The sequence below is a fragment of the Lolium perenne genome, chromosome 7, assembly GCF_019359855.2.
Source record: "Lolium perenne isolate Kyuss_39 chromosome 7, Kyuss_2.0, whole genome shotgun sequence".
Classification (NCBI taxonomy): domain Eukaryota; kingdom Viridiplantae; phylum Streptophyta; class Magnoliopsida; order Poales; family Poaceae; genus Lolium; species Lolium perenne.
This window is the reverse complement of record NC_067250.2, coordinates 171,288,932-171,359,320: the sequence shown is the minus strand read 5'-3', so window position 1 is coordinate 171,359,320 and position 70,389 is coordinate 171,288,932. Positions and strand designations below refer to the sequence as shown.

The following is a 70,389-nucleotide window of genomic DNA, read 5'->3' as shown; positions in this document are numbered from 1 at the left end:
GGCTCACAACTTCTCCACCGTGAACCAAGACTTGGCTCTTCTTCGTGAAGCTACGGACAACTTGAATGGCCAAATGGCGGCTAATGATGCAAACATGGAGCGGCGCATGGATAGCCTCGAGCGCGCCATCACCAACTTGGGTCGCCATCGCCGACACTGCTCTACTTCCTCTTCATCAAGCTCGCCACAAGATTACTACTCTCATGGTGGCCTTTCGTCCTCAAGCTCTTCCTCAAGGCATGAAGACCATCATCGACCTCATCGCCCACATGCTCGTCATGAAGACTCTCGCTCCAACTCTAGGCGTGGAGAAATACATCGCCATGCTCATCCACATGAGCGACCTCCACAAGACCAAGTCCTACAACAAGATCGTCACCAAGCGGATCGCCATGCCCACCATGGGCGTGACGACCAACCCCAAGACCAAGGTCTTCCAGATCAACCTCGACGAGATCTCCGCCGCCACCCTCGCCATGACCAACGTGGACGAGGAGAGCCACACCATGATCAAGAAGAGAGGGCCAACATTGAGCATCGTCAACAACCGCGACAAGATCTTCAACCACATCCTCACCGTGAACCAAGTGAAGCAAGTGTTCACCTTCAACGCCAACCCAATGCTATGGTTGGCCGTAGAAGACCTCCTATTCCTCCTCTAGCCGCAAGAGATGAAGGCGCCCCTCCTCGTAGAAGAAACTTGGAGGATGAAGAAAACATGTTTGGAAGGCTCAAGTTCACCATGCCGAAGTTCAAGGGTGAAGAAGATGCCGAGGCCTACCTCTCATGGGCACTCAAGGTTGACAAGATATTCCGCATCCACAACTACTCCGGTGCCAAGAAAGTGGCTATGGCATCGCTTGAGTTTGAGGATTACGCCAACACTTGGTGGGAGCAAGTCATCACTCTTAGGGAAGAAAAGGGTGAACCTCCAATTGACACTTGGGAAGAGATGAATAAAGAGATGCATGCTCGCTTTGTCCCAACGCACTACATGACCGACCTCTTCAACAAGCTCCAAAAGTTGAAGCAAGGCACCAAGACCGTTGAGGAGTTCTTCAAGGAGATGGAGCTCACTATGATGCGAGCCAACATCCAAGAGTCCGAGGACCAAACCATTGCTCGTTTCTTCAATGGCCTCAATTACCCCATCAGGAGGATCGTGGAGTTCCAACCATACTCCAACATGGTTGAGTTGGTCCACCAAACATCGAAGGCCGAGCGCCAAGTGATTGAGGACATCAAGTACTCCAAGGCCAAGACATACTTCTCCTCCAAGCTCGCTACATCAACTCCTCCTACTACAAGTGTCAAGGCCGACGTGTCCTCTACACCATCCAAGAAACCGACTATCCCAAGTCGCATGAAGCAAACGGTGTCTTCCACCGCCTCCTCTAAGGCATCTACGGGACCCTCTAATGTCACTTGTTTCAAGTGTGGCACCCAAGGCCACAAATCGTTTGAGTGCAAGAACACCAAGGTTATGATCACTATGGAGAATGGTGACATCGAGACGCTTGATGAGGATGAATATGAAGCCCTTATGCAAGCCACCGTTGCAAATGAAGAAGCTTATGAGGAAGATAGTGGAGAAGACCCTCACTTATGCGAGCATGACCCAAGTCCCTCACTTGTGGTCACAAGGGTGCTAACAACACAACCTCAAGCTATGGAAGACCAACAGTGCAACATCTTCCAAACCCGTGCTGGAATTGGTGGCAAGTCGATCAAGGTCATCATAGATGGTGGAAGTTGCCATAACCTTGCTAGCACCGAGTTGTGTGAGAAGCTCAACCTCACTCTCCGCAAGCATCCGCACCCTTACCATGTCCAATGGTTGAGTGACAAGGGCAACGTCAAGATACAACATACCGTCACCGTCAACTTCAAGATTGGACCTTATGAGGACATTATCGAGTGTGACGTGGTACCCATGACGGTGTGCCACATGTTGCTTGGCCGCCCTTGGCAATTTGACAAGAAGGCTATACATGATGGACTCTCCAACACATACACCTTCAAGGTCAACGACAAGAAGTTCGAGTTGCGCCCGATGACTCCTAGCCAAATCATCGCGGACAATGTGAAGGCTTTAGCGAGGGCACAACTCCGCACCCACCATAGTGAGAGGAGAGGAGAGGGAGTGACCCACCACAAAGATAGTGAGCGCCACAAGCCATATATGAGTGAGACCAAGAGTGTTCTCCTAGCCACCAAGAGTGAGTGGAGAGAGATCCAAGAAAACCCTTCCACCATATTGCACTACGTGCTCATTTGCAAGGGACCATCGTCGGCGACTAACGACTTATCCAACATTCCTTCGTCTTTGTTGTCTCTTTTGCAGGAGTTTCAAGACGTCTTCCCCGACGAGCTCCCTCATGGACTACCACCACTTCGAGGCATAGAACACCGAATCGACCTCATCCCCGGCGCTTCGCTTCCAAACCGTGCCACCTACCGCACCAACCCCGAAGACACAAAGGAGATACAACGCCAAATACAAGATCTCCTCGCCAAAGGGTATGTCCGCGAAAGCCTTAGCCCTTGTGCGGTTCCCGTGATTCTTGTGCCTAAACCGGATGAGACGCAACGGATGTGTATGGATTGTCGCCCCATCAATGCCATTACCGTCCGTTACCGCCATCCCATTCCGCGTTTAGATGACATGCTTGATGAGTTAAGTGGTGCCACGATTTTCTCTAAAGTCGATTTGCGTAGTGGCTACCACCAAATCCGCATGGCCATTGGTGATGAATGGAAAACGGCATTCAAGACCAAACTCAGTCTCTATGAATGGCTCGTTATGCCTTTCGGTCTTTCCAATGCACCATCTACTTTCATGCGCCTCATGAATCACATCTTGCGTCCTCTCATTGGCAAGAGTGTGGTTGTCTATTTCGATGATATTCTCATTTATAGCAAAAACCTCGAGGACCATGTGCAACATGTGAGAGAGGTCTTGTGCATCTTACGTCATGAAAAGCTTTATGCAAACCTCCCCAAGTGCACCTTTGCTCAAAACAAATTGGTTTTCCTTGGCTTTGTGGTTTCCGCTAATTGGATTGAAGTTGATTCTTCCAAGGTGGAGGCCATACACAATTGGCCTACTCCTACAAATGTTGGTCAAGTCCGAAGTTTCCATGGACTTGCCGGGTTTTACCGCCGCTTTGTGAAAGATTTTAGCACCATTGCTTGCCCTTTGAATGAGATTACCAAGAAGAATGTTCCGTTTGTTTGGGGCAAGGCCCAACAAAATGCTTTTGATGAGTTGAAGAAACGCCTTACCGAAGCTCCCCTTCTTGTGCTTCCAAATTTTGCAAAAACTTTTGAGATTGAGTGTGATGCAAGTGGACTCGGTATTGGTGGCGCTCTTATGCAAGAGGGCAAACCCGTGGCATACTATAGTGAGAAGTTGGATGGCGCAAGCCTCAACTATCCTATATATGACAAGGAGCTCTACGCTTTGGTTCGTGTTCTTGAAGTTTGGCAACACTATCTTTGGCCAAAAGAGTTTATCATTCATTCCGACCATGAGTCCTTGAAATATTTGAAAAGCCAACACAACTTGAACAAACGACATGCAAAATGGGTCGAGTTCATTGAGTCCTTCCCATATGTGATCAAATACAAGAAGGGCAAGGACAATGTTGTGGCGGATGCTCTTTCCCGCAAAAACACCCTTTTGCTTACTCATTTGGATTTTCATGTTTTGGGACTTGAAGAGATCAAAGAACTCTATCCTTCCGATTCTTTCTTTGCTCCAATTTTTGAGAAGTGTTCCGTTGAACGAGGAGTGGATGATTTCTATTTGCATGATGGCTACTTGTTCAAAGCTAACAAGATTTGCATTCCCGAGTCTTCGCTTCGAAAATTGCTTTTGCAAGAGTCACATGGAGGTGGTCTTATGGGTCACTTTGGCCGTGACAAGACACTTGCGATGCTATCCACTCATTACTATTGGCCAAAGATGAAGCGAGATGTGGAGCGCCTATGCAACCGTTGCACTACATGCCTTCAAGCTAAGTCCACTTCCAACCCTTATGGTCTTTACACCCCATTGCCTATTCCTTATGCACCATGGACCGATATTAGCATGGATTTTGTTCTAGGATTGCCTCGCACTAAGCATGGTCATGATTCCATATTTGTGGTAGTGGATAGATTCTCTAAGATGGCTCATTTCATACCTTGCCATAAGAGCGATGATGCTTCACACATTGCTTCATTGTTTTTCAGGGAAATTGTTCGCCTACACGGAATACCGGCAAGCATCGTGTCGGATCGAGATGTCAAGTTCATGAGCTATCTATGGAAGTCGCTCGTGGCTAAGTTTGGAGTGAAGCTCTTGTTCTCATCATCCTCGCACCCGCAAACGGACGGTCAAACGGAAGTGGTCAATCGAAGCCTCTCCACTCTCCTACGCATCCTCGTGAAGAAGAACTTGAAGTCATGGGAGGAGTGCCTTCCTCACGCGGAGTTCGCCTACAACCGCGCCAAGCACAAGACTACATCAAGGAGCCCCTTCATGGTCGTCTATGGCTTCGAACCTTACACGGCACTCGACATACTTCCGCTCCCCCTTCACGAGCGGACCAACATGGACTTCAACAAGCGCACTGCCGCCGTCAAGAAACTACATGAAGAAACAAGAGCGACCATACAAGAACATGTGCTTCGTCAAGCAAACCGCATCAACGCCAAGAAGAAGGAAAGAATATTCCAAGAAGGAGACCTCGTTTGGATCCACCTCCGGAAGGAAAGGTTCCCTCATGAGCGCAACTCCAAGCTCAAGCCAAGAGGAGATGGCCCCTTCAAGGTCCTCAAACGCATCAACAACAACGCTTACGTCATCGACATCCCGACATCCAAGTACTTGGTGAGCAACACGTTCAACGTCTCGGACTTGTCACCCTATCATGGAGATGAGGAGGTGCAAGAGTCGAGGTCGACTCTTTCCCAAGGGGGGGGGGAGATGATGTAGCCCCGCTCACCGACGTCGCTACACCAAGACCAACAAGTCCCCCAAGTGGACCGATGACACGAGCCCGAGTTAAAGCTCTACATGATGAGGTGAACTCGCTCCTCACCACCCTTTGTCGTGGTATCGTCACGACATATGCCATAGGGTGGCTAACGAAGGTGGTTCCTAAGAGATCTCACGGCGGTATCCGGATGCGGGTATGGGGACGAGCGACACGGCGACGTACCCAGGTTCGAGGCCCTCCGATGGAGGTAACACCTCTACTCCTGCTAGGGATGTATAAGATGATCACACAATACAAGGTTGCTCCTTGAGCTGTGTCCGGCTGCTCCTGGGAGGCTAAGGAAGACAAGAGTCTCTCTCACAGGGCAGCGCTACGGGTGGAAGTGAAGTGAGAATGATCGATCCCCTGCACGAGAGGGGGTAGTGCAGCTTATATAGGCACCGACACTTTACATATAAGACCCTATAGTCTACTGGTCGGCTTGGCCGGCTCCGGCTTCCGCTCCTTCCCGAGGTAATGACGTCAGGAGCCGTTGAGGCCTCATGGCCTGTCCCATCCGGCTGCCGAAGTCAGCGGTATGGAGAGGAAGCGTCCCTGTCGCCGTCAGCCACTGTAGCCAGTACGGGTGGACGTAAGCCATGATGGCCTGTCCGGCGCGTGGCACTATTGCTCCACAGTGTCCCGCGCTTTACGGAAGATGAAGTCGGCGTGGACTTTGGGAACCCGGATCACCAACCCGGTTCCTTCTAGTGCAAGACTTGCCAGCCTCGAGTCGGTCTGAGGTGCAAACCCCCAGTCAGATATGGCTTGTAGAAGCCGGCCCAGCTACAGCGCTGACAGCCGTAGCCAAGCCGACTAGGACCTAGAGCCAGCCGGCTTCCGGACCAGCCGGCCACGGCTCTAGCCGGCTGCTCCTCAGCCGGCCTTGGCCGCGAGCCGGCTAGTGGTCAGCCGGCTGCTCCGCGCCCATTGCCCTACCCGGGGTCTTCCCCCCGACATTAGCCCCCGAAGCTGGCAAGGTCCTGCGTTAAGAAGGACCTAGGCAGGTTTTCCTGGCTTCTGATCTCTTGAATATACTTGACGGCACTCGGAGGGGCCGACTGAGAACTTCCATTCAGCCGGCTGCACCCTCATCCGGCTCGTTTCGGTCGGCTGCTCTTAGCCGGCCGCTGTTTTCACTTCTGCAGCTCTTACTTTCTCACAAGTCTTGGCGATGTCTCCGCCTTGCTGGGAAAGTTTTGGGCCGAGTTGAACTTAATGTCCGGCTCCGGCTTGCGGCGCGCCGGAGTCTCCGCCGCCTCGGGTCCTGCACCCGACTTGACCGGTCTGACGTCAGGGCTCTGCCGCCGGTTCGTCTGGTCACATCACTATCTCCCCCGGATCCGGTGCGGTCGTGGGGGACGTGGTGCGGCAGTTTCTGGTAACCGCAGCGAACGTGGGAGGAGTTATGGCGCAAAAAATCCGGGCGTCGTGGCCACGTCTGCCACTTGGAGGCCAACCGTCCGCCGCGGGCGGCTATAAATGCCGCGCGGGGGAGGATCGAGGCGGCACTCTCCGCACTTCTCTTCTTTCTCGCGCTCTGCTTCGCTCGCTCTTCCTTGCGCTCTTGCTCCTCGCTGCTCCGGCGAACGATTTTCACTGGCGAACTCCGGCGAGCGCGCCTCCGCCGATCCGCCGCCGCTACTCCGACGAGCCGGCGCCACGGGGCCTCGTGTTTCAACAGTGCGCCCTCCGCCGCCGCCGTCGCCGCCGCCGTCGCGAGGTTCCTCTTCTCCATTCCGCCTCTCGTGGTCTTCTTCTTCCTCCTCTTCGTCAACGGCCTCCGCCAGTGGGTCTTGGAGGGGATCGTACATGAGGGACGACGACATCGAGCGTCTGGTGCGCCTCCGCCGGATCCCATCGACGGTGATCACAAGGGCGCCCGGCGCGGAGGTGGAGCCCAAGCCGGAGCCTGGCGAGCGCGTCGTCTTCGGCGTGCATCTCGACCGCGGGCTGGGCCTGCCAGCATCTAACTTCTTCCGCCACTTCCTCGAATATTTCGGCTTGCAGCCGCACCACCTGCCGGCCAACGCTTGCGTCCTCCTCAGCTGCTATGTGGCTTTCATGGAGGCGTATGCCGGCTTGTGGCCGGACATAGATTTCTGGAGCCGGCTATTCTTCATCAAGGCGCAGACCACCGACGGCCACCTGCGGACCTGCGGCGCCGCCTCGATCTACTCCCGGCCGGGTACGCCCTTCCCCAAGATTCCAACTGTTGACTCGGTGAAGAACTGGCAGATGTCGTTCTTCTACGTGCGCAACGAGAATCCGGGCTTCGACCGGATTAATTTGCCGGAGTTCAATCCGGCTCCTCCAGTCGGCCGGATCAACTGGGGCTACAACGCTCGCACGACGGACCCGGACGCGGAGGTGAGCCAGCTCTGGGACTTCCTGGGGGCCGCCGTCGGGAACGGGCTGACCGCCGAGGACCTCCTCTGCACCATCGCCGAGCGCCGGGTGCTGCCGCTTCAGATGCGCACTCACAAGATTGGGCACATGTCCGGCCGGTTCAATCCGACCCGGACGTCCAACGCGCCGCTCACCAAGGCCCAGGTGGCCCGCCGGGTGAATAACATCACCAAGGCGAACATGCCTGAGGACTGGAACTACGGGCTGGCGCCCCGCAACCGGGACTTGCCGCCTGATCTGGTAAGTTTATTGTTTGGGCCGACTTCCAGCTTGCGGCTGCGAGGCCGACTTCTCTCTTTGCCGACTTCCGGCTTGCTGCTTACTTATATCTTCTGTTTCTCTAGCTCTTCGACCGCCAAAACATCGAGGACGGCGACCTGGCGACAAGGAGGTGGACGCCGGATCACGCTGATCCGGCTGACCAAGCCGGCGACCAGGCCGGCGACGATGACCTGCTGCAGGCGCCTGACCTAGGCGGCCAGGGGGAGCACAATCCGCCTCCTTCTCCAGAGCAGTAGGAGGACGATGAGCCGGCGACGTCCGCCACGGGGCCAATCCCCGCAGTGCCCCTGCGCGCGAGGCCGCCTAGCACCACGGCGACTTCGGCGCCCAAGGGGAAGAAGCGGGTCGGCGACCCCCGCTCCACCGTCGCCCTGGAGGCGAAGGCGAAGAAGCTCCGCCGGCAGCAGCCGAAGAAGGTTCCGGAGCAGGCCGGGTGAGTTCTCTTTTTCTCTTGTTTGATTCCTTTTCTTTCCTTACTCTTTATACTTATCTTCTCCTTATTTGCTTGGCTAGGGCCCCCATCAAGTTTACTCAGGGCGGCGGCTCCCGGAAGGTTCCGCGTGTTGTGTCGCCGCCTCCGCGACAGAGGAGGGAGCCGACGCCACAGCCCTCGGCGCGCGCGCCTACGCCGCCGCCGCCTGCGGGTACTCCGCCTCCTGCAGGGGCGCCTTCCTTCGCTGTGCCTCTGGCCTCAGCACCTGGCCGCGGCGCACGTGGCGAGCCAACACGTCAGCCGATGCTGGACGACATGTTCCCGCGCCGCACTCGTCTTCTGGACCCAGCGGCTGGAGCCGGCAGGGGCATGCCGCCTTCGACCGGAGCCGGAACCAGCAGGGCTGCGCCGCCTGCGACCGGAGCCGGAGCCGGGCCAAGCGTGGTGGTGTTGGAGGAGAGCCCGGAAGGGGCACCTCAAGCGCTAGAGATGGCTGCCCCGACCGGGCCGACTGCTTCACCCAGAGCGCCTTCGCCTCCGGAGCTGACAAGGGAGGAGCCGGCCGGGAAGGAGCCAGCTCGCACGGAGGACACCGGCTCGCGCGCGCTGGTGAGGACGGAGGCCCCGTCGGCGCCGTTGGGGGGCCTGCATATTGCCAAGGGCGCTCGGCTTCTGCACGTGCCGTCCGCCTCCGACTCCAGCCTTGGCTCGGCTGGCACCATGGAGCAGGCGTGGCTCAGCGCGGACTCCTACGAGGTGACCAACCGGGAGGGGAACCCAGGCCAGGCGTCGGTGAAGATGTTCTTCTCCGGCTTCCAGGCCAACCTCAAGGCCAGGGCTGCTGAGACCGCGGCCAACCTCGCCAAGGTGGAGGAAGCGAGCAAGGTAAGCACTTCATCTGTTTTTTACTTTGGTTATTATCCTGGTAGCCCTCCGAGGCGTGGGCCGGCTGCTTGGAGCCGGTCCGGGTTTCGTCTAGTTGACTGATTTTCTTTCCCCTCAGGCGGTGACGGAGCGGCGCACCAACTTGTACAACCGCGCCGTGACCCACTATCACAAGGCCAAGCTTGACCGGGCCGACTTGGCTCGCGAGCTGGAGGCCGTCAAGGGTAAGATCTTTTTCCTTCCGACTTGATGTCTTCTTTCTTTAGTGTTAGTTGGCTGATGCTTCTTTCTGGCTGCCTTGCAGCTGAAGCCGCCAGGGTCCTGCAGCTGGAGGCGGACCTTCGGGTTGCTCGCGCTCAGTGCGCCGAGAGCGAGGAGGCGGGCCGGTCTGCTGCCGCCAAGCTCAAGGTGGCTGAGGGGGAGCTGGTGCGGCTGCGCCGGCTTGAGGAGAACCACCTCAAGGAGCTTGCCCTCCTCAGGACGGCCGAGAAGGAGAAGGTGGACGACCTGAGCAAGCGGCTGACTGAGGTTGAGAAGCAGCGGCTTGCGCTTCAAGAGGAGGTCACCACCAAGACCGCGGAGCTGTCGGCCACCGCCAAGCGCTGGGTGGAGGAGATTGGCACGCTCGACCGCGGCTTGTCGGGTGAGTGGTTTTTTCTTTCTTCCTTTCCCCTTTGTCGGCTTTCGACTGTCGGCTGCCGGCTTAGGTTGGCGGCCGGCGGCAGAAACTCTGATTTTTCGCTATCTCCACCTTCGGGCTGGGGGCAGTCGGTTTTTGCCGGCTGTCGCCAGGCCTACTTTAGGACTTCGAAAATTCGCATTTTTTAGCTTTTCGGCTTTGACAGATTTCTGACGTGTTTCTTCTTTGCAGCGGCCTTCCCGGAAGCGCAGGATGCGGCATTAGCAGCCGTTGGCGTTGCGCGCGAGGCTAGGAGGCGGGCGACTGGCGAGGGCAGCTCGGAATACTTCACCATGGAAGATTACATGGCATCCATGGCCGCCCGCGTCGCGCCCATCACCAAGCTCGGCTGGGAGCTCCGGAAGGCGGCTGAGGAGCTGGTCCAGATGTTGTGGCCTGCGGAGGCGGTGCCGCAAGATCTCTCCAACCTCATCTCCTGGCTGGAGCGGGCGTCGGATCGCTTCCTCGACTGGAAGGAGTCTGCCACGCGCGCTGGGGCCGACATGGTGTTGTCCTTCGTCCTCTCCTGGTACAACGAGGTGGACCTTGGGCAGCTCGAGTACCAGCGGGCCGGCGTGGAGGACAAGCTTCCGGCTGAATACAAGACTGCCCGGCTTGCCCGAGCCAGCGCCATTGCCGACTTCGTCGACAAGGGCCTCTTCATCGCGGACCCGAACCCGCCGTCTGACGACGAGGATGAGATGGAAGATGAGGGGGCGGAAGATGCGCCTGGGGACGACCCGACAGCCGGCTCCGCTGATGCTCCTCCGGCTGGTCCTCCTCCAGCCGGTGCTTAGTTTACCTGTCTTTTAGTTGTTGCTTTTGCCAAGATAATTCGTTAAATCCCCGGGATGCCGGGTGCATATGTATGGATATTATCGTCTTTTTATTATGTCACACTTTAATGTGTTTGTTAATCATTTGCGTGCCGACTTGCTTTCTTTCGACTTGTTCGCTTTTTCCCGTCCGCCCCACTCTTTGGCTTTGCTCTTGCCGATCGTACGTCCGACTTGCGATCCGTCGCCGGATCAAGAGCGGGCCGCTGGGTGAGGCCGACAGTATTTCAGTCGAACGAGCCGAGTTCGGCAATCCGGCACTTTTACAAAAAGTTGCAAGTCAATTCGCTTTCACTCTTTCCCTTAGTCGTCTTTCGCGTGCCGGCTCCCTAAACCTTACTCCCGCCAGCCGGACAGCCGGGTTGCGGTCTGTAGCTGGATCGGAAGCCGGCTGTCGGAAACCGGATCACGTTACTTAGCCGGCCACGTGAGAGGGTGTAAGCCAACTGGCAAAACATAGAGTACACGAAAAACTTGTCGGAAACGACGCTCTTGGCGCATGCTTTTTCATAGCTTACAAAAGGAATACAAGGGATACATACATTCCTGCTCTCAGGTGTAAAATGGGCGGAGCAAGTTGACATTCCAGGGACGTTTAGTCTCCTCGTCAGCCTTGTCCGGCTTGTTTTCTCTAGCCTCTTGGGCATCTATGAGATAGTAGGAATCATTGCCTACTGCCTTGCTCACGATGAAGGGACCCTCCCATGGGGATGACAGTTTGTGTTGTCCGGCTGTCCGATGGATCAGCCGGAGCACTAGGTCTCCTTCTCGGAATGCTAAGGGCTGGACCTTCCGGCTGTGATAGCGTCGGAGGCTTTGCTGGTAGATAGTAGATCTGGACGCAGCCAGCAGCCGGGCCTCTTCGACCAAGTCGACTCCGTCTTCGCGAGCTTCTTTGGCTTCGGCTTCTGTGTAGAGCTTGATCCTTGGCGCGTCGTGCTCGATATCAGTCGGTAGGACGGCTTCGGCCCCGTATACGAGGAAGAATGGTGTGAAGCCGACTGAGCGGTTTGTCATTGTGCGCAGGCTCCACAGCACATTGGGCAGTTCTTCAATCCAGCAGCCGGCTGCTCGCTCGAGCGGCTCCACCAGCCGGGGCCGGATGCCGGCTAGGACCAAGCCGTTAGCCTTCTCCACTTGTCCGTTAGACTCCGGGTGCGCCACAGAGGCTAGGGCCATCCGGATCCCCATTTCCCCGCAATAGCGAGAGAAGATGCCTTAGGAGAAGTTGCTGCCATTGTCGGTGATGATGCTGTGGGGGTAGCCGAACCTCACGATGATTTCCTTGAGGAATGTGACGGCTGTGGAGCCGTCCAGCTTCTTGATGGGCTTGGCCTCGATCCACTTAGTGAATTTGTCAATCATCACCAAGAGATGTGTCATGCCGCCTCGCGCCGTTCTGAACGGGCCCACCATGTCCAAGCCCCATACGGCAAACGGCCATGTGATGGGGATGGTTTTCAAGGCGGAAGCCGGCTGGTGCCTCTTCTTTGCAAAGCGCTGACAGCCGTTGCACTTCTTCACCAGCTCTTCTGCGTCTCTGAGCGCAGTCGGCCAGTAAAAACCGTGCCGAAAAGCTTTGGCCACTATGGCTCTGGATGAGGCGTGATGTCCGCACTCTCCTTGATGGATTTCCCGTAGGAGTTCAATCCCTTCAGCCGGCTCGACGCACCGCTGGAACACCCCACTTACGCTGCGTTTGTACAGCTGGTGGTTGATGATTGTATAGGCCTTGGCCCTTCTCTCAATCTGCCCGGCTCCGGACTCGTCATCAGCAAGACACCGTCGGTGAGGTAGGAGAGGAATTCTTGTGCCCATGAAGGTACGCATCTTATCTCGAATACGCTAACCAACAAGGCCTCCTGCGTGGGAGCTTCCGGATTCGACTGCATGGTCGCCGGGTTCGGCTTGCTAGCCGGCGGGTTCGGCTTGCTAGCCCCCGACTTGGGCGATGAAGCCCCCGGGTTGGACTGAGAAGTCCCCGGGTTCGGCATGGTAGCCGGCGGGTTTGGCTTGTTAGCCCCCGACTTGGGCGATGAAGCCCCCGGGTTCGGCTGAGCAGCCCCCGGGTCAGCCGGCACGAATATTGAATCCGAGTCCGGTGACGGTGTGATGGACGGCTTCTTGAGAACCGCCAAGGTGGCACCCGGCGGAATGGCTTGCCGGGTTGAGCCAATCTTGGACAAGGCGTCAGCCGCCTCGTTGTTTGCCCGTGGCACATGATGGAATTCGTAGCCGTCGAAGAAACCGGATAGCTGCTGGACGTGGAAGCGGTACGAGGCCATGTTGGCGTCCTTCGCGTCCCAGTCACCAGATGCTTGATGTATAACCAAGTCGGAGTCGCCGAAGCAGAGTATGCGACGCACGCCAATCTCCTTGGCCAGCTTCAGCCCATGAATGAGCGCTTCATACTCCGCCACATTGTTGGATGCGGCGAAGTGGATCTGCAGGACGTAGTCCAGCCGGTCTCCCTTGGGAGAGGTGATGACGATGCCGGCTCCCAAGCCGTTGCGCATCTTCGAGCCGTCAAAGTGCAGCTTCCAATGTGTGGAATCCGGCACAGGCGGCAAGTATTGCATCTCGGCCCAGTCGACGAAGAAGTCCGTGAGGATCTGCGACTTGATGGCTGTGCGTGGCTCGTAGAGGATGGTGTGGGCGGCTAGCTCCAGAGCCCACTTGGCGACCCAGCCGTTGGCGTCCTTGCTGCCAATGATTTCCGCCAAGGGTGCTGTGGCAACCACCTTGATGGGGTGCTCCTGGAAGTAATGCTTGAGCTTCTTGGCTGCCATGTACACGCCGTAGGTGACCTTCTGGTAGTGGGGATAGTTTTGCTTCGACTGGGAAAGCACTTCGCTGAGCTAGTAGACTGGGCGCTGAACCAGCTGCTCCCTGCCGGCTTCTTTGCGCTCCACCACCAGGACAACGCTAACCACTCGGTTGGTGGCTGCGATGTACAACAGCATCGGCTCCATTGAGGCCGGCGTTGCGAGGATTGGCGCGGTTGAGAGCACGCGCTTCAAGTCACGGAAGGCTTCATCCGCCTGCGGTGACCAGACGAACTTGTCCACCTTCTTCATCAATTGGTACAGGGGCAGTGCCTTCTCCCCCAGCCGGCTGACGAAGCGGCTCAAGGAGGCCAGGCAGCCAGCGAACTTCTGGACGTCCTTGAGGCACTGCGGCAGTTCCATCTTCTCCAGGGCACTGATCTTCTCCGGGTTGGCTTCGATCCCTCGCTGAGAGACGAGGTAGCCAAGGAGCTGGCCAGACGGCACGCGGAATGTGCACTTGGCCGGGTTGAGCTTCATCCGGAATCTTCGCAGATTGGTGAAGGTTTCTCTCAGATCATCAAGGAGGGTAGTCGTCTCCTTCGTCTTTACAACGACATCATCCACATATGCGTGAACGTTTCTGCCGATTTGATCCTGCAAGCATTTTTGCATGCACCTTTGGTAGGTGGCGCCTGCATTTTTCAAGCCGAACGGCATAGTCGTGTAGCAATAAGCCCCATACGGGGTAATGAACGAAGTCTTTATTTGATCATCCGGATTCAAAGGAATCTGGTGGTAGCCTGAATAGGCATCTAGAAAAGACAACAGTTCACAGCCGGCAGTCGAGTCTATGACTTGATCTATGCGCGGCAGGGGGAAGGGATCCTTCGGGCACGCCTTGTTCAGGCTGGTGTAGTCGATACACATGCGCCAGGAGCCGTTCTTCTTCAAAACCAGGACCGGGTTCGCCAACCAGTCCGGGTGCAGCACTTCCATGATGAAGCCGGCAGCCAGCAGCCGGGCGATTTCTTCACCGATGGCCTTCCTTCTTTCTTCGGCGAAGCGCCTGAGAGGGTGCTTCACCGGCTTGGCTTCAGGCCGGACGTGGAGGTGGTGCTCAGCCAACTCCCTCGGCACACCCGGCATGTCTCTTGGAGTCCATGCGAAGATGTCCCGAATCTCACGGAGGAAGCTGGTGAGCTCGCTTTCCTATTTCCTGCTCAAGCCGGCACCGATGGTGACGTACTTGTCCGGCTGCGCCGGGTCCAGCAGGATCTTCTTGGTGTTGTCGGCCGGCTGGAAGTGAGTCATCCCAGCCGGGTTGCCTGCAGCCGGCATGTCTGTCTGCGTGGCCTTGGTGAGGGCGACGGCGTCGTGGATGAGCTACTTCTCGGTGGCGATGACCAGCGTTTGGGCCATCTTGGAGCTCTGCGTGGCGCAGTCCATGGAGCGGCGATAGTCGCCGGCTATGGTGATGACCCCCTTGGGGCCAGGCAGCTTCATCTTCAGGTACCCATAGTGGGGCACCGCCATGAACTTGGTCAGGGCCGGCCTGCCCAAGAGCGCGTGGTAGGGACTCACGAGGTCCACCACCTCGAACTCGATCTTCTCGGTGCGGAAGTGATCCGGCTTCCCGAACATCACCTCCAGCGTGATCCGGCCAATCGGCTGGCAGCAGTGGCCCGACACGATGCCATGGAAGATGGTGGGGGTGGGACGCAGCTCGGCTTCCTGGATGCCTAGCTTGCGGGCGGTGTCGCGGTAGAGGATGTTGATGCTGCTGCCGCCGTCGATGAGGACGTGCGAAAAACGCACGCTGCGCCGGGTCGTGCCAATGGTGGGGTCGAGGACCATGGCGTAGCTGCCCGGCTTCGGCAGGACAGCCGGTGTGTCACGGCGATCAAAAGTGATGGCCTGCTCTGACCAGTTTAGGTACTGGGGGACCGGCGGTATGACCGCGTTGACCTCGAGGGAACGGCTCTGCTGGCTCGTCTTGTCCTCGGGCTCGGAGGTGAAGATGACATAGGTAGCATCTTCGGCCAGATACCGGCCATGGTGCACTTGGTTAGCCTCGTGGTGCTCGAGGTTGGCGTTCTCCGCGCCGGCTGTGCCACCCGGCCCGCCGGCTGGAGGGGGCGGGGGTGGAGGCGGGAGAGGTTCACCGCTTGTCAGCCGCTTCATGAAGTGGCAGTCGCGGGTGGTGTGGTTGGAGGGGTTCTTGCCGCTATGGTACTTGCACGGCGAGTCGAGCATCTGCTCGAAGGTGTACTTCGGCTTCCACTGCCGGTCTTGCTTCTGGCGGCGGCTGCCGCCTGCCGTGTTGTCTGCCACGGCGGCCACATGGGCGGAGCCATACCGGCGGTCCGGCTGGTCGCTGTGACGCTTGCCGCGGTAGTTGTCCCGCCGGCTGCCATGAGAGGCGCCGTCTGCCGGCTTGTGCTTAGCCGACTTGTGGTGGTCCCGCCTGGAGGGAGCCGGCGCTGGCTCAGCCGTCGCCTTGCCGGCTTCTTCAGCCAGCGCGTACTTGTCGGCGATGGCCATGAGGGCGGCTATGGACTTGGGCTCGCTGCGGCGCAGCTTGTGCCACAGCATGGTGTTGGGCCGGCAGCCGCCCATGAAGAAGCTGATGGCCTGGATCTCGTGCACGCCCTCGCAGGAGTTGTGCATCTCGCACCAGCGCGTCAGGTGCGTGCGATCCGTCTTGTCCGGGCCCTGCTTGCACATCTCGAGCTGCTGGGGGCGACCCGGCCGTCGATAGGTGCCGGTGAAGTTGCTGATGAAGGCCTCCTCGAAGTCCAGCCAGCCGTTGATGTTGCCGGCTGGCAGGTTGTTGAGCCAGGTGCGGGCGGAGCCGACCAGCATCAGGGGGGAGTAGCGTACCGCCCAGCGCTTGTTGCCTCTGGATATGCCGACTGCAGTGGAGTAGTCCTGCAGCCAGTCCTCCGGCTTGGCGGTGCCGTCGTACTTGGGCGTGTCGCGGGGGAGCTGGAAGCCGTCGAGCATGGGCTCATTGGCGATGCGAGGGCCGAAGCACTTGGGGCAAGCCGGCACCTCCTCTTCCGCGATGCGGGACTCGATCAGCCGATCGAGGCGGTCTCTGGCGTCGACGGGCTCGATGCGGGGGCCCAGCCGGGACCGTGCCGGCTGGCGGGTGCCGGTTCGCTATGGAGCCGGCCTGTGCTGGCGCCTTGGCGCCGCCAGCTCGGAGTCATGCTCCTCGTTCCGGTTTGGTGGTGGGCGGCTGCGGCCGTTGTGGCCGCCGTCCAGCCGGCTTGTCCGGCTTGAACCTGCGCGGGTGTCGCGGGAGTCTCTGTGCCGGCTTGGCGCGGGCGAGGCGGACTCGGCCGTGTCCCTGTGGGAGTCCTTGCTGTTGCCTGCAGCAGCGCGGACGGGAGGAGCTTTCGAAGCACCATACCTGGGGTCCTTGGTCTGCTCAGCTGCAGCCCGGCACAGGTCAACTACGCGCTGCGTCTGGCGGCACAGCTCTTCTCCTTCGAGGAGGGCTAGCTCCTTCGAAGCGGCTTCGGCTGCGAGGATGTTCTTGTCGGGGGTGTTGTAGACGGGCAGCTCCGTGGACGGAGCCGGCGCTTCCGCGCCGTCGCGCTCGATCTCGGCGCCTAGGCCGCCTCCGCGCTTGCGGATCATGCCGGCTCGGCTGGGGTTGTTGCCGCTTGGCGTGAAGCCGTGGGCATGCTCGTACTCGCGCTGGGTGATGGCCAGCTAGCGCTTAGCCGCAGCCAGCTCATCGGCGTGCTGGAGGAGGAGCTGGCGATGCGCCTCCAGGTCCGCCTCAACGGTGGCGGCGTCGCCGCCTGCGGTGAGCGGAGAGCTCAACTTCGTCCGGACTTCGTCCAGCCGGGATGGAGGTGGGGGTGCCTTTGGGCCCGAGCCGGAGGCGTTGGGGTCGACGTTGCGCTCCAGGTTGGGCCCGCGGGTGCGCGGGTTCTTGGTGGGGAGCTCCTCGCCAGCCATCATGACTTGCACGACGGCGGGGCTGGCGGGAGCGCTACTGCCGGCTCGCGGAGGAGGGCTTGCGTAGCGCAGCACCTGCCGCGGGTAGCGCGGCGGTGCGATGGTGGCGACGTAGACGTCGCGGCCGCCGAAAGAGATGACGCTGCCGCCGGCTGGGAAGGGCCGGTCGGCGAAGCAGCCAGCGTTGTCGCTGACGCAGTCGAGGGAGCCGAATCTCCAGATCAAGCCTGAAGCGACTCGCTCGCCGGTGGTGATGGTGAGGCCCGTCCGGATGAAGACACCGGCCGAGGATGCTGAAGGCCCCACGGTGGGCGCCAAATGTCGTGGTATCGTCACGGCATATGCCATAGGGTGGCTAACGAAGGTGGTTCCTAAGAGATCTCACGGCGGTATCCGGATGCGGGTATGGGGACGAGCGACACGGCGACGTACCCAGGTTCGAGGCCCTCCGATGGAGGTAACAGCTCTACTCCTGCTAGGGATGTATAAGATGATCACACAATACAAGGTTGCTCCTTGAGCTGTGTCCGGCTGCTCCTGGGAGGCTAAGGAAGACAAGAGTCTCTCTCACAGGGCAGCGCTACGGGTGGAAGTGAAGTGAGAATGATCGATCCCCTGCACGAGAGGGGGTAGTGCGGCTTATATAGGCACCGGCACTTTACATATAAGACCCTATAGTCTACTGGTCGGCTTGGCCGGCTCCGGCTTCTGCTCCTTCCCGAGGTAATGACGTCAGGAGCCGTTGAGGCCTCATGGCCTGTCCCATCCGGCTGCCGAAGTCAGCGGTATGGAGAGGAAGCGTCCCTGTCGCCGTCAGCCACTATAGCCAGTACGGGTCGACGTAAGCCATGATGGCCTGTCCGGCGCGTGGCACTATTGCTCCACAGTGCCCCGCGCTTTACGGAAGATGAAGTCAGCGTGGACTTTGGGAACCCGGATCACCAACCCGGTTCCTTCTAGTGCAAGACTCGCCAGCCTCGAGTCGGTCTGAGGTGCAAACCCCCAGTCGGATATGGCTTGTAGAAGCCGGCCCAGCTACAGCGCTGACAGCCGTAGCCAAGCCGACTAGGACCTAGAGCCAGCCGGCTTCCGGACCAGCCGGCCACGGCTCCAGCCGGCTGCTCCTCAGCCGGCCTTTGCCGCGAGCCGGCTAGTGGTCAGCCGGCTGCTCCGTGCCCATTGCCCTACCCGGGGTCTTCCCCCCGACACCCTTGATCTCGGTACCCTTTTGGATGGATTGCTACCTCATTCCGACGTGCTATGTGTCATTAGGTACTAGGCGCATCAAGACCCCGGAGAGGAGGAGACGCCAAGGTCAAGGGAGGGAGAGAAGCAGCTGGACATGGAGATGATCACGAAGCCGAAGCCGACGTCGCTCGAAGCGCTCCAAGGAAGAGAAGGACGCTGGCCGGCCCAGGACCCGGTCAGACCGGCCCCACAACCGGATGCTCCGGTCCCAGGCCCGGTCAACCGGGCGCCCAACCGGACGTAGCTCCATCGTACCGAACGAAGACCGGAAACCTCGCAGATTCCTGGTTGGCGCCCGGTCGACCGGACCCAGGACCGGACCACCCGGTCATAGGCCCGGTTAGACCGGATCCAAACCGGGTCTGACGGGAATGACCCACCAAACTGTCTAAGTTATCCATTCGCGTACCTGTTCGCCCTTGCTGGCCATGTATGCCTGTATAAGTAGCCTGGACCCCTCCTTTACCTCTTAGACTTGTTTTGAACTCAAACCTACCTTTGAGCTTAGTCTCCCTAGGGTTATAATCCCTCTGTAATCAAGGCACCTTGGTTGTTGATTTGGATCTTGTTGAGTGAGATTCTAGTACAAGCTACTCTCTCTCCCTCATCAAGCTCTTCTTCTCCAACCCCAATCTCTCTCCGGGAATTCTGCCGCGTGCCTCTTCCTCGGAGATTCTATTGGCGTGGTCCATCGAGCCACGGGGGTAAGTATCGGGTGTATCGGGTTGGCGTGCGTGCGTGAGTCTCGGCGTTCTTCGTGTTCTTCGTGTTCCTCGCGTTCTCCCACCTCTTCCCTTGGTTTTCGGGGTCAAATCGCGAGATCGGGCCACTCCCGGGATCTTAGATCTCATCAGCATTACAATCAAAATCATTGACCTTCATTTTAATGATAGGCTCCCAACCATCTTCCAACTTCCTAGGAATAGAAGTTTCAAGTTTTAATTTCTCTTCTGTAGCTTTTATGAGAGCATTTGTAATATGTTTTGTAAAGGCCAAGTTTGTAGCACTAGCATTAGGACTTATAGCAAGTGTTTGCAAGAACTTAATAACTTCAGAGATATGAAAATTATCAAAATCTAAACCATTATGATCTAAAGCAATGGGATCATTGTCCCCAATATTCTGAAAAATTTCAGCACTTTTATCACAAATAGTTTCAGCAGTTTCAGGCAATTTTGCACGCTTTGTATTAGGAGTAGAAACATTGCCAACACCAATTATTTTACCATTGATTGTAGGAGGTTTAGCAACATGTGAAGCATTAACATTACTAGTGGTGGTAATTGTCCAAACTTTAACTACATTATTTTCTTTAGCAAGTTTTTCTTCTCTTTCCCACCTAGCATGCAATTCAGCCATCATTCTAATATTGTCATTAATTCGAACTTGTATAGCGTTTGCTATAGCAAATGACTTAATATCTTTAGTTTCATTAGGCATAACTTTCAGTTTTGAAAGATCAACATCAGCAGCAAGACTATCAACCTTAGAAGCAAGAACATCAATTTTACCAAGCTTTTCCTCAACAGATTTGTTAAAAGCAGTTTGTGTACTAATAAATTATTTAAGCATGACTTCAAGACCAGACGGTACACTCCTACTATTGTTGTAATAATTACCATAGGAATTACCATAACCATTACCATTATTAGAAGGGTATGGCCTATAGTTGTTACCAAAATTATTCCTATAAGCATTGTTGTTGAAATTATTATTTTTAATGAAGTTCACATCAACATGCTCTTCTTGAGCAACCAATGAAGCTAAAGCAACATTATTAGGATCAACATTAGATCTACCATTAACAAGCATAGACATAATAACATCAATCTTATCACTCAAGAAGGAGGTTTCTTCAACAGAATTTACCTTGTTACCTTGTGGAGTCCTTTCAGTGTGCCATTCAGAGTAGTTGATGATCATATCATCAAGAAGCTTTGTTGCGGCACCCAAAGTGATGGACATAAAAGTACCTCCAGCAGCTTAATCCAATAGGTTCCTCGAAGAAAAATTTAATCCTGCATAAAAGGTTTGGATGATCATCCAAGTAGTTAGTCCATGGGTAGGGCAATTCTTTACCAAAGATTTCATTCTTTCCCATGCTTGGGCAACATATTCATTATCCAATTGCTTAAAATTCATTATGCTACTTCTCAAAGATATAATTTTAGCAGGAGGATAATATCTACCAATGAAAGCATATTTATATTTAGTCCATGAATCAATACTATTCTTAGGCAAAGATAGCAACCAATCTTTAGCTCTTCCTCTTAAGGAGAAAGGAAACAATTTTAGTTTTATAATGTCCCCATCTACATCCTTATACTTTTGCATTTCACAAAGTTCAACAAAATTATTAAGATGGGCAGCAGCATCATCAGTACTAACACCAGAAAATTGCTCTCTCATAACAAGATTTAGTAAAGCAGGTTTAATTTCATAAAATTCTGCTGTAGTAGCAGGTGGAGCAATAGGTGTGCATATGAAATCATTATTATTTGTGCTAGTGAAGTCACACAACTTAGTGTTCTCAGGAGTATTCATTTTAACAGTAGTAAAAATAAGTAAAGCAAACTAAATTAAGTAAAGTAAATGCAAGTAGCTAATTTTTTTGTGTTTTTGATATAAAGAAAGCAAACAAGACAGAAAATAAAATAAAGTAAAGCAAGACAATAAACAAAGTAAAGAGATTGGATGTGAGAGACTCCCCTTGCAGCGTGTCTTGATCTCCCCGGCAACGGTGCCAGAAAACAGTCTTGATGGCGCGTGATGCACACGTCCGTTGGGAACCCCAAGAGGAAGGTGTGATGCGCACAGCAGCAAGTTTTCCCTTAGAAAGAAACCAAGGTTATCGAACCAGTAGGAGATGAAGGCCACGTGAAGGTTGTTGGTGAAGGAGTGTAGTGCGGCGCAATACCAGGGATTCCGGCGCCAACGTGGAACCTGTACAACACAATCAAAATACTTTGCCCCAACTTAACAGTGAGGTTGTCAATCTCACCGGCTTGTTGTAAACAAAGGATTAAACGTATGGTGTGGAGAATGATGTTTGTTTGCAAAGAACAGTAGAGAACAATGATTGCAGTAGATTGTATTTCAGATGTAAAAGAATGGACCGGGGTCCACGGTTCACTAGTGGTGTCTCTCCAATAAGATAAATAGCATGTTGGGTGAACAAATTACAGTTGGGCAATTGACAAATACAGAGGGCATAACAATGCACATACATATCATGATGACTAATATGAGATTTACTTAGGGCATTACGACAAAGAACATAGACCGCTATCTAGCATGCATCTATGCCTAAAAAGTCCACCTTCGGGTTAGCATCCGCACCCCTTCCAGTACGTATTAAGTTGCAAACAACAGACAATTGCATTAAGTATTGTGCGTAATGTAAATAATACAAATATCCTTAGACAAAGCATTGTTGTTTTATCCCTAGTGGCAACAGCACATCCATAACCTTAGAACTTTCTGTCACTGTCCCAGATTCAATGGAGGCATGAACCCACTATCGAGCATAAATACTCCCTCTTGGAGTTACAAGTATCAACTTGGCCAGAGCCTCTACTAGCAACGGAGAGCATGCAAGATCATAAACAACACATATATGATAGATCAATAATCAACTTGACATAGTATTCCATATTCATCGGATCCCAACAAACACAACATGTAGCATTACAAATAGATGATCTTGATCATGATAGGCAGCTCACAAGATCTAAACATGATAGCACAAGAGGAGAAGACAACCATCTAGCTACTGCTATGGACCCATAGTCCAAGGATGAACTACTCACGCATCAGTCCGGAGGCGGGCATGGTGATGTAGAGCCCTCCGGTGATGATTCCCCTCTCCGGCAGGGTGCCGGAGGCGATCTCCTGAATCCCCCGAGATGGAATTGGCGGCGGCGGCGTCACAGTAACTTTTCTCGTATCGTGGCTCTCGGTACTAGGGTTTTCGCGATGGAGAGAATATATGGGCGAAGGGGCAGAGTCGGGGGACGCTCGAGGGGCCCACCCCATAGGGCGGCGCAGCCAGGGGTGGGGCCGCGCCCCCCTAGGGTGTGGCCGCCTCGTCACCCCTCTTCGTCTCCTCTTCGGACTTCTGGAAGGCTCCGTGGAAAATAAGACCGTGGGCTTTTGTTTCGTCCAATTCCGAGAATATTTCCTGTGTAGGATTTCTGAAACCAAAAACAGCAGAAAACAGGAACTGATGCTTCGGCATCTTGTTAATAGTTTAGTGCCGGAAAATGCATCAAAATGATATAAAGTGTATATAAAACATGTGAGTATTGTCATAAAACTAGCATGGAACATAAGAAATTATAGATACGTTTGAGACGTATCAACCATCAAGCAACTGATGCTCATATGATCATCAGGGCTTGCCAGAGCATGCAAGTGCATGCTAGAACCAAGCCTAGCACCAATTCATAGACCACATAAATTAAATAGCCACAATTCATTAAAAATTGCATCACAGATAATCAAATAGATGATATAAAATTGTATCCATAAGCACACCATCAAGGGATGGAGCTATCTAGCCAACAACCAAGCTCAGTAGAGCATTACCACTAATTATAGCTCAATGAGCAACACACCATAGGCACTGGCTCTTGCATTAAGCAAGGATTACTCACAGTAATCAAGCTAGGGGCAAAGAATATGAATACACATGATAGTCTAGCAGCAGCAGCAGTAGCTAGAGCAACATGGCAGGCCATGAGCATCACAACATGCTCATGAGCAGTTACACAAGAGCTACAACAGCACTAATGGCAAGAGCACAAGCATAGGCTAGAGAGATAAGAGCAACACATATGCATGGTAATAGAGCTAGGTCATGGCAAATAGAGCCGCAACAGCAGCTAGCACCCCATAGCAGCAGCAGCAGAGAGCACATCAACAACAGCCAGCATCGCCCAGTAGCAGCAGTAGCAGCACAACATGGCAGCATCTCCAAGGGGAGGAGCGGCCGTAGCATGAGCTAGGCGAGGAGGAGAAGAAGAGGAGGCGTACTTGGATCAGAGCACCACGGCGTTCCCGTGACAGCACAGCCCGGCCACGGCAGCACCAAGCCGCGGCCAAACCAGGCGTCGCCGAGCACACGTCTCCAGCACCACCACGGCGAGGGCACGTCAGCACCACAACGACCAGGGGCGCCGTCGAACGACGAATCGCCGGGGATCCGTGCGACCCGAGTTGAAGAGGGGTTGGGGGCGAGCAGAGGCGACCGCGAATCGCAGATCGACGCGGACCACCAGGTGCGCCATCGAGAGGCGGTTCGTCTGTAACCAATCTCGTCGCCGGAGATGGCCGGAGGTGGCCGGAACAAAGCGGCGACGGCGACCGCGAGTCGCCAGAGAGTGCGGGAGAGTTAGGGTTAGGACGAAGGGGAGGCATCGAGCGCGTCTGGATCGGTTGGACCGGGCCCAACGGGCTGGTCCAACCTAACCAGCTCGGGCTGCCTAACAGGTGCGCCCGAGGGGCATTTTGGTCATTTCCAAAATGGCCATTTAATTAAAACTTTCCCAGAATTTTATAAATTAAATATAGCTATATAAAATGAAGAAAAATATGTAAATCACTTAGAATAAAATTCTCTATCATAATAAAATATGATATGGAATTTTTGAGACAAATAAAAATTGAGCCAGAATTGAATGCAAAGAATAAAGATTTAATAATAAAAAATAAAATAAATTCCATATTTTTAATGATAAAATAAGTCCAAAAATTCTTTTGGACTTAAAAACACCTTGGCAAAATTCCAAGGTAGTATTTTACTCTTAAGGAGTAGTCTTAGAAAAAATTGTTTTTATTAATCATCTCTGACATGAAATAATAAAACACAGGGAAGGGGGAAACCTAAAAGCTGAAAGCATGCATATTTGATTCTTTGACCATTTCCCTTATCGGACAATGATGCTATCATTCAGAAACAGAGGACCAAGGTCAGTCCAAACCATCCAACTGCACTACATTGCAGTCGCAAGGCAAGTTCATCGCTTGCTCATGTCAATTTGAGTATTTTTACCAAATTACTTGCAAATTACTATACTTATCACTCTTGCATGAAAAGTAAAAATTTCTATCTTCATAATTATGAATATGACTAAGTGGTGGGCAATGGAACCATGGCGTGAGTTGGGTGGAGGTTACATTGCAAGGGTTTATATCCATCTAGGATTAACAACAAATGTCGTCCAGTGATTCTTGTGCCGTAAGACTCGTGTTAACCATAGGATCTGGAGTGGGACGGAGTAGTCAAGTGTGTTTTCTCCTCTCGTACATCAATGGATGCACTTATCGTAGCAGTTGTGTCTTGTGAGAACAACCGGTGGGTGGGGATCCCATTCTAATTCCCCACGGTAATGCGGTCTATGATGGGTTGCAACGACCGGTGAAGGTATCAGGTCGTGGAACCTGGTAGTAGTCGAGATCGGATGGTATCCAATGGATACGCTGACCGGCAAGGACCCAAGGTCGGAATTGCAACAAAGGGTGGGTGTGCAAGGTCGCGGGGAAATGCAATATTGACTAGGACCTTATACCAGGCCTCACACCACGGAAGTGTGGACGGGAAAGCTGCCCGGTTGGCACCAAGGTTAAGATCTCTTATGGGTAAAGCAACACATCTCTGCAGAGTGTAACAAACCGTGACCTGTCACTCCCTGTTCCGGGACATGGAACCGCGAACGCTGCCGAAAAGGAACTCCATGAAGTTCTAGTAAACCGGTGAAGGCTGAAGGACATAGTTCTTCTGAATAAATGCAACCTTTTGAAGAAATGGTTATAAAAACATGCATTGGTATTAGACTTTTTGGTCTAGTGCCGTAGCTAGTGCATTAAACACCTCTTCTCTATTATGAACTTGTTGAGTACGCTCGTACTCATACCTCTTATAATCCCCTGCTTAGATTGCCTGAATCACCTTGAGGAGGCCAACGATGGTCAAGATGGAGCAGATGGGATCTGCTACGAGGAGCCAGACCTCTCAGGAGGGGTAGAAGGAGTCGACTACCTTATCACATCTACGGAACCGGGGAAGTTCCCGAAGGAGAACAAGCTTAGACTACCGGAGTAGTAGTAGTAACCGAGCAGTGCGAACACTATAGTACTTAGCTGCTCGAGTAGAATAAATCTATAACCCGCTAAGACTTTTATATTGTAAGTTAAGTTGGGTTCACCTCGAACCCAGGAGTAAACCTCTTTGGACCGAGGAGGAGCTCCGAAATGATGTATATATATGGTTTGTAATAATATGAGAATGAGTTATGGACCAGCTATATTCTGTTGTACTACTCTGAGAGATGTAATATTTGCGGATTGGTACTTCGCACATGTAATGTCAACTACTACCATACTACAACATACAGTGGTATGCAGGGTCACCACACAATACCACGATATATTTATAGCAGTGAATAGTATATGGTAGAGATACATGGCATGTTTCTAACGATTACAAAATATTTCTTTCTTTGAAGACATAATCTTGTGCTTTTCTAAAGCCAGCCGTAGAAAAATGACATAGATGTCGAATCACAAACCTGTAAATACCAACTAAGGTTCTCCTACAATTTTGACCTACAATGACAAGCCTAGGTGCACGACGCATTCATGAAAGTAATCAATCAACATTGACAAAGGTACTAATAATAGTATTCTAGAAAAAGAAACCAAACCATCTGGTCGACGTTGCTGGGAGCCAAGAGTACGAATCACCATTATTGATGACGTAGCAGTCAGGACAATAATGGTAGGACAATCCTCCTCACGGAAAACATGAGAATAGTCTAAGATTGATCTGGAGAAGCAAGATCTGAGTGACCATACCTAAAGAAATTTAATCCTCCAACACCACCATTGATGTCTGGAAGAAGAATTCGTCGCCGAACGAAGGGCCGAACACCACTTATTACAGATAATTCCATCTTAATTGACATTTTTGAGTTTGTGTTGCCTTCAACCATGGACAAAAATTTGGGGCACCACACAATTACATATTTCCTTCAACCATGTTCCATTGCCTTATGCTATATGCTACTTGTAGTCTTGCAAGTTTGGTGTGATGCTAAGCTTTTTGGTAACATGAAAAAATGCACATGTTTCAAAGATAGGGTTATGTTCTTGGGCTATGTTATTTTTGCACGGGGTAGAGACCGATGAATCTAAAGTTGAAGCTATTAAAATTTGACCTACTTATGTGAATGTTACTCAACTTTAAGCTTGTTACTCAAATTTCAAGCTTGCATGGGCTCAGCGGTTTTCATAGACATTTCATGAAAGATCTTAGTACTATTGTTGCCCTTATATAAGGGGCATGTTAGACTTATGTGGGGCATGGAACAAGATAATACTTTTGATGGGTTGAAGAAATATGTTTAATTAAAGTATCATTGTTTGTTTTACGTAATTTTACTATCAATTTGAGATAGACGTGCTGGTATTGACATTGTTATTGATGCAAGAGGGTAGACCCATTGCCTATTTTAGCAATAAATCTAATGGTGGTACTCATTCGAACTATCATGTTTATGATAAAGAATTTTACAATGTTACAATATTATCTATGGCTTAAAGAGTTTATTACATTCTGATCATCAAGCTTTATAGTATTTAAAAGTTCAAGGTAAACTAAAACGGACAACATGCTACTTTGATGTAATTTATTTTGTCATTACTTATATTATTATGCAGGTTTGCAAGTTTTTATCCAAGGAAATCGTGAGGGCTTATGGCATGCCAAGGAAGATTAATTTTTATCGCTGATACCGAAGAAATGTGACAACGGACTTTTTTATTTTATTATGATGATATATCATATATTCGCATCATAATAAGAGTTTCCGCCATCATTAGTAGTTTTTTGTGGGATCTCAACGAAATACTTTATTTGAACTATAAGTCTCCGAAGCAAAAGTTTCTTATTTCTGATTTTTTTTGTCTTTATGGAACCTTCCGGAACATAAATTGGGAAAAGATTTTTACCACGTCAGTTTTAATCAAGAATAAGGACAGTGCCAGGAATGACATGCCACAAGTTGGATTGGAGGCCAGAACCACCCATTTCGCATCCAGAAGATCTGGGTGCGCCATTGATACGTCTCCAACGTATCGATAATTTCTTATGTTCCATGCTACTTTATTGATGATACCTACATGTTTTATACATACTTTATGTCATATTTATGCATTTTCCGGCACTAACCTATTAACAAGATGCCGAAGAGCCGCTTCTGTCATTGCTTTTGGTTTCAGAAATCCTAGTAAGGAAATATTCTCGGAATTGGACAAAATCAACGCCCAAGATCTTATTTTTCCACGAAGCTACCAGGACACCGGGGGGAGATACGAAGTGGGGCGACGAGGCGGCGACACGCCAGGGCGGCGCGGCCCAGCCCCTGGCCGCGCGGCCCTGTTGTGTGGGCCTCTCACGTCGCCCCTAAACCTACCTCTTCGCCTATAAGAAGCCTTCGTCGATAATAACTCCAGTATCGAGAGCCACGATACGGAAAACCTTCCAGAGACGCCGCCGCCACCAATCCCATCTCGGGGGATTCAGGAGATCGCCTCCGGCACCCTGCCAGAGAGGGGAATCATCTCCCGGAGGACTCTACACCGCCATGGTCGCCTCCGGAGTGATGTGTGAGTAGTTCACCCCTGGACTATGGGTCCATAGCAGTAGCTAGATGGTCATCTTGTCCTAATTGTGCTATCATTGTTGGATCTTGTGAGCTGCCTATCATGATCAAGATCATCTATCTGTAATACTATATGTTGCGTTTGTTGGGATCCGATGAATAGTGAATGCTATGTTATGTTGATTATCAATCTATCATCTATGTGTTGTTTATGATCTTGCATGCTCTCCGTTGCTAGTAGAGGCTCTGGCCAAGTTTTTGCTTGTAACTCCAAGAGGGAGTATTTATGCTCGATAGTGGGTTCATGCCTCCATTAAATCTGGGACGGTGACAGAAAGTTCTAAGGTTGTGGATGTGCTGTTGCCACTAGGGATAAAACATCAATGCTATGTCTAAGGATATATTTATTGATTACATTACGCACCATACTTAATGCAATTGTCTGTTGTTTGCAACTTAATACTGGAGGGGGTTCGGATGATAACCTGAAGGTGGACTTTTTAGGCATAGATGCATGCTGGATAGCGGTCTATGTACTTTGTCGTAATGCCCAATTAAATCTCACACTACTCATCATAACATGTATGTGCATGGTCATGCCCTCTCTATTTGTCAATTGCCCAACTGTAATTTGTTCACCCAACATGCTTATTCTTATGGGAGAGACACCTCTAGTGAACTGTGGACCCCGGTCCATTCTTTTATATCGAATACAATCTACTGCAATACTTGTTCTACTGTTCTCTGCAAACATCATCATCCACATTATACATCTAATCCTTTGTTACAGCAAGCCGGTGAGATTGACAACCTCACTGTTACGTTGGGACAAAGTACTTTGGTTGTGTTGTGCAGGTTCCACGTTGGCGCCGGAATCCCTGGTGTTACGCCGCACTACACTTCGCCGCCATCAACCTTCAACGTGCTTCTTGGCTCCTACTGGTTCGATAAACATTGGTTCCTTACTGAGGGAAAACTTGCCGCTGTACGCATCATACCTTCCTCTTGGGGTTTCCCATTGGGCACGACGATTGCATGCTAGCATCAGCCATGCAGGGGATATTCCCCCTTGGTCGTCCGGTCGACCTGCTCAATCTTTCTTCCAGCGGTTCATTTTGACCTAAAATCATATATATATGTCCTGTTTTTTGGTCGTTCGCGACTAGGCGGACACCATCATAGAAGCACCATAATAGAGACAAAAACTTTGCCTCCATCGAAGATTGGAAGGGGAGACGCTGCGTGAGCCACCCTCCATTGATGCATCGACCCCAACATAGTTTCCAACGCTGCCATGATGGAGTGGGAGTAGTCCACCTTGGAGTATGGGTTTTTTGCAGTAGCTTGATCCTCTCTCTCTCTCTCTCTCTCTCTCTCTCTTATATACTACCATAATTTAGAACCAGATGAACCACCTTACATGATTATGGTCACATGTAATTCCTTTATGGTGGATCCTATGATTATTAGATGAGAAATTACAGGAAATTTTTAGTATGCATTTGATGTATTTATAGATGCTTATAATTACCCCATTCATGTATATGAGTGCCGATCAAACTATTATGCTAGAATGCCAGAGAGGGAATGTGTTTTATATGAAGTTGGGAGTTACTATGTTTTTTTTATTTTTCTATGTTTACCTCACTAGGGACAATGGGATACAATGTGCTACACCTATCTAATGACAAAGAATATAGGCTCTATAGTTCGAGATAGTGCATGAGAGGTCCAATATCATGTCATCAACTTAAAGCAATACTCTTTGCCTACACCAGAACGCGGGCAATTAACTTTTAGTATGCAGAGTTTTGTCTTACTAGAGGAGTATTATAGATATGTGTTGAATTACCTCTACATTGGGATGTGATGCCTATATGAAAATATGAATCAAACACTACAAAGAAGATGCATCAATATTATATTGTCTAGAAAAGCTACATTCATGCCCCCATCTTTGCGAGAGAGAGTCCAAGTGAACCCATGAGTCTGGACCACTTTTTGGCATATGAAAGACCTTTATATTACTTTTAGTTGATTTACATTTTTTGCACTATTTTATTCTAGAAATACAAAATATTTCCTTTGCTTGCATTTATATGTAATGTTAGTATCTTGTACCTGAACCGGGTTGGTTGTCGTATTGTCTAGGAGGTAATTGTAGTATCGTGTACCTGAACCGGTGGCTCACTTTTTCTAGGTAATAAGGAAGAGGATTGAAACATGCCACTAGAATACTCTACTAAGTCAAACAAAAGGGCTATCAAAAAGGTAGAAGAGATAGGATATGCATTTGGTTAGATCTCGTATGGATAGTCCATGGACCACAGTTGGAGTCGGTGGCTCTCCTAGTCTTCCCTCATCTGGGATCTTTGGGGAAGAAGATCAAGTTGGCCCTTACGAATAACTTGATGCACTATCTCCATGCAACCCTTTGGGTGAGCAAAAGGAAAAAAAAATCCATGGACCAACCCCATTATATACACCCCGTAGGAACTACGAGATCACCCAAAGGACGCCTTCATTGTCTCGGGGTCACAGACCATAGACCCTGTTAAGTAAGTGGAACACATTAGTTGTTCGTGCTCTAGTTGGGTTGTAAGAGTTAAAGAAGGGCAATCTCTCATTCTTAAAATCAACATCCTTAAGTTTAATATCCAAGAGTGAGGTGAAAAGGGGGAAATCACATCGTTTCTGGATCTCATGTAGCTGGATTCCGCGGAACCACAAGAATCTGTTAATTGTGATTCCAACTCAGCACCTTTTGCATTACTTTGGAGAGCATAGTATAATTAAGTTACATATTAACTCCACAACAACTACACTTCCCTTGCACAATTATATTAGTTTTTATTTCTTTTTAATCTTATTCATATGTTGTGTTGTTGTTTGACAACCACCAGGGTGGAGATGGGGACACAAGGCAATCATCTTTGTTTTGCAGGTTGATAGAACATGAAAATGAGAGAGAACTAGCATTTCCCCGAGAGTTCGGCAATAGCCCGAGTTACCCTTTGTGAGAAAAGGTGCCTTTTCATAGGAAAATCTATGGTTGGAGTTCAAACGAGTTGGTGTACACGTAGTGTGTTGCCATCAAGACCATTTTGTCATGCTATTGTCGGGAATTTCTACACATCTTGCCATCAACACACTTTGTTGGTGCCATTGCCATTTTCGGGCAACAAACTACATGTAAATCAATTAATCGAGGATCCAAGGGAAAAGTGTTATTATCGAACTCTTAGAGAAATGCTCGTTCTCTCTTATTTTCCTCTTCTAGCAACCTACAAAACAAAGAAAATTGCCTCGTGTCCACATTTCTTCCATGGTAGTTGACAAAACACTTTGCACCGTAGGGGTTCTCCCCTACGGTAAAGTTGGCAAAAGAAGTTGTCAAAACACGGAGTATTGTAGGTTCGTTGACACGTTAGAGTTTCAGTAGTAGCCTGCTCCTCTCACCATGATCATGGTGCTTGAATCTGCGCTAAATGTTAACAATGAACTGGTTCAGAACTATGACAATGATGATATATGTGAGCCTATAGCCATGTTGGTTGATAACACTGAAATCTCTAGTAACAAAGAAGTTTCTCGCAAGCGAGCAATAACTGATATTGAAGGACTAGATGACTTGGGCTTTGTTTCTGAAACTTCAACTTCCCATCTATTCGGTTTTCTTTAGTCTCGGCGGATTATGCTCTTTTCACCCAAGTTGAGCACATGCATGGCTGCATGTGCCTATGGTTGATCTCATGAAGGCTGCTATTACAACATGCTCAATCAATGCGATTGTTGGTCCTTCGGCTGTCAGGGGAGGTGCACGTAAAGCAGCCAAACAACTGGTAGAATCTCAAATTCGAGGATGTGCTCGTAACCATAATGATGATGGCTATTTGTATAAAATCCCTAACTAGCATACTCGTTGTAGGGCATCGTCAGTGCCAAGAGCGACGTTACCGGCCATCCTACATATATTTGAGATGCATCGCCTCGCCGTCGAACAGTGTACCATTGACCCAAAGAGTTATTTGAAGCTCGTCTTCTTCAGAATTATGAAAATTAAGCCGATGCCAGTGGTTTGCATATCTGAATAAATTCCCTTTGTGGAACACTTTTGGCTTGTGCCTGATACTTGTTTTAGATGCGATAAGACCTCCTTTAATTTGTTAATCGTTGAAAGGGCATTTCCCTCTTAAATGTTTTGATGATTGATGACAACACGATTAGCGGGTTAATATTTTGTTAAGTGTTTTAAGACAATTCTGTAAGATCAAAAGATATATTTTATGTGCCTCCAAACCAACTTTGAAGTGAGAGTTCAACTCTTTCAAGTGCCGCTTGCCAGGTCCCGTGGTACTAGAATTTATCTTCGGTAGAGGATTACTAAACAAGATTTGTAAGATTCTTACCCATATGTTTTTTTTATAGAGGTCATTTAATTCAAATAATTAATCCCTCCAATATTCTTATGGATTGCTTTCTTGTACGGAGTACTACAACTTTATACTGTAACATTTTTTCGAAGAGGTTAAAGCTCTTGGAAATTTCTTATGTTTTGTGCAACCAGATGACTTTTGTAACTAATTTCTGCGTTTTCTTTTATCCCAATAGGATTTTATTTGATATGACATAGTGTTATCGTATTTTTCTATTCCCGTGTTTTTTTAACCATTTGAATTAAACAGGCACATAATAAGTGTGTTTTTCCTATTTGGTGATATCTACAGCACTTATTTAAGCGCTTTGTATTGTGGATGGTCTGAGGAGCGGCTTCCCTTCTCCTCGCCTCTGCCCCGCGGCCTCCCCCGCCTCCCACCGGCGTGACCACCTCCGTCTGCCTCCCACGGCTTCCTCCGCAAGCAGCAACGGGCGCAGCCCCATCTCGGTCGCCTCTTCTTCCACCTCCCACGAGTAGCGACGCCTTGGGTGACGATCTCCACCTCCCTCCGGATCTACTCCTCTTCCAGCCATCCCCGAGCAGATCCGGCGCCTCTGCAGGTAGTGTGTATTCCACTCCTATCTTCTCCTGTATGGTTCCTCAAGGATCTGCTTCTGTTCTTTTTCGCAAAAAAAAATCTGCTTATGTTGCAATTGCGTCAAGGAAAGAAAAGACGAGCCTTTCGTGAGGGGCATTCATCAATTCGTAGTTGCATAGCTGGTCGATACGGTGGATTCAATTTGTCTGTTGATTGTGGTTGAGTATCCGGTAATTCGCAAAAATGCAATACCTTTTCTTTTTTAAAACCGAAAAATACAGGAGTACAAGACCTGGTATGCTTAAAATAAGATAAATCTAACAGAACATAGATGGAGATTAGGAAGGATTGTCGCCTGGTCACGCTATAAATAACAGCCAGTCCGATCTCACGAGAACACCCCCCGATGGATACGCGATAAATTCCCTGCTCCATTTTCAACTCCTCTTCTCTCTCCTTCCCCACAATCCGCGTCTCCGTTTATCGAGCTTACCCACAAATCTCTTCCAGGGCCAGGGAGGGAGGGAGAGGGAGCCAGGGAGGGAGACCTCCTCGAATCAGGACGAGTAGGTACCGTTCTATGCGTCCCCGTCCCCTTTCCTCGGATCTGAGCTTTGTCTGTGCATTTTCCCCTGTCTTTTTTTTTTCATTCTCTCGTTCTTCATACTGCGTGTCCTTTTGATGTGGTACATGAGATAGTATGTCTGATTCTCTCTTGTACGATTGGAATTGGAACAAACCTGGTTGAAATGTTGATCGCTGTTTGGTGTGCGTTGGAATATACTCATGCCTGAGTTATGGAATTCCCTAGTTGTGGCGCAATGGTTAGAATTGGAATCAGAGAAGATGCATTTATCTGTGAAAATGATATACCAATCTATAGAAATTATCACGTCTGTCAGGAAATTGGATCTAGTGGTTGAGTTTCTGGTGGTGGATCTTGAACCATCTGATCCAGCACTGAGCAAAGTGGGTTTTACCCAATTACACTATTGATGGGGACGGCCATAGTGCCGCATATATGAGTCGCTATCCCTGTTCAGTGCGTATTGTAGTTCCACCTAGAAATTCCTTTATCAAACTATACAACTCTGACATCAAAATTTTAATTCTGTTTTTTTCCTCACAATTCACTAATAGTAGAGAAGTATTTGAATTTCCCAAATACCTATGCAATATTTTTTTTCTCTTTCCTCACAATTCCCAAATATTAGAGAAGTCCACAGATGTGAGGTAGGCATTTCAATTTCCAAATTTTTGGTGCTTGTTTCTCAACTGGTACCTGTAGTTGGAAGAAGGGGCCTACGAGAATTAGATGACAAATGGGAACTGCAAGTCAACATATATATGATGAAGGATTGTAAAGATTTGCCAGTGTTCTTATTTTGGACTTTTTGTTGTGCCGTCGGTGCGAACCTGTTCATATCATTGGATAATCTATGTTTCACTATTATCATGAACAAGTGAACTCCGTATTAATTGAGATACTCTAGATTTATTATATATGCTTTTCACTTTCTGAAATACAGCCAGGTGGGTGAATGAACTGTACATGTCTATCTCGTGCATAGTGTCCTTTGCGTAATCAACCAAAACACATCACACTTAAAGCATGTTGCTGGTGATTGCCTAGTTTGTACTTGCACATGCTCTTCATGCTGCAGTTTTGTGACCAACTGATTTGATCTGGAACATTCAGTCGCTGACTAGTATTTCAACGTGTGTAATATTGATGCTTCTATAGGGTTTAGTGTACACAGTTTCTAGAAATGTTGATATTAAGAAAATTCTAGTCAGTTGCCAGTTGAATTGTGGAAATATCAGGCATCTTGGACAGCAATTCTTATTTTGTTACAAACTCATGTTTTTTTTTTGTTTATTACAATTTCGTTTGGAGTAACCTTCATCATTGTTCTGCCTTTTTAACTCTCCATGTATTTGTTTGAGTTGTTCATTGGAATACTAGGTTTACATAAAGTTATTTCACTCTCAAAACATTATTATTATCTTAAGTTAATTATCTACGGTATTAAATCATGAAGTATGAACTGTGCATAGAGATGGTCTATAAATAGTTAAGCAGGAGAGTGAAGAATTTAGTATACTGTGTGTTGCTAGTTCAGATTTTGTTTAGACATGTGTATAATTCCTTTTGGTCAAAGGTGTATCTCCAGATATGAAATCTTGTTTCTTTGTTTACATTCTGATAATGGGCAGCCAATTCTTGTTGAGTTTTATAGTTTCCATATCATTGGGGTGTTTATTATGATTGTTTTGAACGTTTGAAGGATTGTTTTAGTCTCAGGTGATCTTTTTTTTTTAAACTATATAGGTGAAAATTTTATACATCTTGTTGATCTTATTCTTTATTTTTGACAGGATTCAAACTTGTCAGCTCATCACAGTCATGGTTCTTGATTCATTATCATCTCCTCACAGGAGGTCGCAAAACACATTCTTTCTGTCATCTCCTAAGAAGCCTCAATCATCTCGCGATGAGGGTAGTTGGTCTGCATTGGTTGAGCGGCATCGTTTTCTCTTGACAACACTAGTGGTGCTTGCCTTCCTGTGCACCATATATCTGTATTTTGCAGTAACCTTGGGGACACCAAAAGCTTGCTCAGGATTGACGGGCGATGAAATGGCTTTATGTCAGGAAAAATCTGCCTTGCAACATGGAAAGTTGAAGTATCTATAACAGATGATATCAGTTGTTGAAGATCAAATCATTGATGCGTACAATATGCTTGTGGTCAACCATATCTTATTCTTCATACCTTGAATCTGTATGTTTTTGGTGGTGGATACTGAAAGGGCTTTGTATTGGTGCTGGTGTACATTCTAACTGTTTATGATTCGAAATGGTGCAACGGAGTAAGTAGGTCACCATTTTATTACTGTCATGGTGTGCTTTAAAACATCATGGCTAATTCATCCAGGAGATTTTGATACCCCTCTGATTTGGGGGCTTGTCGGTCATTGGGAAATTTCCTGTCGGTATTTGCCTTGTGAACAGGCTTCGTCTTGGAGAATTCAATATGCGGAGGATGTTTGTTGTGAGTTAGCTTTTCCTGTTGCCATTGGATTCTTGCCCTGTGTTTTTTCTTCTTTTGGCAAACACAAACCTGCGTTCTTTTGCCCTGTGCAGCAACATTTTTTTTTTGAACGGGAGGCAAAAGATTGCCTCGTTTCATTAATTAAGGAGAAGAGTCATGACAAGCCAAAAAGGAAAAAAAACTAGAGTACGTGGGGACTACTCTCCCGTTATTACATAATTCAAGCACTTAGCCTGGCGCACACCTAAAATTTCACCTCGGTATCTATAATCTTTTATCTCTAAATAGGAATCCCCCACTACATGATTTTCCAGCTCTCCTATTCATCCACGTCGCCTTTTATTCCCACAGCATTGTGGACCAGCTCTGTCGTCACTACCTTGCTGGCTTGCTCTCCTGCATTCCCCTAGACGAGCTGGGCGTCATTTCTTATTGCATGGGCCGGAGTCCCTGCTTGGGCTTGACCAGACAAATCTCTATGGGCTGTATGTACTTGGGCTGGACCAGACGCTCGCCCTTCCTCGTGTAAATTGGCCGCCGTTTGTGTTCCCTTCTGGTGCTCACTGCCACCACGACCTACGACTTCATGACCTAGACCCATGGCATTCTTGCCACAAATGCTCCTGAAACCGCAGCATTCATCAACGATTACTGCTCTGCTCGGTTGAACTAACCCACCGCTGCCTCCATGTATAAAAAGCCTCCTGTGTTGCCATGGAGTATGGACATCCAGCGCCCCTGCATGCTCGGGTCGCCATCTTGTATCTAGCCGCCTCCAACCAGGGGTTGTATGCCAAGCGTCTCATCCATCCATTCGTGATCCATGCTTCCCCTATAGAAAGGTATGGATCTGCTGTTCTCTCTGTCCCATATGAAAGCTACTCCATATGTGGGAGCTTTATTTATAATAGAATCTATTTATTTCCTGTAGATCTATTTTCGTTGTCAGGTACGTTCCCAAAACTGTCAGTTTATTTATGTGGGAGCAACGGACCTGATTGTCCAACTGTTAGGTTTTGTTTATTTATAATCTGCGTTGGCTACTTTATTCAGCAAGATAGATTGGAAATTGTTAAAATTTCGAAATTTCAATCAACTATTTTCTCTTGCAGCCTTGCCAGTATAAACAGTGTAAGACTCAACACAAGGTACGTCTGCCCAACATATTATGCTCTGGACTCATGTCTTTCCTACTCAAGCCAGAAAGAAAACATGTTGGCCTCTTGGCCCACCGCTGCACCCTCAGTTTCACCTCGAGATATTGAAGTCTGCTGCTCCTGCGCGCCCGTTGGTGATCTTTACATATTTTGTATGAATCAAAGTATTTGAAAGTTTTGTTAGTTAGAAAATAATAAGTTTGTGGTATATTGTTTTTATGTTTAAGTGAAGATTAGTGTTTTGAGATTGACACCGAGGTTCATAAAATTTTACACTACAGAAAATTCAGATGTTGCATATTAGTGCAAGTTCCTTTGCAATTCCTGCCTACCAATTTTCTATCGTTTCCGGCTGGCATTCCCTATTTTTATTTTTCCAAGTTTTCATATTTTAGTTTCAAGGTGCACCTGCATTTTTTCGAAGAGTGTCAACCCAAGAAAGTAACATGTAATTGTTTGTCAGTTCATAGTAGACGTGAATGTGCTACTCCTATTTTGTCATCGTAAGGCTAGATTAGCTAGCTGCATTAAAATTCATACAAAGTTCCAGCAGATTAAGGAAGAAAAAAAGCATTTGAGCCAGCAGATTATGTTGGCAAGATACAACCAACAACTATAATTCCTTGCATCATGTGCCCTTAGCAACTTCATGGCGCAAGTAAAAAAAACAATCAGAGGTAAATGACTATATATCGTCTATGTCAGTTTCAGATGTTCATATGCAGGAAATAGACGCGTGCAGGTTTATGTTTTCACAAGCTTGGCACCACCTCAATGGCGTCAAGTTTTGGTTAAGCTAATGCACTGACAAGTGGATTAGTTTACCTATTTTCTACTGGATTATCAATCAATAATTAAGGACTGCATATGCCTCGAAGGCGAACCCTTACGATTAGATCTGAACTAATAACATTTGTGTAACTCTTATCGTGGAATGTGTGAAAGTATGTGCTCCAAGAGTATGCGGGAGTTCTGATGGAGATAACACACGGTAAAGGCTTGGGTTTTCTGATGGAGACTACACACGGTGAAGACTCGGGATTATAGCTATAAATCAAAGTGGTGATGCTTCGGTTATTGCAAGTTTATTCCCGTAATTGGAAGCATAAGTGGTATCCTAAATTGAAGTATTAAACCTGTTGGCTCCATGTATAAATGTACCCATGATCCTTTACCTGTTTTTTTTGTTTTTGTTTTCCAAACATTCAGTGATAAGTTAAAGGATTGGTGTCACCTTTGCATTATTCTAAAGTATTCATGTCAAAGCATAATTATTTTTTTTCGTTATTTTGCTAACTATTTTAGAATTTGATTTTCATGAGTAAAACATTTGAGCAATATTTTCCGCAGCAACGCGCGGGGAATCATCTAGTATCTATAAAGTTCATCCCCACTAACATGCAATTAATGTTTGCAAGCTTAAAATTGGTGAAGCCACGTCACCCTAATTATTCCTATCCATAGGATTGCAAAGATGCGGTCACAACCTTTCCTGGTGGAATCCTGAGGCGCTACATATATCACAGCTCGGAAAGAAACCAAGGAAGGACCCAACGTGCCCATTCATTCTCTTCTCTCTCTCTTTATGGAGTCCACCCAGCCGTTCTCACCGCATCTCCAAATGAATGGACTTTAGTAGTGTGACTCCTCGGATCCTATATACGGTACTTCTCCAATCCTTCCTCGATCTTCAAACTTTCGCCTCTTAATATTCCTTTGATTGGCCATATAAATACGGCATATCTTCCATGCGTCCATCAACTCGGCGACGACATGACCACCACTAGCCATAGTGACTGATGCAGAGGAAGGGGAGCAAAGAGCTGGAAAGGGGTGGGCTTCGTCTACGCCAAAGTGCTACCTTTGTGGCCTCGGTTCAGCTGTCTTCAGCTCCAGATGAACCCGAGCAGCAGACCGATGAAGCAACTCTCTATTTTTACTCCTGCAAGGGCAAGCATGCGCCGATGGCTGCAGGCTTAATCAAAGCCTTCATTGATTAGTTGATGCATAGCTGTTTGGGCGGTAAAGGGAGCACATCAAGACAAGACTGGCAGATTTGACGAGCTTATAGGTGGGTTTTGAGTCATTCTGGTTTCTTAGTTGGTTAGATCGTCCAAGAAGTGTTCAAATTCCTATTCATTCTTTTGAAGTAAAATTCTTCTTCACTGCCTGCATGAGTTTGTTGCATGTGCTGGTTTTTGCGAATCGGACTTTCTTCATGCTCCTTTCACTAATTGAAAGCTATCTCTACTGATATATGCTGAATTATTTGACAAGCTTTTGTACAGGTATGCAGGCAGACCGAACAATTGTATTTCTTCAGAAAGACACAAGCTTGACAATATCTGTAGTTAATACAATAAATTTGATCTTAGCCTTCCTATTCTTCTCTTTTTCCATGTACTTTCATCAAAGGTTTTGCATAAAAACGCTCCTACAAAACACCTAAATAAGCATCAAAGTTAACCGCAGCAACGCGCGGGGTATCAACTAGTTTATAGTATTGAGGAGGACCAAAGGAGGGGTGGATTTGTTGCGGAAGACTCTAGCATTTCGCTCATTCCAAATAGTCCAACTCACAAGGATGGTTAGCGATGCTAAGGCCTTCCGGTTTGGGACATTTGTAGCTGATATATTCTTCCACCAAGATTGAAGTGCAATATCATAATAACCAAAAAAATGTTAGTTTTGAGTAGCATTGTGAGTGGTGCTGCCATGGAATTGACACCTCTAAACACCGTCTGGATTTGCTCCACCAGGAGATTTCAGTGATGCTATTGAACTTGTTTGTATGTCAATAGCGAAATTTATAAATATATACTCCACGAGAGCTCCAGACTTGTGTAACAAAGTTGAACAGGCCATGGTACGAGGCTGTGCTTGCCCTTTCGCCTCCGTTCATCTTAGCATGTGTCGCCTGTGGCTGCCTAAAAAGTACTCCGTATTATGTTAGGAGACTAGAGAGCCTGCCAATAATCCACAGATCAAGAAATACAGAAGTCATGCAAGTATTTCAACTACAACAACAGCAGCAGCAGCAATAACAACAATCAAACCTTTCAGTCCCAAACAAATTGAGGTAGGCTAGAGTTGAAATCCATAAGATCTCGAAGCCAAGTCATGGTTCCGGAACATGGATAACTAATTTCCACGCACCCCTGTTCATGGCTAAATCTTTGTCGATATTCCAAACCTTCAGGTCTCTTTTAAAGAACTCCTCCCACGTCAAGTTTGGTCTACCACGACCTCTCTTAACATTCTCAGCATGCTTTATGCACTGGCGCTTCCGGAGGCCTCCGTTGGATATGTCCAAACCATCTGAGACGATGTTGGACCAGCTTCTCTTCAGTCGGTGCTACCCCGACTATCTCCCGTATAACGTCATTTCGTACCCGATCTTTTCTTGTGTGGACACATATCCATCTCAACATGCGCATCTCTGCTACACTTAACTGTTGGATATGTCGTCTCTTTGTTGGCCAACACTCCGCGCCATACAACATCGCAGGTCGGATAGATGTCCTATAAAACCTGCCTTTTAGCTTTTGTGGCACTCTCTTGTCACAGAGTACGCCAGAAGCTTGGCGCCACTTCATCCAACCAGTCTTGATTCGGTGGCCCACATCTTCATCGATATCGCCATTATTCTGCAACATGGACCCCAAATATCGAAAAGTGTCTCTCTCCGGTACCACCTGCCCATCAAGGCTAACCTCTCCCTCCTCGTGCCTAGTAGAACTGAAACTGCACCTCAGGTATTCAGTTTTAGTTCTACTAAGACTAAAACATTTCGATTCTAGAGTTCGCCTCCACAACTCTAACTTTCTATTAACCCTCGTTCGGCTATCATCGACTAGCACCACATCATCCGCAAAGAGCATACACCATGGGATATCTCCTTGTATATCCCTTGTGACCTCATCCATCACCAAATCAAAAAGATAAGGGCTCAAAGCTGACCCTTGGTGTAGCCCTATTCTAATTGGAAAGTCATCAGTGTCGCCAAAACTTGTTCGAACACTTGTCACAACATTATCATACATATCCTTGATGAGGGTAATGTAATTTATTGGGACTTTGTGTTTCTCCAAGGCCCACCACATGACATTCCGAGGTATCTTATCATAGGCCTTCTCCAAATCAATGAACACCATATGAAGGTCCTTCTTTTGCTCCCTGTATCTCTCCATCAGATGTCGTACCAAGAAGATGGCTTCCATGGTAGACCTCCCAGGCATGAAACCAAATTGGTTTTTGGTCACGCTTGTCAACCTTCTTAAGTGGTGCTCAATGACTCTCTCCCATAGCTTCATAGTATGGCTCATCAGCTTGATTCCACGGTAATTAGTACAACTTTGAACATCCCCCTTGTTTTTGAAGATTGGTGCTAAAATACTCCGCCTCCATTCTTCGGGCATCTTGTTTGACCGAAAAATGAGGTTGAAAAGCTTAGTTAGCCATACTATCGCTATGTCTCCAAGGCCTCTCCACGCCTCGATGGGGATACCATCAGGACCCATTGCCTTGCCTCCTTTCATCCTCCTTAACGCCTCCTTAACCTCAGACTCCTGGATACGTTGCACAAAGCACATGCTGGTATCATCAAAGCAGTCGTCTAGCTTAATGGTAGAGCTCTCAACCTCTCCATTGTAAAGGTTGTCAAAGTACTCCTACCATCTACGCTTGATCGCCTCATCCTTCACAAGAAGCTGATCTTCTCTGTCCTTGATGCATTTGACTTCGTTGACATCCCTCGTCTTCCTCTCCCTAAACTTGGCCATCTTATAGATGTCCCTTTCGCCTTCCTTCGTGTTTAAACGTTGGTAGAGGTCCTCATACGCCCGACCCCTTGCTTCACTCACCGCCCGCTTTGCAGCCTTCTTCGTCACCTTATACTTCTCCATGTTAGCTACGCTCCTGTCCATATATAGGCATCTGAAATAGTCCTTCTTCTCCCTAATAACCTTCTGGACCTCATCGTTCCACCACCAGGTATCCTTAGCTTCCCTTCTACTTCCCTTAGTCACCCCAAACTCCTCTACAGCGTCCTTCCGCAAGCAGGTCGCCATACTCGTCCACATCATGTTTGCATCGCCTCCTTCCTCCCAAGGGCCCTCCTTAATAACCCTCTCCCTGAAAGCCTGGGATGCCTCACCCTTGAGCTTCCACCACTTCGTTCTAGCGACTTTGGCACGCTTACCCCGCTGGACACGGATCCTAAAGCGAAAGTCAGCAACCACCAGCTTATGTTGAGGGACAACACTCTCTCCAGGTATCGCCTTACAATCAATGCAGGCGCGTCTGTCTTCTCTTTTAGAGAGGACAAAATCAATCTGGCTAGAGTGTAGACCACTACTGAACGTCACTAGATGGGATTCTCTCTTTCTAAAGAGGGTGTTAGCTACGACCATGTCATAGGCTAGAGCGAAGCTCAGGACGTCTTCTCCTTCTTGGTTCCTGTAAGGGTATTTTACCCTTATCCATTATTTTGGTAACAATGACACCGTGCTAAAGTATTTGGCCTAATATGTTTATAAGGATAATCTCAGGTATTAGGCAATGAGGCGTAAATGGTGTATCAAAGGAACAAGAAGGCTAAAGGAGACCCCCCATTTCAACAACAATCAAAAAGGGGTTACAGGATAAATCCGGTCACCAGCCCGGTCCAACCAAGACCGCCAGACGATGCGGCGTGCTTGGCCGGTCAAGCTGGCGGCAACCGGGCTCCAAAGAAGGAGCCAGCGAGATCCGGTTTGCGCCTGGCCAACCGGCTCGACCGGCGGTCCGGCGCTCCGTCCGGCTGATCGGCAGAACCGAGCGGCAACCGGCCACCAACCGGAGAAGCGCCAGACGACGCAAAGAAGCTCCGGTCATCGATCCGCCCGACCGCCTCTGACCGGGCTGTCCGGTCTGTGTCTTGGCCACCCGGGTTTGTCGAGGAAAAATGCTGAGGTGGCAAGTGGCAACGGCCAGATTTTGAAGAACACTATAAATACCCCTTCTTCTACCTTGGAAGGGTTAGGCAACATACTACAAGCTGTTCTTGAGCTCTCTCTCTTACTCCGTTGTTAGAAACACCAAAAGCCTCCGATCTCCCTCCTCCTCCACCCAAACTCAAATCCCTCTGGGGAATCACTAGAGGAGGACCCGATCTACTGTTCTACCAAGCCAAATCTCATTCCCCCTTGTATTCATCGAGAAGCTTGCTTCCTAGGGTTCCTTGGAAACCCTAGGTGGGCAAGAGGAGTCCGGAAGCATCCGGGTTGTGGATTTGCTCCGGGCAAGATTGTGAAGGTTTGGAGGCTACCTTAAAGTCTACCACAAGTGAGTGAGCTATTCCTTCGTGGGATAGGCTCCGGAGAATAGGGTGAGCCTTCGTGGCGTGGGGAATCCTTCGTGGGACCTCCACCCCTCCAAACGTGACGTACCTTGTTGCAAAGCAAGGGAACACGGGAATACATCCTCGTCTCCGCGTGCTATCGGTTATCTCTAACCGAACTCCTTACTTGTGATTTAAACTGCCTGAGAGAGCCTTCGTGCTCGAGATAGTTGTATCTTCATATAGGTTGCTTCACCTAGTTTGCATTAGGCTCATCTTTATATTCTGCAAAGCCTAATATTGCAAAGAAAGAATTAAAATTTGTAGAAACCTATTCACCCCCCCTCTAGGTTTACCATCTCTATACTTTCAATTGGTATCAGAGCCTAGACTCTTATTAAGGGCTTCACCGCCTTAAGAGTGAGATGGAAAAACTATTCGAGGGTCTAGATGAAAACTCTAACCTTTCGGTTAAAGAGATGAAATCTAGATTCTTGGCATATGATGCCGAGAAGAAGAAAAAGGAGGATGAGCTACAAAGCCAAATGGCAGAAATGTCTACCATGCTTAAGAAATTGACTAGTGGGCCTCCTAGTACGGCTTCGGCCTCACTAGAGAGCTATCGCGAAGTCAACCATGAATATCCCAAAAACACTTCACCCATGCCTCATATAAACCATAGTGGGAATGTTCCCCATTTTGATGGAACTCACTTTCCTTTTTTGAAATCTTCTATGGAGTCTCATATTCGCAGCTGCAGCGTGGAGTTGTGGGAGATCATTGTTCATGGATACCGGGAGCCACAAGATCCCATTCGGTTGACCTCCACCGAATTCTACAACCATCAACTCAACGCCTCCGCCCGTGACAAGATTAGGAGTGGCATCAACCGCAAGCTCCTTGATCAAGTCAATGACATAGCGTCCGCTAAAGAGTTGTGGGATCGAATCGTAGTACTCCAAGAGGGAACCGATTTGATCCAATCCGCTCTTTATGAGACCGCAAAGCAAGAGGCTCATCAATTCATGATTCGAGAAGGAGAGTCCATGGCCGATGCTTATGCAAGACTTGGTGCTCTTAGAGTAAGGGTCAAGGGACTCGGTGTTGAGAAGTACAATGATGGCTTCGAGATGAATGAATAATTCATAAAGTCCAAGGTTATTGCTATGATTGCCGTCAAACAAGAAGACACCAATCTTGCACTCAACTTACAAATCATGACCAAGAGTGCCGACCTCAACTCCGATGATCTAGTCTCCTATGTGGCCGCTAATGAAAACATGGCCAAAGCGGGAAAGAGGCTCATGGCAATGAACCGTGTTGATGAAGCCTCACACAACCATGAAGCGCTACGCAATCTTGCCCTCAAGGCTAGGGCCGATCATGGAGGAGAGGAAGACTATGAGATTGAAGAAGAGGAAGAGATGACCTCAACTAGTGACATGGCTACCGACTTTGCTTTCTTTGCCAAGAAGTACAAGGCTAAGTTCCCTATGCTCCTCAATGACAAGAAGAAGAAGAGAACTTGCTACAATTGTGATGAAGATAGCCACTTTGCAAATGAGTGCCCTTATGAGAAAAGGGTGGACAAGCCAAGATTCATCAAAGGGGTCAAGCCAAGATTGAAGCCAAACCCAATCAATGACCGATACAAGAAGAACAAGGGAAGAGCTTTTGTTGGGGCCGAGTACTTGTCCGATGATGAAGAGGAAGATGAGGAGAAGGAGGCCGGGGTGGCCGGTTTGGCTTTCTCTAAGCCCGGGTCACTCTTTACATATGACTACTCCAAGGACTACTCCACGGAGAATGATGTTGGATCCTCCTTCATGGCAAGGATAACTCAAGATGATGACTCCGATGACTCTGCCTCATCTACAACCATTGGCTCTTGTCTTATGGCAAGGGAAACCAAGGTAATGGAACCTCCACCTTCCCTATCTAGTGTTCTAGATGATGAGAACGAAAATCAAGATGAATTAATTGTGCTTAAGGAACTCTATGATGTTAGATGCACCCTTCGTGGTGAAGCTCTTATCAAGTTTGATTTCTTGATGGACTCACTCAAAGAAAAGGATGAGTCCATTGAGGAATTAGAATATCAATTGAATGAGAAGGAACGGAGATTCAATCTCCTAAGACAAGAGCTAAAAACCGAAAGGTGCATATCTCAAGGCCTTAAGCAACAAATTGAAACTTATGAACTTGATAAAGTTAAGGACCTAGAAACTATTGATAGGGCTCAATTATTGACCCAAGAGCTCAATGCCTCTAAGGAGGAGCTTGAAGTTGCTCATGCTTCTCTCACTAGGGATCTTGACCACCTTGAAAGAGCTAACAAGCTTGTCAAGGATGAGCTCAAGAAACTTGGAGAGAACCATGATCTACTTCAAGAATCCTACAAAAAGGCTCTTGGATCAATGAAGGATCCCATTGATGTTGAAAAGCTTGCTTGTTCCTCCATTTCCTTTACTAGTGAGCATGCTAAACTTGTTGAGGAACATATTCGTTTACAAGAGGAACTTTCTTTGCATGTTGAGACCAATGCATATCTTGAGTCCTTGGTGACCAAATATGGTCTTGACTATCATCCTAATGAATCTTCTTGTGAGCAAGCATCTATTCTTGAGGAAAATGTTAGGCTAACAAAGGAACTTGCAAAGTTCACCACCGCCAAGAACAAGATGGGATTGGATGACCTCTTGAGTAAGCAAAGGTCAAACAATCAAAAGTATGGACTTGGATATGCTCCCAAGTCCCACAAGAAGAACAACTACAAGAAGGAGAAACCCGCTCAAGATAAGAACAAGAAGGTCACTAACAATGGCAAAGCCTCAAAGGGCAAAGCCACTAGTGGTGACCGCACGGGGCCAAACGATCACTATGCATTATTTGTTGATTATTATGGTGATGTCTATGCTAACTATGTTGGCCCTCCTAATGGCTATGCTTATAGAGAGTACTCAATTTGGGTACCAAAAGATATTGTTGCCATTGCAAAGGAACCCATTAATCGATGGGTTCCTAAATCCTCTACTTGATTTTGTAGGGGTATTCCTCCGGTGGTCCAAAATGGGTGTTTGATAGTGGATGCACCAATCATATGACCGGAGGAAAAGGTGTGCTTGATCAATTCATTGAAGATATCAACAAGAAGTCAAGCATTACTTTTGGTGACAACTCAAAGGGAAAGGTACTTGGGTATGGCAAGGTAGCAATCTCTAAGGACTTGTGCCTTGAGACGGTTATGCTTGTTGAACACCTTGGCTATAACTTACTTTCTATATATCATCTTGCCGATGCCGGTTACAATTCATATTTCACTAAATATTATGTGCAAGTCTTTAGGAGTGACAATCTCAAATTGGTCCTTGTTGGATATGTGGAGAACAACCTTTACGTGGTTGACCTCTCGAAAGAGAGCCCCTCCTTCTCCACATGTCTAATGGCGGCCAAGCATGATGAAGGTTGGTTGTGGCATCGCCGCCTTGGTCATGTTAACATGAGGAATCTTAAACAACTCCTAAAGGGTGAGCATATTGTGGGACTAACCGGCGTTTCTTTTGAGAAAGATCGTGTTTGTAGTGCATGTGTAGCCGGAAAGCAACTCAAGAAGAAGCATCCCATCAAGAGTATTGTTACCACATCTAGGCCTTTGGAGCTCCTTCATTTGGATCTCTTTGGGCCATCACATTATGATACTCTTGGTGGGAGCAAGTATGGACTTGTCATTGTCGATGATTACTCAAGATACTCTTGGGTCTTTCTCCTTAAGTCTAAGGATGAGACGCATAGAGAGTTCATCACCTTCGCCAAGAAAGCTCAACGTATGTATGAATCCGAGATCAAGGCAATTAGGACGGACAATGGCACCGAGTTCAAGAACTACACTATGCAAGAGTTTGTTGATGATGAGGGCATCAAGCTTGAGTTTTCGGCGCCATACACCCCTCAACAAAACGGCGTTGTTGAAAGGAAGAACCGGACTATCATTGAGATGGCAAGAACCATGTTGAGTGAATTCAACTCACCCCACAACTTTTGGGGGGAAGCCATCTCTACGGCCGTCCACTACTCCAACCGGCTCTTTCTCCGTCCCCTCCACAACAAAACTCCATACGAGCTTCTTACCGGTAACAAGCCTAATGTCATGTATATTCGTGTCTTTGGATGCAAATGCCTTGTTAAGAACAACGAAGGAAAGCTCGGTAAATTTGAAACTAGAACTATAGAGGGTATATTTGTTGGATATGCGGAGAACTCTCACGCCTATAGATACTACAACCGGTCCTCCGGGACTATTGAAGTATCTTGTGACGTGGTGTTCTTGGAGGATAATGGCTCCCAAGTGGAGCAAGTTGTTCCATGTGTTGCAGGTAATGATGATGATCCATCTAGTGCCATCAAGCATATGGGCATTGGACACATCCGGCCCATGGAGGTTCATAATGATGATCAAGATGATGGTGTAGATGTTTCAAGCACGCCACAAGTGGAGCCTAGCTCAACTCAAGTCGAACCATCGAGTGCAACTCACGAACCATCCTCTACTCAAGATGAGTCACAATCCGAAGAACAAGAAGAAGATCCTCATTCCACGGAGCAAGACCATGATGATGATCAAGAAACATCCTCAACTCATGATCAAGCTCAAGTGGTCTCTCATGATCAAGTACTAGCAAGAGATGAATTCATTGATCATGAAGGAACCGTTCGGAAGATCAAGGCCGCTACAAGGGCAAGTGACATGAAAGTGGATCAAGTCCTTGGTAGCATCTCAAGAGGAGTGGTAACTCGTAGACACCATGCATTACTTATCACTTATTGTCAACATCATGCTTTTGTGTCTAGTTTTGAACCACTTAAGGTACATGAAGCCTTGGTTGATCCGAATTGGGTAATTGCCATGCAAGAAGAATTGGAGTGTTTCACTCGTAATGAAGTATGGTCTCTAGTTGAGAGACCCAAGGATCATCGCATCAATGTCATTGGGACCAAATGGGTATTCAAGAACAAGCAAGATGAGAATGGCATTGTCATACGAAACAAAGCAAGGTTAGTGGCGCAAGGGTTTGCCCAAATAGAAGGTATGGATTTTGAGGATACCTTTGCGCCGGTAGCCCTTCTTGAAGCTATTCGTCTTTTGCTTGCATTTGCATCTTTCCACAATTTCAAATTATATCAAATGGATGTGAAAAGTGCATTTTTGAATGGTCCCCTAAAAGAAACCGCATATGTGGCTCAACCCCCGGGTTTCGAAGACCCATGCCGACCCAACCACGTGTATTTACTCCATAAGGCACTCTACGGTCTCAAGCAAGCTCCACGTGCTTGGTATGAGTTCCTTAGGGATTTCTTACTACATGATGGGTTTTGCATGGGTACGGTCGATTCCACCCTTTCACCAAGCGGGTTAAAGGGGGTGGCCTCTTTATATGTCAAATATATGTTGATGATATTATCTTTGGTGGAACTAACCCCAATCATAACAAAGCTTTTGAGCTATTGATGACTAGGAAATTTGAGATGTCCATGATGGGAGAGTTGAAGTTCTTTCTAGGCTTCCAAGTGAGGCAACTTGCAAAAGGCACCTTCATCTCTCAAGAAAAGTATGTGAAGGACATGCTCAAGAAATTCAACATGACCAATGCGAGTCCAATGAAGACACCCATGCCTGTAAAGGGGCAACTTGGTTCATGTGACGGTGAGAAGGATGTGGACATAAAGGTATACCGCTCCATGATAGGATCCTTGCTCTACCTTTGTGCCTCTAGGCCGGATATCATGCTAAGTGTAGGGATGTGTGCTCGTTTTCAATCCGCTCCCAAGGAGAGCCATTTAGTGGCGGTCAAACGGATACTAAGATACCTTGTTCTCACTCCTACTCTCGGGCTATGGTATCCAAAGGGGTCAACCTTTGAACTCATTGGATATTCGGATTCCGATTGGGCCGGTGATAAGGTTGATCGGAAGTCTACCTCCGGGGCTTGCCAATTTATTGGCCGGTCATTGGTGAGTTGGTCATCCAAGAAACAAAACTCCACCGCCCTATCCACCGCCGAAACCGAATACATATCCGCGGCATCTTGTTGCACTCAATTGTTATGGATGAAGCAAACCTTGAAAGACTATGGTGTGTCTCTTGGTACGGTGCCTCTTCTTTGTGACAATGAAAGTGCAATAAAGATCGCCAACAACCCGGTTCAACATTGTCGCACTAAACATATTGACATTCGCCATCACTTCCTACGTGATCATGTTGCCAATAAGGATATTGATCTCACTCATGTGGGAACAACCTACCAATTGGCGGATATTTTCAGTAAGCCTTTGGATGAAGCCCGCTTTGTTAACTTGAGAGGAGAACTTGGTATTCTTGATCCTAAAAACTTGGATTGATTAACTTCTTGCACTATATTCTTGCATTTATCTTGTTATCTAGCTTAGAGGCATAGCACATATGGGGATAGTCATCTTACCATGTCTTGGTATGATGCATACCTATGTGTGCAACATAAATAGACCCAATGTCATTATATGGACCCAAGCATGTCTCTTCGCGGTCACATGATATTTGCGCTTTCACATAGGGGGAGTAATCCCCCGCCCCTCATTGAGCCTTCATTACAAATTGATTTGACTATATAAGGCCCAATGATCTTATTGCGAGCATCATTTCCAAAATGACTTATGATTCTTGATATACACTTCGAATCATGCCCATTGTTGCTATTCACATCTTGTTTGGATTTTCTCTCCAATGGGTATGCCTAGAGAACTTTGTGTTTCCAACCCCATGTCTATGCTCATCTCATCATCATCTATCTATCTATATGTACATGTCATCATTTGAGCTCTCACACGCATTTACACAAAGCATAGGGGCAAAAACGAGGCAAAATTAGACAATTCTGGGCTGGCCGGTCCCTGGCCCGGTTGGACCGGGTCCCTGACCGGATGGTCCGGTTGACCGGGCGGCAACCGGGGTCTGGGCCGGGTCAGCCGGTCACCAGCCCGGTCTGACCGGACTCCTGACCGGTCGCGCGGCCTCCTATATATTGGGGAAGGGATACCCCTTGGGGTCATCTTCCCCATTGTTCCCCAACCTCCAACCTCCATGGCCGGCGCCCTGACCATCTCCACCACAGCCTAGGTCCTTCCCACCGCTAGTTCCTCCCCAAACTTCACCCAACCGTAGATCGGGGTCTCTCAAGCTTCTTCACCGAAGGATTTGGTCCTTCTCGAGTTCGATTGGGAGATCTTGGGGATTTGGCCCTCAAGCCCTCTTCACGTGTCCTTCTTGCTCACTTGGGCACCAAGGACAATGTCATCGGGTAAATCTCCCTTCTATTCCCTCTCCTTCTTGCTTTCCCTCTCCCATTGCCACATGTTGAGGAAAGTTGAGAAAAACTTAGGGTTAGGGTTAGGGTTTGTACAGTCCTCATGCCTTTAGAGTGTCTCACACCACAATGCACTTCTCCACTATATTGCTATAGTCTATATTCAAGTTTATGAGCTTTTGCATGGTTTTGTGGTAGAAAATCTGGGCACAACATCACAACTCGACAGACCCGGTTTCACGCCCGGTCGACCGGCCGCTCAACCGGCCGGCCCGGTGCATGGCCCGGTCGACCGGGCGCAAACCGGCCTGTCCGGTCTGCTACCCGGTTTGACCGGCCTGTGCGCCGGGTTGCCCAGTTTTCGCACAATTTCATCACTACACTTGGATATATGCTATGCTCTTTTGGCTTCCCTCTTACTGATGACATGTACACTTACCCCACTGCTATCCATGCTCTATTTTTCTCATTCACAGATAGTTGGAGTGGTGAGCACAACCGTGGCAATGTTGCCAAGCGAGGAAGGACTGTTGACCCTCCCCGCCGTTCTAGTAGTCGCGCACCACCTCAAGCTCATCAAGGCACTGACATTGGCAGCTCAGCTCGGGGTAGAACCAAGTCTGTTGCTACCAAGCACAAGGATAAGCATGTTGCCCAAGAGGATGATGAGGTAGTGCCAACCATCAATGTTGGGGGCGCAAACTGTCTTGAGTGGCAGGAATGGAGGACAGTGAATCCGTATCGCTTTGAGAAGCCAACTTACACTCGTGCGGACAAGGCCTTCTGGACCAACACACAAGCAGCCCTCTGGGAGGGTTTCTATGATTCTCATGAGTATATGAAGCATGGTAATATTGTATCACCCAAGGCCATCAATCCTGACGAGCTTGTCTTGTATGAAGCCACAAAGTACCGTTTTGTGGTTCAAACCTTGAAGAATCTGGGATTGTATGACCTTGTGTGCCTCAAGCCTGATGATACCCAAGATGATCCTACCTTTTGTCCCCTCCTTGTCCGTCGCCACCGCACCGTCTTCTTCCATGATGATGAGGACCGCACCCTCACCTGGATGACCGGCAAGACGAAGTACTCATGCTCCTACTCTCGGGCCTGCAGCCATGGGTTGTGGTGATGACAGTAATCCAGGGTACAGGATTCATTCACGGTCCAGGCTTACTAGGGGTGACATCTCTTTCTGCTATCCTGCGAACCCTTCGCCTGGACCTCCCACTATCTCTGGGATGTACTACTCCTATCTGGTACTTGCCAAGCTGTTCCGTGAGAACCTCATCAGCAAGTCTGGCGACCACAGTGAAGTCCGGAACTATCACCTCAACTTGATGTACTATTGTCATCCTGACAGGGTAAGGAAGATTGATGGCTGTGATCTTATCTACTGTGAACTGAAGAGAGCAATTATGGACCGCATGACTCCCAACTACGCCCAGTATGTTCAGCGGCTCATCAACTACATTGTTCCCGCTCCTCGGAACGTTATTGGTGAAAGAGTCATCATGGACCCATTCAGGTTCCCCATTCAGGAGGCCACTCGTCCAGACGTTCCCTCCATGATGCCCACCACTGAGCGCCGTTCCAAGGCACACCATGATCATGATGCTAGCTCCAGTCACTCTCGGCACTCCCAGCATGGGGCCGCTCGATTCTTCACATGCATGTTCCAAATGTGCAAGAACAGCAATGATGTTGCACATCAGACCCTTTCTATGACCCAGGAGACACGGAGGCGCCAGAATGAATTCATGGCCTCAAGGAACCACCCTGTTCCTCCTCCTAGACCTGAGATGGAGCCTGTGGTAGCACCTCAGTGGGAGATGCCTCTTCTTACCGATGAGATGCTCCAGAACTTCGACTTCTCCGTGTACGCTCATGGTGCTCTTCCTACTAGGACTGCTCGTGCTCCCACTCCTACTGATGATGCTGATGATGATGCGGGTGATGATGATGCGGGTGATGATGCTGCACGCGAGAGCTCCTCCTCGCTTGGGTTTGGTCACTACTGATGGGTGCGATAGCATCTCTCCTCTTTTCTTCGCCTTTTTGGTGTTCCGATGCCAAAGGGGGAGAAGAGAGTAGAGTCTAGGACCACGGGGTTCTTTGATTGCCACAAGCCATGGGAGTTGCTTTATTTGGATTTTATATGGCTTGTGCTTGTTTACTTTGAGTTTTTCAAGAACCATTTGCTATTTCCAATAATTCATGTATGGATGTGTATGGACGACTATTATGTGTGCTACTCTATGTTAGGATGATTATGTGTGCTATGCTTATATATCTTGATATGCACATCTCCATACCATGCTTGTTTCCTAAAGATATTGGGGGAGCTTCTCATGTTTCACAAATGGTGCACTTTGCATTCAAACGCAAATTCTCCAAGTGCACACATTATGGGGGAGCTTTCGTAATATCTTATATGGAATCAAGGTTTAGAGCTTATCATAATATCTATTTGTGACTCTAGCTCGGTTTGTCATCGTATACCAAAAAGGGGGAGATTGTAAGGGTATTTTACCCTTATCCATTATTTTGGTAACAATGACACCGTGCTAAAGTATTTGGCCTAATATGTTTATAAGGATAATCTCAGGTATTAGGCAATGAGGCATAAATGGTGTATCAAAGGAACAAGAAGGCTAAAGGAGACCCCCCATTTCAACAACAATCAAAAAGGGGTTACAGGATAAATCCGGTCACCAGCCCGGTCCAACCGGGCCAGCAACTGCCATCCGGCGTGCTGGCCGGTCAACCGGCGGCAACCGGGCTCCAAAGGAGGAGCCAGCAGATCCGGTTTGCGCCCGGTCAACCGGGCTCGACCGGCGGGTCCGGCGCTCCGTCCGGTCGGCCGAGGGCGGCAACCGAGCGGCAACCGGCCACCAACCGGAGAAGCGCCAGACGACGCAAAGAAGCTCCGGTCACCGATCCGGTCCCGACCGGCCTACGGACTGGCTGTCCGTCGTGGGTCTTGGCCAACCGGGTTTGTCGAGGAAAAATGCTGAGGTGGCAAGTGGCAACGGCCAGATTTTGAAGAACACTATAAATACCCCTTCTTCTACCTTGGAAGGGTTAGGCAACATACTACAAGCTGTTCTTGAGCTCTCTCTCTTACTCCATTGTTAGAAACACCAAAAGCCTCTGATCTCCCTCCTCCTCCACCCAAACTCAAATCCCTCCGGGGAATCACTAGAGGAGGACCCGATCTACTGTTCTACCAAGCCAAATCTCATTCCCCCTTGTATTCATCGAGAAGCTTGCTTCCTAGGGTTCCTTGGAAACCCTAGGTGGGCAAGAGGAGTCCGGAAGCATCCGGGTTGTGGATTTGCTCCGGGCAAGATTGTGAAGGTTTGGAGGCTACCTCAAAGTCTACCACAAGTGAGTGAGCTATTCCTTCATGGGATAGGCTCCGGAGAATAGGGTGAGCCTTCGTGGCGTGGGGAATCCTTCGTGGGACCTCCACCCCTCCAAACGTGACGTACCTTGTTGCAAAGCAAGGGAACACGGGAATACATCCTCGTCTCCGCGTGCTATCGGTTATCTCTAACCGAACTCCTTACTTGTGATTTAAACTACCTGAGAGAGCCTTCGTGCTCGAGATAGTTGTATCTTCATATAGGTTGCTTCACCTAGTTTGCATTAGGCTCATCTTTATATTCCGCAAAGCCTAATATTGCAAAGAAAGAATTAAAATTTGTAGAAACCTATTCACCCCCCCTCTAGGTTTACCATCTCTATACTTTCAGTTCCTGATGCCATAGCCAAAGCCTCCATGCACCCTTTCAAAACCTGTGTTAGATATACCCACATGGCCATTGAGGTCTCCTCCTATGAAGAGCTTCTCACCAATAGTTACCCTCCTAACCAAGTCCTCCAAGCCTTCCCAGAACTCCCTCTTGGTGCTCTCATTGTGGCCTACTTGTGGGGCATACGCGCTGATAACATTGAGTACTACGTCCCCAACAACCAGCTTGATAAGGATCATTTGGTCCCCTTGCCTCTTGACGTCCACAACTCCATCCCTGAGGCTCTTATTGACCAGATGTCTACTCCATTTTTGTTTGAAGTTGTCCCCGTGTACCACAACTTGAAATCGGTATCCTCCACCTCCTTCGCCTTCTGTCCCTTCTATTTGGTCTCTTGGACACATAGGACATCAACACGCCTCCTCACCGCCGTATCAACTAACTCCTGTAACTTACCCGTCAGGGACCCTACGTTCCAGCTACCTAAGCGTATCCTCCTAGGCTCGGCTAACTTCCTTACCCTCCGCACTCGTCGAGTCAAATGCAGAGACCCTTGCTCATTTTTCACTACACCGGGGCGTCGGTGCAGCGCGCCACTAAGGATGCGGCGACCCGACCCTTGCTCACTTATCACTGTATCTAGATCAAGATATGGCACGCCACCAAGGGGGTGACGGCCCGGCCCTTGCCCATTTGACACCACACCCGGGTTCCGATGTGGCGCGTCGCTAAGAGGGTTACGTCCCAACGAGGTTCCTTTGGGTTTCATCTCCATAAGAGTGGCCGGGTTTTTCACGTTGGCTCTCCACGTCTATCACAACCCTCCTCCTTTACCCGGGCTTGAAACCGGCTATGTTGAGACAACATAGGCGAAGTCATGGAAGTATTGTAAAGAAAAAAGGAATCATGGAAGCACCAGATAGGCGCTACACGAGCCTAAGGAGCATTATCCTACAACATAGATGATGATATGTACTCCCGCAAGCATAGCATTATATTTGGGCTTGTACTACGGAGTATTATCTTTCCACTGCGCATTCCACTTGAAAGCACCATTTGAATTTAAACTACTCCCTCCGATCCATAATAAGTGTTGGGGCTTTAGTTCAATTTAGTCCAAATTTGAACTAAATCTCGGATATTTTTTATGCATCGGAGGGAGTAGTTTAAATTCAGCTTACAACCCTCAATTTTACTACCCTCCGATGCATTGAAACTTGGACTAAATTTTACTCCGTCCAAAAAAATATCTTGCATTTATCTAAATTTGAATGCATTCAACTTTAGATAAATCTAGGATAACCTTTTATAGGAAGAGGGAGTATCATACTTTTATTTTTTTATTTTCGTAGGGAAACATTGAAACTTTTTTTAGGGAAGAGAAACATTGGAACTTTTAACCTTTCATCCAAGCATCCAAGGGAAGCCCAAGGTCGTTGAGCCCAGTACGGCTCAGTCTACGTCGGCCACAAATTAAGCAGATAAGCCCATCCACAGATCTTGTGGCTCTCGTTTAACGCCTAACGGCACTCTTAAACAAACGCCGTCAGCTCGCCGCCCACATCCTCCCCACCTGTCGGAATGGCCCTCAAAGCCACCGTCTCCGTCCCCGCCGCCGTCACACCGCTACCCGCAGTCCGCCGCCGCCTCCTCTCCTCCTCCTCCTCCAAGGCTCTCAGGATTTCGGCAGCGATGGCCACGGCGGTGCAGCCGGCGGTGGTGGTGGGCGGCGGCCGCGTGGGGCAGGCGCTGCTGGGCATGGGCCCGCTCGGCGGGGATGTGCTGGTGGGCCGCGGGGAGAAGGTGCCGGACGCCGCGCCCGCCGGGCCCATACTGGTGTGCACCCGCAACGACGACCTCGACGGCGTGCTCGAGGCCACCCCGAAATCTCGGTGGCGCGGTATGATCATCGCGTCTCTGCTCGTGCCGAAATTGCTTTACCGCTATTCTGCTGCGTGCTGGCTGCTGGGGAACTCCTTGAGCTGATAATGGAGCAGATTTGGTCTTCTTCCAGAACGGAATGCTGGATCCGTGGCTCCAGAGCAAGGGGTTGGTGGATGCGAACCAGGTCCTCGCGTACTTCGCCGTGTCCAAGCTTGGAGAGCCGCCCGTGGACGGGATCACTGACACCAACCCGGAGGGGCTCACCGCTGCGTTTGGCAACTGGGCTCCGGCAGTGGCGGCTCGCCTGCAAAATGGAGGACTTACCTGCAAGGTGCCCTTCGTAGGCATTTCGTTACCCATACTTAACAATTCAGCAATTCGGTAGTTGCCTTTTCTTTTTTGTTCAGATATTGCGAATGTAGTTTTCCAAACTCTTTCTCAGGGCAAGTATTCCTTTCTTTCGGCATGCCTGTCCTTCATGATCAATTCTGTAACATGCACAGTACTGAAATATCTATATTTGTGGTAATCCTCCTTGCCACCTCACAATTAGGTGCTTGAAAAGGAAGCCTTTCAGAAGCAAATGCTAGAAAAGTTGATATGGATTTCAGCTTTCATGCTTGTTGGAGCTCGTCATCCAGGGGCAACTGTTGGTGCCGTTGAAAAAGAATACCGATCCGAGGTAATATTCTCTTATTAGTTCAAAGATTGAAAAGGTAAAGGTGTTCAGTGTTGTTATTTGCCCTTCGCCTTAGTTAGAATGATTGCAACATATCATATTCATGTAAACAACATATATTGCTGTTTGGAGCTGCATGTAATCATTCCTAAATAATTCATCCGATCATTTCTTTTGCGTACTTCAGTAATTTGTTAGATGATGCTCCAGGATTGAGCTTAACAATATACTTATATGTCCAAGCACAACAGTCACTCTTCCAATACGAGACCCATGTGTTTGTTTTCTTTTGCAGGTATCCAGCCTGATAGCTGAATTAGCATCTGCTGCCGGTGCCGAGAGGGGGCTTTCATTTGACGAAGGCATAGAAGAGAGGCTTTGTGCCTACTCCAGAGCTGTGGCACACTTCCCGACCGCTGTGAAAGAGGCAAGTCCTACCACTGTCGATCTATGTAACGAAAACCTGCACTTGCACCATACCCTTCAAATTAACATGCAAGCATTTCGATGTGGCAGTTCAAGTGGAGGAATGGTTGGTTCTACTCTCTCTCGGAAAAGGCCCTGGGGGAAGGAAAGCCAGATCCATGCCCACTCCACACAGCTTGGCTCAAGGAGATTAAGGTCATATAGAGGATTTGTATGTGCCCGAGATGCGGACCTTGGGTTAAACTTCTGCAGGAGTTTTAAGGTGTTTAACCGTTGATGTTATGTGAGCAAACTGCATTTTCTTATATGTACGTGTGTTGAAAATAACCTTGTGTATGTGAAATTGTAGTAATTAGACAGGTTGTTGCAAACTTGCAATGTACTATGAGCATGATCATAAAGGTAGAGCATGTAGCATTACACAGAAACGCCGTGCACACAAAAAATACATTTGCCATCATCTCCAGCAGGGTCAGCCCTAAACTGTTTTTCAGGGTTGCGGCAAGAAAAAAGAGTTTCAGAAGAAGGCAATGAGTTTCAGAAGAACCCCATAAAAAAGAGTTTCAGAAGAAGGCGTACTGAAAGAGGATTTGTTGGACACTTCAAGCAAAATAGGAAGTTCGATTTCAATAGGATGGCACACTTGCTTGAACACCACTGGCTGCCATCCAAAAGAAGGCAATCCAAAACGTTTTGGAACAATCCTTTTTGTAGCTTGGAGAAGCACAAGCAATTTACAAGGAAGAGGAGTCTAGTTTAGAACATTGTTGGCTCAAGATGAAAAACATTGAGAAGTGGCAAGGCAAACAATTTACAAGGAAGAGGAGTCTAGCTTGGAACATTGTTTGCTCAAGATGAAAAACATTGAGAAGTGGCAAGGCAAACAATGTACAAGGAAGAGGAGTCTAGCTTGGAACATTGTTGGCTCAAGATGAAAAACATTGAGAAGTGGCAAGGCATTTCCCAAAACAATAATAGGTTGAGAACCAACAAGTCTAGCAGACCATATGAGCGCATGAGCGGCAGCTACAGAATAAGAAGATTTGGATGGAGGTAATAATCCAACTCCTAATTCTACACAGCTTAATCACAAGAGCAGACTACCATGAAGGACTATAGAAGGAGAAGTTGACCAAAGGAGGAGAGATTGTACTACAACAGGACGAGCTCCCAGAATTGTTGGTGGTGAAAGAGAAAGAAAGCAAGATCAAGAGCCTAAGATAATTTTCTGCGATACGAACACCTTGAAGCCAGAAGATGTGAGAAGTATATGTTGACGATGACTTGAGGTCACAGATTGCTGCTGCAAAAGGTGGCTGCTCTCAATGGTGGCTCCAGTGGTACAAGTGGCAGCTTCAGATGTCAACTCGTTGGTGATTCTCATTGCTCGATTCCTCTGGCTCGAACGCAACAGCAGGGTCTTCGATAGGTTAGCATCTATGCCGTCGGAGGTGTGCCGCAAGATTAGGGTTAAGTTCGATCAGTGGAAAAAGGCTAAGTTGTGTGGAGTTTTGGGAGAGATCGAGTAATTCTTCTTAGGTGTGGGTGAGGTGCTAATCGTTCTCGGTTGGGCCCTCAAATCTTGTAAATGACTTTCCCTTTATATCTTAATATATGAAGACACGCATCTTACGTGTTCTTGAAAAAAGATGTCAATTTGATGGTGGTAGAGCGGTAGTGGTGGCTATATGGAGGTGATTTTTGGTGGTGGAGATGGTACTGGTGGCGACATGAGCCAAATTTGAGCTAGGTTGTGCTTTTTCTGTGAACTCTTTGTGATGCTTAGAGCAACTCTAACAGAGCCAGTAAATATCGTTGGAACTGAATTTTATTAGCGGATTTACGGGTTCAGGCCGAAAGCGACATAGAACTGAATCGGAGGCCTGGCCGTAAAACTTTCTCAGGGCCTGAGAAAGTGAGCGCACGAAATAGGGAGGGGAGTTCGGTTCCAAAATCCTACTCCCCTCCGCCGCGAAAAACCCTCGCACTCCGGCGAGGAATTCCGACGGCTCCCTCGTGCTCTCCGCTCCGTCGCGACCTCTCCTCCGGTCGGAATGGCGCACGCACGAAGATGCGGTAGGGGAGGCGGCCGAATCGGCGGCGGAGGCTCGCCGCCTCGTCCGCTGGTTTTGCGCTCGGAGACGGAGCGCGCAAGCGGGCGGCACGCAGGTGGCCGCACAGGCCGACACGCAATGGGGCACGCAATGGGGACGACGAGGTCCCGTCCGGTGGCTCGTGCAGCCCACCACTTCCGTCGCGCCCCGACAACAGCGACGACGACGACGCGGCGGCGCTTCCCCTCACCAGCGGGAACTACGCGGAGGAGGCGACAGTGATCGAGCTCGCCGCCCTCATCGTCGCCTAGGCTTCCTCCGCCGCGAAAGACCATCCTCCGTCGCGCTAGAGGCCCCGGTGACTATCCCGGGGCCAAATTTTGGTCAAATTAGGCGCGCGGCGTAGGATTAATACTTATTTTGGTTTATTATATGTAAATTATGTTTGAATGTAGCTCGATCGGAGCAAAAAAACTCGTTGCATTTCTCATGTTCATCGCCAAAAATTTCCCGCGATGTTTGATTTATTTTTTCAGTTCATCTTTTCAGTTTCTATTCTGAGTCTCGACTAAGATCAACAATTGAAAAATTCGGAAGACTGGACCCCAGATTTTCGGTTCACACTTTTACGGACACTACTAGAGATGCTCTTACACATTTGCTATTATTTTTTTTGTCATTTTTATGCTAAAACATTTAAAGTTGGATTGTGCTGATTGAATAGCTTTGAAAATATTTGAATTCTAAGTATTCATGTTTGAGATAGTGTGATTTCTTTTTTTCTATATCCAAGCGACGGAAAATTAAGCCCCCGCTCCACACCACACTTTTGCCGATTTCTTTCTGCCTCCGTAGTCCAAACTCCAAACCCCCTCAACGCGGAAGGCCGGCCAAACCCTCGAAACAGGCAACAATGGCGGGCGACTCCCCCTCCTTCCGCCGCCACCCACTCCCCTTCTCCATCGACCTCCTCCGTTGGCTCCCTTCCTCCACCTCCTCCGCCCGCCTCATCGCCGCCGCTGTCCACGATCCCACCATCCCTGCCTCCTCCCACCTCCACCTCCTCTCGCTCCCCGACCCCGCCTCCCCGCTCGCATCCCTTCCACTCCCCTCCCGACCCACGGCCCTCCGCTGCTCCCCCTCCGTCCTCGCCGCCGCCACCTCCTCCGGCTCCCTCCACCTCCTTCCCTCATCCTTCGACACCGACTCCGTCATATCCATTCCCAGCGGCGCGGGTTTCCACGTGGGACCCGTGCGCGGGCTGGACTGTGGCGGCGAGGAGTGGGTGACGGCCGGGGAGGACGGAAGGGTGCACCTAGTGTCGGATGGCGGAGACGGGAGGGTGGTGGCGAGGAGGGTCTGGGACGGGAAGGGGATGCTGGGGTACGAGACGGCGAGATGGGCGTCGTCTGCAGAGTTCGCCACCGGTGGCGCCGGCTGCGGCGTGCAGTGGTGGGACCGGAGGAAAGGGGACGCCGTCGTGGCGCAGTGCAAGGGCATCTGGTCAGTGCGTAGCAGCCTGGATCTGTACAGTTTCTCCTGCTTTGCTTGATTGCTGACCTGGTAAACTTGTGATATTGTAGGGGCCGTGGTGTTGCCGCCGGCATAGTGCATTCCATTGATATTCATTCATCAAGAAAACATATCTGTGTGGTATGGTTAATATCTCTCTCTACATGAACTGCGAAGTAGTCAATTAGCAATATATGTTCATTTAACTTGACACATGCGTTTGACAAAGCTTCGTTTTATATATAGCTTCCTATGATATTTGGTATCCTCTTATTAACTATAAACATAACCGTAATTCTTGTTCGGGAGGATATGTTTGTTGTTTCGTTAGATATTTGGCACTTGAGGATAATTGTGCTTTCACACATAAATCATGTAACACTAGTATCCACTTGAGTAGTGGCTAAAGTAGGACCAATTTTTTTAGGATGGAGAGCTTTGGGTATCTAGGACAAGAAACTATTCAGTTACAGTGTAACTACGCGATAAACTAATGTGCAGAGCTGAAAGTCAAACAACCAAGTGTCCATAAGCAGTAAGCCAATTTCCGACATGAAATTCAGTAGGATAGAACAACCAGTAAGAGTGAATATTTACGCCTATCCCAAATACCCGCAAAATTTCGTTATTCCAAACAGGCCCTGATATAGTTCATCGACAGGATGCAACCCTGTATCAATAAACAATCAGTATAGAGGTAAATCAGTCTTTCAGAAAATGCGCGATTAGAATGGCACCCACAGCAGTTATTGTAAACAGTGCTCCTTTTGAGGTATATCCCGTATCCAGATGTTTTAGTTTATGTATAAGAATTGAGCCTTTTTCAGAGATAACGGCAAGTAATGTCCCTTGGGTTGGATGCTTTTGCTGATTTCATGTCAATCCTCTGAAGCTATGCACAGTACTTCTATGTTAAGCTTATATTATGTGTAACCTAAAAATTTGAAATGAAAATCACAGTAAGGGTCTGCAAATATTGGTAAAGCGTAGCTTTACGTCAACAAAGCCATCTTGCAAAACTCATTATTCATTGCAAATTTTACTGTCAGAGTTGTTGTGACCAATTAATGTATGAAATATATGTAGTGGAATTGGAATGAGTTGGTCACTGTGGCAGGCTTGTGTATACCTGTGAAGTGAGCCTAATAACTGTTGGAGACTGGGCCTAGAAAGCAGTAGAGAAGTAAACTGTCAAGTGGCAAGTGGCAAGTTGATTGAGCTGCGGAACTTGGACCACACTGTTAAACCTAGGATGCAGGTGACTCCCTTGCTGCCGGTGATGGCAGCTAGCCCATGTTACCCCTCAAGAACACGGGCCCTTTGATGACCCAAAAGCTGCTCCACCCCTGTCGAGCACATAGTAGAAACGAGTTAAAATGTAGCACTTAGATAAGCCATTACTAGACAGATGAATCACCTCTGGATGTTTGTAGGTGGGAGGCTCTTCGGGGGCAATATTTGCTTGGGATCTACGCTGGCCACAGCAGCCAATACCACTCTCTGGTGTAGGCTTGCACGAGACAGCAGAACCAGTCTGTGAGAGTGAGGTCTGGGAGGTTCTTTTTGATAACTACACACAGTCATCTGATATTATTTCAGCTGCCTCAACAAGAATATTGCCTGTGATGATGTGCTCAGAGGATGGAATCCTTGCAATTGTCGAACAAGGTGAGCATGTAGCCGTACAGTTATAAATGTGTCCACTGTTAACTTTTTTCATGCAAATTGCTTAAGATACATTAATTTTATTACCAGATGAGAGGCCCCTTGAATTGCTTGCCGAACCCTGTGCTATCAACTCCTTTGATATTGATCCTCAGAACCCTTCTGTAAGTTTGTCTGCTCTAGATTGGATAGAGCAAGCTTTTATTTCTTGAAGTACCTCTTGTAATCATCTCCTTGCGCTTTTACACAGGATGTGGTTTGTGCCCTGGAATGGGAATCAATAGGTGTGCTTACACGTGGAAGGGACGCAATGGCAGGAGAATGAAGACTTCCATTCTCCGGTAGTCTCATCAAAATGTCCCTGTATAATTTCCTTTAGTTGCCTGAGGTGCAACTGGGCAAGAAATCAGGGTAAGTATCTTCTGAGGATACTGACATGCCACCCTTTTGTTACTCGTAATGGAAAAGGTGTGTTCGGCTATTTTGTTTGTGGCTTTTTGTAAAGCCTTTGATGTACCGTGGAAGTGTGACTAGGTGATTTGAAGAAACTGTGTTGTTTGTAATTGCGGATTGCATACTATGGTGTAAATCTGGTTTATATGTAGCTGTGTAATGGTGTTCAGTATTGGTCATCATAGCTGGAAATGAGCTATTTTATTTTTTGTTTAGTTAATCCATGTTGCCTTCATGGAGCGCGCCCCTATTTTACAATTGCCTTGAGACTTCTACCGGAAACCAGAAACAATGTAGGAGGAAGCAAAGCTTTTCTCCCTTCGTTGTTGGGTTTCCATCTTTCTTGTTGGTAGTATCGAACTATCAATGTAGCACGCGATTTCAAAGAATGTGTCCCAAGCCCCGTAACACAAACCATTGCACTTACAATTACCACTAGAAACCAGAAACAATGTACTCTGATTCATATTAGTTGCCACTAGTATGGATGTACTAGAACTAAAATATGTATAGATACATCTATAATACTGGCAACTAATATAGATCGGAGGAAGTATGAGACTTTGTGTGCTCCACTTTTGTTAGGATTAGGTTAACACAAGGTCTGTTTCTAATTTAGCAACATCTTCCTCCGTTTCATAATTCTTGTCGTGGTTTTAGTTTAAATTTAAAATACAATCCTGACATAAATTATGAAATGGAGGAAGTAACAAACAATCATTAGTGTCAGCTACGGACACCTACTTTTCTACATGCCCCTTTCTAGGCAAAGACGTGTGTTGTTCATGCCCTTTCGGATTGTATATATAACCCAATTAATCAATGAAACACCAGTTGGTTCATTTCTTTGGTCTTACTCTCTCTGTTGCAAAATATAATGCTTATTTGGTTTGTTTTGACCTAGGATTTGATCAGCAATTAGTTTATTAGTATGTAATTTGTGTGACATAAAATTAATATTATTGTATTCTTATTCGAAAGTACTTTACTTATGATTATAGTTTCTGTCACGTAAGTCACATGTAAAATGCATAATTTTTGGTTAAAGATTGGTCCATGGAAACGAAATACGGCTTATATTATCAAAATCTCGACTCACATCTTAAGCTGCTAAGCATCTATCACTCACCGGCGCATACAGAAACATCAAACTACCGACAAGTGCTAAAGAGAGCCTAGATATCTTCTCCACTGAAACTATGACAAACGAATCCAACCAACACGAATCAATCTGACAAATATGTAAACAAAAATACTATCATTTCACACGCACTAGAATCACATATGCATTAACATGCCTGACATCCAGGTCGATGTATCTCTTAAGCCGTTTGCAATGACACCTATAGAGCGAATGTTTGCATCCCAGAAGTAAAGCAAATCACCAATCTTCCTGACATACATGAAGTCGCCTAAATCGGTGCCATCTCTCATCCGATCAAGCATGTGGCAGTAGAAGAATTGGTAGTGAGAAGAATATACTAAGAGCATCTCTATTAGTGCCCGATAAAAGTGCGAACCGAACACCTGCAGTTCAGTCTCCTGAATTTTACGGTTTCGTTGATTTTAGTCGAGGCGCGAAATAGAAACCAAAAAAACAAACTGAAAAACAAAGAAATCAAACGTCGCGGGAAAACATTACCGATGAACACGCGAAATAGAACAAGTTCGATGCTCCGATCGAGCTACATTCATACATAATTTACATATAATAGCCAAAATAAACTACTAATCCTACGCCGCGCGCCTAATCTGTCCAAAATTTGGCCCCGGGATAATCATCGGGGCCTCTACGCGCGGCGAAGGAAGGAGCGGATGCGGCGGAGGAAGCCTAGGCGACGACGAGGGCGGCGGGCTCGAACACCGTCGCCTCCTCAGAGTCAGCAACGAAGAAGCGGACGCCTTGGCAAATATCGTCTCCACATGCTCCACGATTCCAGATGGAGTTTTTTACGATGTAATCAATCAACGATCCATCAAAATCAAGACTTCGGTACCGCTCATACAGTCGGTCACCGACTCGGTGGCTACGCCTCAAGACGCTGCCGAAGATATTATTACGGGCCCAAATCAGCAAGTTCTGCTACTCGAGCCCATATGGAGTAAGCCTTTCTTGGCGTATTTACTTCGCTGCCGAAGATATTATTACGGGCCCAAATCAGCAAGTTCTGCTACTCGAGCCCATATGGAGTAAGCCTTTCTTGGCGTATTTACTTCGTCAGGAGTTACCAGCGACCCGGCAGAAGCACGGCGCATCATGCGTCGCTTCAAATCATATACAGTGGTGGCTGGCGAACTCTACAAAAGAAGTATATCTGGCATATTTCAACGGTGCATCGTCGTCGAAGATGGAAAGGCCCTGTTGCGAGAGATACATGAAGGCACGTGCGTCCACCATGCAAGTAGTCGAGCGCTTGTAGCTAAAGGTTTTAGAGATGGGTTTTATTGGCCAGCAGCAGCCGATGCTAGATAATTGGTCAAGAAGTGTGATCCTTGTCAGTGTTTCGCATCAAAACCACACGCCCCAACTACGGACCTTATGACGATACCTCTTGCGTGGCCCTTTGCGCAATGGGGACTCGATCAAGTTGGACCGATGCCGAAATCATTGCCATGTGGGCATACCTACCTATTGGTAGCAGTCGACAAGTTCACCAAGTGGATTGAGGTTGTACGAGTTATCAATCAAACATCCACAACGGCTGTCAAGTTCTTCAATGGTATCACCTATCGTTTTGGTGTACCTCACAGTATTATCACAGACAATGGAACCAACTTTGCATCCAACGAATTTCACGAATTCTGCGAAAAGCTCGGCATCAAACTCAGTTTTGCTTCGGTTTCACATCCTCAAACCAACGGGCAAGTGGAAAGTATTAACGGTCTAATCTGTGACGGCATAAAAAAGCGTCTCACAAAGGCAGTTGGTACTTGGGTTGAAGAATTACCGTTGATACTTTGGAGTTTACGGACCACACCGAATAGGTCGACGCAATATACTCCTTTCTTTTTGGTACATGGAGCCGAAGCTGTTCTGCCTGCTAACGTTCACTTTGAAGCACCTCGGGTCGTTGCATACAACGAGAAAACCTCTGTTCAAGCACTACATGATGTTGTGGATCTAGTAGACGAAGCTCGAGATATTGCTTTGGCTAGAACGACAGTATATCAGCAGGCGATACGAAACTACCACAGTCGAAGGGTGCGCACTCGAAGTTTTAACGTGGGCGACCTAGTATTACGGCTAAAGCAAAAAAGGACATCTAAAGCTCGAATCTCCTTGGGAGGGACCCTACGTCGTCACTGAAGTCATCCCAGGGGGAGCCTATCACATCAAGAATACTACAACAGGATTGGTGGAAGGCAACCATAAAACGTTGCTCAATTGCGGCGATTCTATGTTTAGGCCTCTTCTTTTTTACTTCCTTTATTTTATTCAATAAGGCTTCTTAGCCATCTTCAAGACAATGTGTACCTCAGTTGTATATTATCAATAAACTTCTAGTTCGGCTCATATAATTGTTATTTCACCAGACAAACGATTCGGGAGTTCATCAAAATATTCGGCTATTACAACTATTATTTCCATCGGGAGCTCTGGTTTACAAAAAGCATCATCTTGAAGTTTTTTCGAAATGTCAGATATAAAAAAGCTTACCCGGCAATAGTCGGGGGCTGCAAAGTTCTTGTAATTTTTGTCAAAAGCCTCAGGGAACATGCGAGTGCTACGATTGACGGAAATCTCTATACAAATAAAAATACAAATACTTCCACAAACCCTCAGGAAACATGTGAGCGCTGCAATTAGTGGAAACTATGCAAATAAGAAAGGCTCACGCCGGTGCACACGGCTACGAAGCCAATTAGGCACATGGTTCTCTCGTTTACTCGGGGGCTGCTGGCAATACAAAAATACAAACGGCCTAGCAAGACGTACTTGTGATTACTACAGGCTCGTCGAACGAGCAAAATGACATAATCCCTCAGTTGCCTTCGACCTTATACAAATAAAATTATCGACTGGGCTTACGGCCCCTTCAAAAAAATCGCGAAATCATCAACTGTACACGATGTTGCAAAAGAATATCGTCGGCATATGGTGTAAAAAAGAACATCATCGTTGCAATACAAGATTCTCTTCAAAGAACAATCCAATTAACAAAGACACTTGTGGTAATTACAAAATAAATATCACATTACGTGCATGAATACTTGAATATTTCCCTCAAGACATGGCTCCTTGATCATTCTGGGTCTGCAAGTCTCTTTCTGCTTCCATCCTAGAAACAACAATGTAAGCAGGATGCCTGGCGACCGGGTAATATTGATTAAGCTCTACGTCGGCCTTGGCAATTGACTCTAAATCAAATGTTGGATAACAAGCCAGCACGAAAGCAAATGCAAGTTTGGCTCCAGCAAGGAGCTCCTTGCGTACCTGAGACTGAATTCTGACAGGATTCTTGAACCGAGTCATCAAAGGCAGACAAAGTTGCAGTAGCCGGATTAAGTGGAAACATGGTCTTCCACACCATGATTAGGTGCGCGTGACATTTATCGAAGTATTAATGCACTTTTTCCACTCGATATTCAAATTTCACCACAGTTGCAGCTTTCGATCTATTTCCCCACAATGAACTCTTTGGCTGCGATAAATCAGTCATGGCTTCAATCTTATCATGAACCCGCTTATTTTCCTATAGTGCGTTGAAAGCAACGACTGTCGAAGACGAAGGAAAATCAAGTCATAGGAAGGTTGTAATACCGAAGGAATATGAAGAACAAAGAAAAATTGATCGCTTACAACTTAAGCTTTTAGTGGCTGTGTGTAGACGATCTAGCGCATATTGCTCGACTTCTGCAGCAAGCTCGCCTTTCTTTTTTACCACTGCTACCATAGCATGGAGCCCAACTATGTCCTTCTCCATTTGAGATATTAGGTTGCGCAGTTGACGCACAAATTCAGACTCATTACCAGTCGTAGAGCTCATGGAACTTTCGGCGCGAGAAATAGACGAAGACGTACATGCTCAGAAAATTAACAAGAGGTTTATCAAATTCAAACACTCCCATCGGGAGGCATCAAAAGCACTTCATTTGGAAGAGTGATCACAAAAGTACACGCTGGCAATAGAGCCAACATGTTTCGTTACAAGATGGCGATTGAATAATATGTTCAAATTACAACTAAAAGTATCATGGAATTAGAGCGCTTGAGTTTGCGCGGATGAGCTCAGAGCAGCATCGGATGCAGTTTTCTTCTTCTAGTCTTCAAATAATTTAAGGAGCTGGCTTGCGCATATGCGCGCTGAGTCATTAAAGATTCAAGGTCGACAATTTTTCCATCTTTATTCTTCGGCAGTGCTTTAGTCAAGCGCTCCAAATCGGCCTCGGAGCCATACCCCATCAAAAGTTGAAACGCAATAAGCACTCCATAAAGACGAGAGGGACGCTTCAGTACCTCGATGGTGCTGTCGGAGTCGACTAAGAAAGTGTTCACAAGCTCCCCAAGAGTTTTGTCTTGGTCCAGCTTAGGGAACATCAGCAAGAATAACTTTGACAAACTCCCCTGGTCTTCTTTAAGAGATCATGAATTTGTTCGCTGGAGTCCAAGGGAAAGGAGAGGGCATCCGACATAGAATCCATTCGAAGCCTGTTGGTACGGTCGACAGGCATGTCGGCAGCACCTAAAAGCATTACAAAGAGCAATTGTTACAAGATAGAGTGGTTTTTTTGCAAAGAAAGGGAAGATACAGGAGTTGAAGAAATTTACGTAGCAGACTCTCGATAGATTTACGGAGGTCACCCTCCTTCTTGTCTGCTTGGCCCTGAGCATCGAACTTCAGCTGCTCCTCCTCCGTCATCTTTTCCTTAAATAGATTCAGCTCCTTCTTCAAGCTTGCGGCTTCTTTTTGAGCTTAGGTTGCCAGCTTATTTGCTTTTTCAAGTTGTTCAGTCAAAGACTTGGAAACCTCTCGAAGAAGAGCATTCTTCGCCTCCATGTGAACGAATTGATCAGCAAAATCCACCACAATGTCGACTGCGGCCTGAATAGGCTGTGACGATAAAGCAAAGAGTTTGTCAAAATATATCACAAAATTATCAAAGCCAACACTCGGCTTCAACCAGCCAACTATCGGCTCGGGGGCTGTCGGGTACGGATTATTAGAAGGAAAAAAAGGTTACACTCACATGATCACTCGAAGACGGTGGAACAGGAGCACTTGCTGAAGGAACATTAGAAGAAGCTTTGACCTTCCTCACTACTTTCCTCGGAGGGTGAGGAATAACTGGTTCATCTTCAGAAGATAGGGGCACTGTTTCTTCTGTTGACGCCGTTTTATCGGAGCTAATCGTTGCCTTCTTCAAAGGAGGGAGATCTGTATCTCCATCAGAACTGATAAAGAGGCATTGATCACATTAACTCAAGATTACTAAGAAACTCTGAAGCAAAACATAAGGAAAAAAGAGATTTACGAATTCGACATCAAATCATCCTCATCAACAAAGAAGCCAGATGATTTCTTTGGCGTTGGAGCTGCCGAAGCTTCAGGAGCTCCCGTGTCAGGAAGAGTTTGATCAGCATCATCGTCGTCATGCCCGCTAGGGCTTGACTCCGCAGTATCAATCAGTTGATCAACAATTGTCCTGTGGCGCCTGATGTCTACGCACGCTTCTATTCTTGTAGACAGTGTTGGGCCTCCAAGTGCAGAGGTTTGTAGAACAACAACAAGTTTCCCTTAAGTGGATCACCCAAGATTTATCGAACTCAAGGAGGTAAAGGTCAAAGATATTCCTCTCAAGCAACCCTGCAATTACGATACAAGAAGTCTCTTGTGTCCCCAACACATCCAATACAGTTGTCATGTGCATAAGTGCGCTAGTTCGGCGAAGAGATAGTGAAATACAAGAAATATA

The 70,389-nt window shown here is 48.1% G+C and overlaps 5 protein-coding genes and 1 long non-coding RNA gene across 8 annotated transcripts; 5 read left to right on the top strand and 1 right to left on the bottom strand.

The window, feature by feature from the left end:
- The first annotated feature begins 32,940 nt into the window (after positions 1-32,940).
- On the top strand, positions 32,941-36,071 carry LOC127301055 (uncharacterized). 3 transcript variants are annotated; one of them, XM_051331274.2, is made up of 3 exons: positions 32,941-33,196; positions 33,685-33,744; positions 35,554-36,071. In XM_051331274.2, the coding sequence occupies exon 3, from the start codon at positions 35,582-35,584 to the stop codon at positions 35,870-35,872; it is 291 nt and encodes a 96-aa protein (XP_051187234.1). In that variant the 5' UTR covers positions 32,941-33,196; positions 33,685-33,744; positions 35,554-35,581; the 3' UTR covers positions 35,873-36,071. The 3 variants fall into 3 exon arrangements, with proteins under 3 accessions (XP_051187234.1, XP_051187233.1, XP_071679429.1); XM_051331273.1 differs by lacking the exon at positions 33,685-33,744; XM_071823328.1 differs by lacking the exon at positions 32,941-33,196 and having other exon boundaries at positions 33,304-33,740.
- Positions 36,072-38,947: 2,876 nt separating this feature from the next.
- Positions 38,948-39,761, top strand: LOC139833253 (uncharacterized). The gene is made up of 2 exons (XR_011748660.1): positions 38,948-39,458; positions 39,676-39,761. It is a non-coding gene; the product is annotated as an uncharacterized lncRNA (long non-coding RNA).
- A 2,296-nt stretch (positions 39,762-42,057) lies between these two features.
- LOC139833757 (uncharacterized) lies at positions 42,058-42,456 on the bottom strand. The gene has a single exon (XM_071824102.1). It carries the CDS (start codon positions 42,454-42,456, stop codon positions 42,058-42,060), a length of 399 nt encoding a protein of 132 aa, XP_071680203.1.
- A 12,407-nt stretch (positions 42,457-54,863) lies between these two features.
- LOC139833756 (uncharacterized) lies at positions 54,864-55,288 on the top strand. The gene is made up of 2 exons (XM_071824101.1): positions 54,864-55,151; positions 55,265-55,288. Exons 1-2 carry the CDS (start codon positions 54,864-54,866, stop codon positions 55,286-55,288), a joined length of 312 nt encoding a protein of 103 aa, XP_071680202.1.
- Positions 55,289-56,352: 1,064 nt separating this feature from the next.
- Positions 56,353-58,161, top strand: LOC127301054 (uncharacterized). The gene is made up of 5 exons (XM_051331272.2): positions 56,353-56,701; positions 56,799-57,016; positions 57,239-57,367; positions 57,660-57,791; positions 57,881-58,161. Exons 1-5 carry the CDS (start codon positions 56,383-56,385, stop codon positions 57,992-57,994), a joined length of 912 nt encoding a protein of 303 aa, XP_051187232.1. The 5' UTR covers positions 56,353-56,382; the 3' UTR covers positions 57,995-58,161.
- A 2,515-nt stretch (positions 58,162-60,676) lies between these two features.
- LOC127301053 (nuclear pore complex protein NUP43) lies at positions 60,677-63,653 on the top strand. The gene is made up of 5 exons (XM_051331271.2): positions 60,677-61,347; positions 61,428-61,497; positions 62,790-63,024; positions 63,112-63,185; positions 63,272-63,653. Exons 1-5 carry the CDS (start codon positions 60,758-60,760, stop codon positions 63,344-63,346), a joined length of 1,044 nt encoding a protein of 347 aa, XP_051187231.1. The 5' UTR covers positions 60,677-60,757; the 3' UTR covers positions 63,347-63,653.
- Positions 63,654-70,389: the final 6,736 nt, after the last annotated feature.

Excerpts from the sequence above, each read along its gene's own strand:
- LOC127301055 (XM_051331273.1), top strand. The coding sequence starts at position 35,582 with ATGGTTCTTGATTCATTATCATCTCCTCACAGGAGGTCGCAAAACACA.
- LOC139833757 (XM_071824102.1), bottom strand. The coding sequence starts at position 42,456 with ATGGCGACCTGCTTGCGGAAGGACGCTGTAGAGGAGTTTGGGGTGACT.
- LOC139833756 (XM_071824101.1), top strand. The coding sequence starts at position 54,864 with ATGGCCATTGAGGTCTCCTCCTATGAAGAGCTTCTCACCAATAGTTAC. Across the intron at positions 55,152-55,264 it reads TGTACCACAACTTGAAATCG|GGACCCTACGTTCCAGCTAC; the intron begins GTATCCTCCACC and ends CTTACCCGTCAG.
- LOC127301054 (XM_051331272.2), top strand. The coding sequence starts at position 56,383 with ATGGCCCTCAAAGCCACCGTCTCCGTCCCCGCCGCCGTCACACCGCTA. Across the intron at positions 56,702-56,798 it reads CCCGAAATCTCGGTGGCGCG|ATTTGGTCTTCTTCCAGAAC; the intron begins GTATGATCATCG and ends ATAATGGAGCAG. Across the intron at positions 57,017-57,238 it reads ATGGAGGACTTACCTGCAAG|GTGCTTGAAAAGGAAGCCTT; the intron begins GTGCCCTTCGTA and ends CCTCACAATTAG.
- LOC127301053 (XM_051331271.2), top strand. The coding sequence starts at position 60,758 with ATGGCGGGCGACTCCCCCTCCTTCCGCCGCCACCCACTCCCCTTCTCC. Across the intron at positions 61,348-61,427 it reads GCGCAGTGCAAGGGCATCTG|GGGCCGTGGTGTTGCCGCCG; the intron begins GTCAGTGCGTAG and ends GTGATATTGTAG. Across the intron at positions 63,025-63,111 it reads CCTTGCAATTGTCGAACAAG|ATGAGAGGCCCCTTGAATTG; the intron begins GTGAGCATGTAG and ends TTTTATTACCAG.